The 70,008-nt window shown below is 36.5% G+C and overlaps 1 protein-coding gene and 1 long non-coding RNA gene across 2 annotated transcripts; one reads left to right on the top strand and one right to left on the bottom strand.

The window, feature by feature from the left end:
- Positions 1-15,771: 15,771 nt before the first annotated feature.
- Positions 15,772-16,248, bottom strand: LOC129925776 (uncharacterized). The gene has a single exon (XM_056026275.1). The coding sequence runs from the start codon at positions 16,246-16,248 to the stop codon at positions 15,772-15,774; it is 477 nt and encodes a 158-aa protein (XP_055882250.1).
- Positions 16,249-25,936: 9,688 nt separating this feature from the next.
- Positions 25,937-40,126, top strand: LOC129925660 (uncharacterized). The gene is made up of 3 exons (XR_008777356.1): positions 25,937-26,161; positions 37,325-37,391; positions 38,164-40,126. It is a non-coding gene; the product is annotated as an uncharacterized LOC129925660 (long non-coding RNA).
- Positions 40,127-70,008: the final 29,882 nt, after the last annotated feature.

Below are 70,008 nucleotides of genomic sequence, written 5' to 3'. Positions count from 1 at the left end.
AGGGGGGAGTGGATAGACAGACAGAGAGAGAAAGAGAGAAGGGAAAGTAATAGGTGGGGGCACACATGGCTAGATGGCCCCGAGATGAAATACAGTTTAATTTTCATCAGAAATTAAAAAAAACAAAACATTCCATATTAATTATTATCATAAAACAAATAAAACGAAGTTCGTGTCGTCCCTCAAAATGATCCATTCTGACAGGTTTCAATATTTTCATCATGAATATCATATCAAACTACAAACCATCAACAACCACAACTAGGTCTCCGCTTATTCAATAGGCGTGTACGTATCCAAAGTGTTGTCGATATTATTGTAGTATTAGGTCTGCTAACGACACGATACCACAGGATACGGAGATTTATTACTGTTATTATTATTCCTTCACCAATCCCTTAGTCTGTTGGACCATGGGGGCACCACACAAAATTTGTCGACCGTCTTTCTCCATTCCTCTCTGTCTTTTGCCTTGCATAGAACCTCTTTCAATGGCAGGCCCGTCCATTCTTTTATGTTGTTTTTCCATCGCTTTCTCTGTCTGCCTCTTCTTCTTTTTCCTGGTACTGTTCCCTGAAGAAAAGTATTAGCGAGCCCCGAAGACCTTGTAATATGGCCATAGATTTTTAGCTTGTGTTTTTTTACGATAGTTAGCAGGTAATCATGGGGTCCGATCGCTGCAGTAACCCTGTCTCTAATCTCTTGGTTTGTGATGCGGTCTTTGAATGTAATAACTAGGATCCTTCTGTAGCACCTCAATTCCATTGCTTGGATCCTCCTCTCTAGTTCTGAAGTTATTATTATTACATTGTGAATGTATTCAATAGACTTATATAAAGATATGGTTCAATGTGAACCTGGCCTAACCGATGTTATTGAATAATTATCTGTTTTTTTTTCAAGGTCTGAAGGAAGAAACTTTTCATTGTGTATCAATGTCCAAAAGTATTATATGTTTACTATATTGGACTCCACTAACATAATGTTTGTAATCTTTTCAAATTCACTCAAACCTAAATGAAAAAAGAAACGCATTTTAACAATTTCTAGGAATGAACTTCAAAGCAGTGGCGTAGCATCCATGGCGCGAAGGGGTTCATTGAACCCGGGCCCACGACCATTAGGGGCCCTCAGCGCTTGAGCCCATGACTCTTGACTAGTTAAGGCCCACATGAAAACTTAGGGATGACACCAAAGTGAACAAAATAAATGCATTTTTGTAAACACGGATAAAAAAATAGAATTTATCCTGAACTTTGTACCAAAATTTATAATAACTTCAAAATCCAGTGTTTTAAGCTTGGAGGGAATGGGGAGAGTTTGGTTAAGAAGTAGGGAGAGTCCTGGGAGAGTCCTGATTGTCACCAATAAAAATTTCGATACAGCTGCTAATTATTCAATTTTGTCAAAGCTTAATATGTCTTTACTTTATTTTGTATTTAAACTATGTAAAGTCAAAATCTTTTACTTTCGTAAGTTTCACCTTAATCCAATTTAAGTTCGAAATTTTCGACATTTGTTGTGGTTGTTCAGAGCCTAAGAATGGCACCTTCAAGAAAGCAAAGAGAATAAAAGGAGGCCGTTACTAATGAGGCCATTACAAAAGAATGTACTATTCGTGTTCACAAGAGACTGCACGGAATAGGATTTAAAAAGAGAGCTTCTCTTGCCTTTAAAGAAATCAGAAAGTTTGATGAAAAAATGAAAGGCACTCCTGATGTTAGAACTTAGAATCGACATTCGCTTGAGCAAGCACATCTGGTCCCAAGGAATGTTCCACATAAACTTAGATTGAGACTTACCCGTAAGAGGAACGATGACGAAGACCATACTCACAGATTGTACACTTTGGTGACACATGTCCCATGAGGTGATTTCAAAGAAAAACAAACACTGAATGTTGATAAGGAATAAAATTCTTGTGGTTCTTTAAAAAAAAAAAAGATATTTTAACTTAATGTGTAACATGTTTATTAGACATTGAACTGCCTCTACAATTATTTAAGAAACTTTTGAATCCAAAGAAGTTGCGAATGTGAAATAGAAGGGAAAAAATTCAATGAGGGCGATGAGTGATTGACGGCTTTCATCACATTAATTTGTTGTCTTCTGTATTGTATACAAATGTGAAAGTAATCATTATAGCAGACTAAAAAGGAGATGAACGCTCAACAAAAAAGGAAAACATTATTTAGCAAGCCAAAGAATCATCAGAGTGTTATATAGGAATCGTTAAAGTTGAATATGTTTGTGATATTGCAAATTAATCAGGAAACCAAATTGGAGAGCAGGATTATAACAAAGATCTAGAAGATAGAGAGATAAACTAAATTGATCATGGAATAGTGCCATTCTCTGACCAATGTTTAGTATATAATTAAACAATTAAACACCATATATTTATACAAAAAACTGATATGAATATTCAAATTTGACAGGAAATCAAAGCCCCTGCATGATTCAAAACGAGATAATTGACCTGTTGGGCAATGCAGTGCTCGCAAACAATACCGGTACTTTAGGACATTCATTCAGCACCGCTTGTCTCTTTCATTGGTGGCAGCACTCAAGACATACACAAAGTTGATCGAATTAATATTTTTTAAATACCGTTTTTAGTGAGATCTCCGGTGACGGAACATCAAAAGAAATAGACATTAGATAGTCATTTCTTGGTTTTCATATTAGTGAGAATCAGACGTCAGCAGAATTGGCTGAACAAATGCTCCACTAAATTAAAAAAATAAACACATTTATCCTTAAATAAACAAGAAATGGTGCTTCCAATATGACTGGATACTAGAATGGCTTTTGGGCTATGTTTCATCAGAAGATGCCGCACGCAAATTTAGAAATAGACTCAATGGTTTCTTACTTTCCTACTTAGAAGGCCAGAGAAATGTTAATAAATAAATATTCGATCTATTTACTGTTAAATAATGGACGTAGAACTAGATACTTGTTTGTAGGCCTATCAATGTTTCAGAGTTTGACACCTAGAAGTGTTTTAGGGATGTCATTGTGTAGAATGGGAACTTGGACTCATAAAACATTTCTTTATAGATTTGAAACTCCGTTAACTCGTTTCATTCTTTTTTAAAATTTTACAAACATACAAACTTTTAATTTGTGTTGGAGTTCTGATTCAAACGTAATAAGATTATTATAAATTACTCTACTTGCATTGGAATGTCTTATGGTCAATGTACCGATACATTCAGATTACTCAATTGTTTTGTCATACATTGTATTCGTCTTATCGGGGGCGGGGGCCCACCAATATATTCTTGAACCCGGTCCCACGGGTACGCCACTGCTTCAAAGTGCATGGAGCTGAAGTTGTTTAATAAACACACTACTGTGATAGAAACAAATGTTTACATGTTCAGGCTATGAGAATTCTGCACCACATTTCTGGCAGCTTTTCTCACAAGATCAGGGTATTTCTTGAGACGTCTCCTTTTTTTTTTTAGCAAAGCTTATATTAAATCAGACTGTCTGTCTGTCTGTCTGGGAGGAGTGTATTTTTAAAATTACTTGAATAGCTGAGTGTCTAAACACGCCGACCTTTCATCTTGGAGGCTTTTAGACCTAGAATTAGAATTTAGACTTGAGCAATTTTTTTAAATAGCTTTAGAAAATGCAGAACAGAAACCTTCTCCCTGATATGTCGCCAAATTGTATGACCTACATGAAATAAAATGTTTGGCATTAATTGCTTTTCAACATGCGTCAAAAAAAAATCGCACCTTTACAGGTCCATCCTGGTGAAGTACGGGTATCAGCTAGTGAAACTATAGACGCAATTGGAGAAAAAGATAAATATTCACAATTTCAGAACCTAGTTTATGTTACATGTTGCTTGCACTTTACCATTGGAACACACACACACATGTACGATTGAGAAAATGGCACCTTGCATTGGCCACCTAGCAAGGTATCCACCAAACTTAAGAGAATATACCGCCAGAGACCCGGAATACATGCTAGCAGGAAGGTGAACAAAAAGATGGGCTTATATATTGACACCTTCAAAAATGCATTCTCACTTTTCAATGGGCCTCACTCTATGCACAATACAATCAGCCAATACTCCGCAACACCTCTCCGGTTAAATGGAAAGTATAAATGTAAGTTTAAGGCAAAGTAACAAATTTAAGAATAGAAATATATATAGAAGTAATTAAACCAATTTAATGAAAGATTATTATGTAGAATGAAATGTATAAACCTTACAGTCTTTCAAATCCGTTAATATAATTTGAAATGTGTGATATTGTTTTTAAATCCTTTACAAATCCTACACTGTCTGTTCCCTGCATTCGATAATAAGAGACCCTGATACCTAAACAGCACCCAAACAGCACCTAAACAGCACCCAAACAGCACCTAAACAGCACTAGCATGTTCAATATAAGAAAGAAACAAGCAATATATAAAGCAAATCCCTTGAAAAAAAAAGCAAAGCTTATCTAAGGGGTAGAACTTCGCACTTACAACTTTATCTCTATAATATCTATATACCAGGGTAATGTACAAGTTGTTTCCCTTATTTGATATCAAACAAAGTAATTAATTACCAATAATAAATTGACGAATTGGCTAATTATTTAATTGATTCATGTTTTGTTAGGTACAATACATAATTGTTTAAAGTTTTATCTTCATCCGAGAACGGGTGTTGGAGAAATAACGTGTACAAACTTTTTATCAGACAGACAGAAAGACAGATACGCGTGGTCGAGGGTTAGGGTTAGTGCGCTTGAACTTGGCTTGGCTTGGCTACCTAGAAGGGGGCTCGAGGTTCGACACCCGACTCGGGCAGAGTTGTGTTTACTGAGCGCCTAAAGGCAGCACGGAAAACCAACTCCTAGATACCCCCTCCCCCCCCAACTGGTCCACAAATAAGATTGGACCAAAAGCGCTCTGAGCATGCTATAAGCATTAAAGTAGCGATGTATAAAAGCTTTAATAATAATTGATATAAGCTTTGTATAAGTAGGTTACAACGATTTTAAAGGAAACTTTAAATAAAAAAGAAAATGTTACTGTTAGATAATTGAAACCTTCGCTACCTTGCGACTAAAACCAAATTTGAAAAAAGTTTCGGGAATCAAGCCTAATTTAAAAAAATAGTATCCGGGTACTCATAGACAGTTTGCAGCATTCAGTGATTCAGTTCTACAAATAAACAGATCTGGCGACGCTCCTGATAGAATCAGAATCGTTCGCTGAACTTCACTGCGTAGAATGGGGAGGGGGGGGGGGCATTTGCGTTAGCCCATTTCGTCCGTAGATAATGACAAATTCTTCATCCAGTGTCAGATCAGCCATATTCATTTCACGGCTGAAGGCGGCCGACAAACTTTTGTGGAAGATCTTCAAATTTGGTGTCTTAATTTTGTCACGTGACCAGCAAACCTACAACTTAGATAAGTAAAGAATAAATCATCGACTGGTTGACAAGTTATGCTGATAACACCAATAACATTTTGTTAATTGTAGAAAGGAATTCTTTAGTTGGCAGATCTTTCTTAAAACAATTCTTCAACAACTGTGGCCTATATATATATATGTACTGGTACAGTATGAAATGGTTTGTAAAATGTTTTACATGTTTCGGATATTCAATACAAATAAGATTAAGAAGGATAATGTACTTTCTAGTGCAAACTTCCCGCAGGACTGCGGGGGATAGCGGCGAGCAGGTATGAACCACCGAGATGACCCCATGACCAGGCAGCCATCCAAATTCGTTAGAGAGAGTGTAGAAAGAGTGAGGCATTCTGCAAAATGACTAGTATAACCCCTGGCAGAGTGTACAATGTAGTTTAATCGTGAAATATACATTCTAATTCCATAAATTAATCAAGTGTTTTATTATTTGCATAAGTTTCTCGGAATAATATTTTTTAATTCGCCATTAATCTGAACATTTCTGTCGTGTTTTAAAAGTGTGACGTTTAATTTACAGTTGTGTAAGCGTGAAATGTTGTGTACAATGCTGTGTACAAATATTTTGTGCCCGGAAAATTGTTTAATATAGAAGTTGTTTTATATTGTAGTGTATAAAAGATGGAAGAAAATAATGATATGCGATCAAAGTTAATAAATATGACAATTAAGAAAGGATGTAGTTAAATTATTATTTTTATGACCGAAATATATGACACGTTTGTCCACGCTCATACGGCGATTGAGAAAAAGAGAGATAATGAAATAGAATGAAACTAAAAACAAGAATTTCAGTTGTCATGACATTGAGCTTGATAATCACCTAGAAGAAATACAAGTTATAATAATGTTTTCTGTCAGTTTAATTTAATCGACTTTAAGATCTAGAGTTTTAAAACTAGACCTAGATAAATATTCTAATTAAAATCATTGTAGATTCTAGTTCTAGAATTTCTAGGTCTAGTTTAGAATTATATATAAATTATATATCATGGGCGTAGCCAGGATTTTTTTCGGGGGGGGGGGGGGGGTTTGGGGGGGATTTTTTTTCTCCCCCCCCCCTGCGAAAAAAAAGATTTATATGTATTTATGTGTGTGTGTGTACATAATTTTTATTACATTCTGACCCTTCATTCTTTCGGAAGACGTTTATTGTGACCTAGAATAGGTTCTTCCATGAGTTAGTGGGAAAATTGTAGCAATGGGGTCTGGGGGAGCGCTAGGATCTCCCGTCTGGGGGAGCGCTAGGAGCTCCCCCAGCGCGGGGCGAAGCCCCGCCGCCAAGCACTATTTCTGATATTGAAAACCAACAAAATGCATATTCTGAGGTATCTACAGTGCATTTTCCTGCTATTAAAAAGTTTTATTTCAAAAACCTAATGTGATATTCTTACTGACTTAGACCCTCCCGCGTCGTTCGGCGCATTTGCTGTTAAGCTGTTTCCATAAAATTGTAGATTCCCCGCCATTAATAGCAAGGGGATCTGGGGTGAGCGCTAGGAGCTCCTCCAGCGCGGGGCGAAGCCCTGCCGCCAAGCACTATTTCTGGTATTGAAAGCCAACAAAATGCATATTCTGAGGTATCTACACTGCATTTTCCTGCTATTAAAAAGTTTTATTTCAAAAACCTAATAAGCTATTCTTACTGCGCCGTTCGGAGCATTTGACGTCAAGCTGTTTCCATAAAAATCTGTCACTGGCAATGTCTGAATCCTCTTCCCACCTGCCATGAGGACCTCCATGAATGAGTGGCGTCAAGTTGTACTAGGATAACATTGCAACTCTTCTTATGCGTAATTTATTTTGAAGAACATATCCAGCAAACCTCATGCATCGCTCTCTCACAATCTTACTAAGGGGTCGACTCCCAGTTCGGCATAGGATTTCCATGATTTAGACCCGATCTCTATAACTGACTCCTAAAATCTGTCTTAGCCATCTTTGTTGAGCCACATTTTGTGTTTTTCAATTTCGGCAGATGACTATTCACTGCAGTTTATTAATGGAGCCATGCCACTGGTAAAAATGTGTAACCTCTCTTGAATACGCTCTTGGAATTAAGTGACTGTAGTTTGCTTTTGATTTTATATCGAAAAGAGAATTTTTATCGTCAAAATCATCTGTTGGGGGTTTTCCACCTCAGAATGCTCTGTAGGGGGATCTTAAACTCAAAACCATCTGGAGGGGTTTTAAGCCATCTGTAGAGGAGGGGTTTAAACTCAAAACCCCCGATAGGATTGGCTACGCTCAAATAATTTTAGTGTGTAATTTGCTTTTTTTTTTTATATTGAAGAGGTATTTTTAGCATCAAACCCCTCTGAATGGGGGTTTAAACTCAAAACCCCTTTTGGCAACGCTCATAGCATTTTGAGTCCGTAATTTGCTTTTTTTCTTACACTGAAGATGTATTTTTATCCTCAAACCCCCCTGGCGGGGGGTTTAAACTCAAAACCCCTTTGGCTACGCTCGTAGATTTTAGAGTGAGTAATTTGCTTTTATTTATATTGAAGAGGTACTTTTTAGCTTCAAACTCCACTGTAGGGGATTTTAAACTCAAAACCCCTTTGACTACACTCATAACATTTTGAATGCATAATTTGCTTTCTTTTTATTATTAAAGAGGTATTTTTTACCTTCAAACCCCGCTGAAGTGGGGTTTAAACTCAAATCTGAGTCAAAACCCATTTAGCTACGCTCATAACATTTTGAGTGTGTAATTAGCTTTTTTTTATATTGAAGAGGGGGTTTATCGTAAATTTTAGAGGGGGTTTTAAAATCAAAATCTTCCTTAACTGTGCTCTTGGAATTAGTGGATTTTCGTTTGCATTTTTTGTTTTGTTTTGTTTTATAGAAGAGGGGGATTTACCCCAGGTAGAGGGTTTAAAACTCAAAACCCCTGGTAGGGGGTTTTAAACTCGAACCCCTCTGGTAGGGGTTATAAACTCGAACCCCCTGGTAGGGGGTTTTAAACTCGAACCCCCCTGGTAGGGGGTTTTAAACTCAAAACCCCTTTGGTTGTGCTGGGGCAAGTGATGGTTTAGTATTAAAAACTCACCTAAAATAAACAAAATCAAAGAAAAAAATCTGTCATTTAATTCCGTCTCCCCCCTTCGGGGGGGGGGGGATTTCATTTCGGGGGGGGGGGGTTGAACCCCCAACCCCCCCCCCCTGGCTACGCCCATGTTATATATAGATAAAGATCTAGAATTTCAATTACTAGTCTTAAAGTGTAGATTTTGATTTCCAAATCAATATTGCAATGTTATAAAATTCTAAAACTAATTTACTATTTTTAAATTTAATTAATGTTGTCTTCAGTCTATTAATAAATTATCTAGGCTTTTGTTTTTACATAAATCTTATCTCAATTACATCTAAATTGTTCCAAATTTATACTTTAGATCGAGATCTAGTAGATATAGATCTAGAGAGTGGTAAATCAGAAGTTTAGTTTAGGTAGATCTATTTCCTCATTCTAGTTCCATTTAAATGACAATGCCAATAGCTCTGTTGGTAACTGTGCTGGGACATCGAGCAGACGTTGCCGAAGTACAAGCTTGATGCCTTGTTCTTTTCTTCTTTTTTTTTTCAATTACTAATCAAAGCCAAAAAAGTATCTAAAATCGCTTGTCTGAGATATTGTAGGTACATATACGGTAGATGTCATGTCGTAGTATGTATTATGTAATATATCTCTTTATCAATAATAAGCTATTAGTTTGTTATTAAGTTAACAGCGGTTAGCGTGCTGGACTGATTATCTCGACTGATTATCTGATTATCAGGTTCATACCCTGCTCGCTGCCCCCCCCCCCCCGGTCGTCCCGCGGGAGGTTTGGACAAGGAAGTTAATTATCTTTAACTTTAAAGGAACATCAGAAACATGTGAAACATTTTACAGAAAAAAAAAACATTTTTTACAACTGCAAATAATTCTAATAGTTTTGTTTTTTTTCAATTTAGATAGTATTTAGAGTATTTTAGAGATATGACTTTAAAAAATGTCTTTGTGTAAAAAAAAAATTGCAGCGATGTTTTTTTCCCCTTATCATTGCGTCATTATTAAAACTCATACACACATTATGATGTTAATCACATAACAATAATTACACAACAAACTTAAATCCCAAATCTTATGAACAAAATAATATTTTTTTTTACGCACACACAAAATATACATTGTAGACAAAGACTCCTGGATGTTTATCATCTGTTTAAACAGATAGCAATAAATGAGCATGTCTAATGTGTCTAAGCTCTTTAGCGCCAAAATGTCCAACGCCAAGACTTTCTGCTTCACATGACGCCAAGACTTTCTGCTTCGTATGACCCGAGGCTCCCCCAGTGAAGCCCCTGCGCCAAGCGTTTTCTTGCATTCTACACAGCAGAAACGCATTCTCCTGACATCTACAGCTCATTATTCATCCTAACTTGGCAGCAAGGGCCGATCCTGAAATGTGACTGACAATGGAGTCACAAATAGCGTAAGTAGGCCTATATCTTTATTAGACGTGTTTATCGCAATATTATCTTCATGGCGAAACCTCTTATTGTAGGCTTGTTTTTGGTCAGCATAAGACATCAACAGAAGGATGGCTAAATGCTCAAAATATCTTATTTTCAAGAACCTTTTGAATAATGTTTTACTTGAAACATATTCTAAGATAAATTTATAGACCCTTACTACATTGCAACTGCAACCAATTTGTTTCTTGAAAAGATAAGATACACAGATTTAGATTAAGGCTTTGAGGATCGCCGTCGAAAATAAAATATATTCGAAAAATAATATTAAAAAAAAAAAGCTCATTTGTAAATGATACATTTTGTTCAATAGGCCTGTTTGTAACTTTGTTTTCTTACAGAAAAAGCTCAAAACAAAAAAAAAATTTCAAGTGGGAGGAGAAATTTAGTGGACCAATTAGGTTCTATTCTAAATTTTTTGCCGTTTTAGGATTTAATAATAACATTTGAGTTATAGTCTTAAATGTATTTATACAGTAGAAAAATATTAGATTGAGTAATAATTGGGAAAAAGCGACTAGGGAAAAAATATTTGGGTTCAGAACTCATCTCAATTGATAATATTATACTAAAATATTTCTAAAGAATTCGACATTTACCCCCTCCCCCCCCCCCCCCCCCCCAAAAAAAAGTCTTTGCTAAAATAATTATGATAAATTCATGTTTAATTACATAGAATCTGTCACCATATTTGACTATCTTGTTTTAAAACATCATGGAAAGGGGAGGGGGCGGTAGAGTGAAGAGTCCCCCCTTCCTTTTTCTAATTTCTGCTAACGATGGCATTTGGCATTAAAGAATAGGGTGTGGGGCGACTCGATTTCAGAATTTAATTTATAGCATATATAAATCATATTAGTGACAGATTTATTTTTTAATTTTGTAATTTCTGAACTGAAATTTGTTTGTCCGATGGTCTGAGGGCGATTGCATATATCGACCCTCCATCTGGGACATCCCTTTTTCATTTTATATTTATTATGATAAAATTTTGAGACAAGAGTGTAGTGCAACAATCTCAACATAATATACATACAAATGGGTTCAAATATCAATAAGTAGCTTTATATTATATAGATTATAAATATTCAACTAATTTTGTTTACCAACTATGATTTCTCCATAAAAATAGGACCGCCCCCCCCCTCCCCACTCAAAGGTTTAGGTGGGAAGGGCAGAATATGTACTGGCAATTCAATAAAACTTTTGTACGCGGCTGAAGGTAAACACTAGCGGGCTTTCCTCACGACCGACTTTGTCAATGTTTTCATTGTTAACAAAAGCATTAAATTATTCTAGTTGAATGTTAACTTTAGCGTGTTTTTTTTTAATTAACGTTAACATTTACATATTAATATAATAAAATATGTAGTTAAAATAAACTTTAATCTTAAAACATAATTTGTTTATGAAATCATAAACGTTTACCCGCGTAAAAACTAAAGACAATAGTTGCGAAGTAGTTTCGGGAACAGAGAAAAATTTAAACGTAGAAAAAGGGGATTCCCGAAATTAGTAAATGAGAAGCCAAACTAATTCTAATATGTTTTTGTACTCTGTACCTTTTTTTTTCTTCTCTACGTCCCCTTTTATTCACAGCGCCCCCGACCGCGCCTTTGGCTTTCAAGACCCCCATTTCACGAAATCGTCCCCCCCCCCCCCCCAACTAGATCACTGGTCTAGAGTCAGTCTAGACTAACATAAATAAATCTGCACGATTACAAATATTTTTACGAATTGTTTTTGTAAAGCACAATTTCATGCTTTTATCAAGACTATCAATAAATCTATATTATAGATCTATGGGCATTTTAAGTTACAATGAGCCAGGGTGTGCTTAATTAAGTCTTATATTACAATAGTCCTCAATTTGTAGGATTTCATTAAGTCTGAAATAGACTTTTGACTAGGTAGAGACAACTCGTTATTAAGTTAATAATATCTCTATTCAGATCAGAATGAGTTCCTTCCCTGACAATGTTAACTAAATGTCTATTATTATTGAATGCTTTCTTATTTAGTTAGGTCTGGATAAATTCTGGAGACCAGTACGATAAATGCTAATTATTACGAAGATAAACTATTGGACTTTGTGATAATTCCCATCTGACTTGTAGTTAGTGTTGCCTGTCTGACTTCGACAGAATTACGCTGGAGATGTCTGGGTTTCTGGTGCGGGTGTATTTCAATGTGACTAACCAACAGGACAGACGGCACTCACGATTAACAAGTATAGAAACGAAGTCCAAACCTTTGAACAATTCATGAAAGACATTTAATCCAGCAAAAAGGCCCCAGTCGATGTCTCTGTCGATAAATACGTCCTACCCTTATGAAATCCTATCACCAACTGATTTTCTGTCTCCAAGTGGCCTCTAACCCAGGGGTTCTCAACCTGTGGATCACGACCCCCTTGGGGGTCAATTAACGATTTGCCAGGGGTCGCCAGAGACCATCGAAAAAATGAATAGTTTTGTCTATTCTTCTATTGCTGTGTGTCTGTGCGCGGGGGGGGGGGGGTCGCGGCAGAGTGTGGGATTGTAAAGAGGGGTCGAAGAGCTTAAAAGGTTGAGAACCGCTGCTCTAACCCAACTAAGTTCTAGCGTCACTAGTCGCGTTCAAAATCCGTCCATTATGGTGCGTCTCTAAGTAAGCTAAAATTACTAACTGTCTAACAACTTATAATATACCACCAAAGTGGCTCTATGAACTAAATGACTTCAGAAAAAAAAAACAAATCATGAAACAGTCATCGGTTCCGTATCGAATTTAAAAGAACAAATATTTAAACAAACGACATTTTGAAATGGACATATTACATTTTTTTTTATAATATCTTCTGTATCCCGGCAGGGTATTTAGGGGGAGGTAAGCTGACGAATTCGACATTTGAAATGCCCTTGAAAGTTAGTCTTAAGAAAACACGAGTTACCTCAGCTTGTAGGCACATAGATCGAGGTATTTCTTAAATTACACAGAGAATATATAAACACTATAAACGCATTTCTTTTCACGAATACAGTACTATGTCTTAAGGGACTCAATCACTACTAAATGTACTTTGTATGTTCAAACTGATTCATGACGGCACACTATATCTGAACCATGAGCGTAGATTTGTAGCATAGATTGCAAGGTCTGAAACGTTGTAATGGAATGTGTGTGTGTGTGTGTGTGTTTCTATGGTGACGACGTGAAGTTAGTTTTGAATGATGCAAGATAGGTGGCGTTGTCGTCATTGGTCTTAGTTTGGACAGACGACTCTAGAACGTGAGACTGAAATGTTGGGTTTTTGTAGTGAGTTAGATTTTCTTTAAAAAATATTCTTATTAAAGTCTAGAATCTAGAACATTAATTTTATCTCATATCAACTTGATTTTGTCTGCATTATAATAAAATATATATTTAGTATGGTCCTATTTTTGTCATCCTTTGTAAGGTATGGTCCTCTTTTTCTCCTCCTTTGTAAGGTATGGTCCTCTTTTTTTCCTCCTTTGTAAGGTATGGTCCTCTTTTAGACTTCCTTTGTAAGGTATGGTCCTCTTTTTCTCCTCCTTTGTAAGGTATGGTCCTCTTTTTCTCCTCCTTTGTAAGGTATGGTCCTCTTTTTCTCGTCCTTTGTAAGGTATGGTCCTCTTTTAGACTTCCTTTGTAAGGTATGGCATGGGCGTAGCCAGGATTTTTTTTCGGGGGGGGTTTAGGGGGGGATTTTTCTCCCCCCCCCCCTCCCCCCCCCTCGCGAAAAAAATATTTGTATGTATGTGTGTGTGTGTGTGTGTGTGTGTTCATAATCTTTATTACATTCTGACCCTTTATTCTTTTGGAACACGTTTATTGTGCCCTAGAATAGGTTCTTCCTGGAGTTAGTGGAAAAATTGTTGACTCCCCTCCATTGCCAGCAAGGGGCTCTGGGGGAGCTCTAAGCACTATTTCTGGCATAGAATGTCAACAAAATGCATATTCTGAGGTATTTACAGTGCATTTTCCTGCTATTAAAAAGTCTTATTTCAAAAATGTATGTGCTGTTTTTACTGACTAAGACCCTGCCGCGCCGTTCGGCGCATTTGCCGTCAAGCTGTTTCCACAAAAATCTGTCACTGGTAATTTCTGAAGCCTCTTCCCACCTGCTCCGAGGACCTCAATGAATGTGTGGCGCCAAGTTGTACTAGGATGTCATCGCAACTCTTATTATGCGTAATTTATTTTGTCGGAGAACATGTCCCGCAAACCTCATGCGACGCTCTGTCACAATTTAACTAAGGGGTCGACTCCCAGTTCGGCATAGGATTTCCTTGACTTAAACCCGATCTCAATAACTAACTCCTAAAATCTGTCTTAGCCATCTTTGTTGAGCCACATTTACTGTTTTTAAATTTCGGCAGATGACTATTCACTGCACTTTATTAATGGAGCCCCGCCACTGGTAGAAATGTAACCTCTCTTGGATACGCTCTTGGAATTTGGTGAATGTAGTTTGCTTTAAATTTAATATCGAAATCAGAAGTTTTATCGTCAAATTCATATGTTAGAGGTTTTAAACTAAAAATTTCAGGACTTTATCGTAGTTTTTTAAATTCAAAACCCCATTTAGCTACGATCATAGAATTTGGTAACTGTAGTTAGCTTTAGAGTAAGATTGAAATAGAGGTTTTCCACCTCAAAACGCTCTGTAGGAGGATTTTAAACTCAAAACCATCTGGAGGAAAGGAGTTTAAACTCAAAACCCCTTTTGGCAACGCTCATAGCATTTTGAGTGCGTAATTTGCTTTTTTTTTTTACATTGATGATGTATTTTTTAACTTCAAATCCCGCTGGCGGGGGGTTTAAACTCAAAACCCATATGGCTACGCTCTTAAATTTTAGAGTGTGTAATTTGCTTTTTTTTTATTGAAGATATATTTTTTAGCTTCAAACTCCACTGGAGGGGAGTTTAAACTTAAAACTGAGTCAAAACCCATTTAGCTACGCTCATAACATTTTGAGTGCATAATTTATTTTTTTTTTCATATTGAAGAGGGGGTCTATCGTAAATTTTGGAGGGGGTTTTAAAATCAAAATCTTCCTTAACTGTGCACTTGGAATTTGGGGATTATCGTTTGCATTTTTTGTGTGTTTTGTTTTATAGAAGAGAGGGATTTAACTGCAAAAACTCCTGGTAGGGGGTTTCAAACTCAAAACCCCTGGTAGGAGGTTTTAAACTCAAAACCCCCTGTTAGGAGGGGTTTTAAACTCAAAACCCCCTGGTAGGGGTTTCAAACTCTAAACCCCCTGGTAGTGGTTTTAAACTCAAAACCCCTTTAGCTGTGCTGGGGCAAGTGATGGTTTAATATTAAAATCTCACCTAAAATTAACAAAATCAAAGCAAAAAAACATGTCACTAAATTCCGTCTCCCCCTCCCCCCTCCGTGGTAGGGGGTTTCAAATTCAAAAGCCCATGGTAGGGGTTTTAAACTCAAAACCCCTTTGGCTGCGCTGGGGCAAGTGATGGTTTAGTATTAAAATCTTACCTAAAATAAAGAAAATCAAAGCAAAAAATCAGTCCGTCTCCCCCCCCCCCCTCGGGGGGGGATTTCATTTCGGGGGGGGTTTGAACCCCAAAACCCCCCCCCTGGCTACGCCCATGAGGTATGGTCCTCTTTTTCTCCTTCTTTGTAAGGTATGGTCCTCTTTTTCTCGTCCTTTGTAAGGTATGGTCCTCTTTTAGACTTCCTTTGTAAGGTAAGGTCCTCTTTTTCTCCTCCTTTGTAAGGTATGGTCCTCTTTTTCTCGTCCTTTGTAAGGTATGGTCCTCTTTTAGACTTCCTTTGTAAGGTAAGGTCCTCTTTTTCTCCTCCCTTGTAAGGTATAGCCCTCTTTTTCTCCTCCTTTGTAAGGTATGGTCCTCTTTTTCTCCTCCTTTGTAAGGTATGGTCCTCTTTTTCTCGTCCTTTGTAAGGTATGGTCCTCTTTTAGACTTCCTTTGTAAGGTATGGTCCTCTTTTTCTCCTTCTTTGTAAGGTATGGTCCTCTTTTTCTCGTCCTTTGTAAGGTATGGTCCTCTTTTAGACTTCCTTTGTAAGGTAAGGTCCTCTTTTTCTCCTCCCTTGTAAGGTATAGCCCTCTTTTTCTCCTCCTTTGTAAGGTATCGTCCTCTTTTTCTCGTCCTTTGTAAGGTATGGTCCTCTTTTTCTCTTCCTTTGTAAGGTATGGTCCTCTTTTAGACTTCCTTTGTAAGGTATGGTCCTCTTTTTCTCCTTCTTTGTAAGGTATGGTCCTCTTTTTCTCGTCCATTGTAAGGTATGGTCCTCTTTTAGACTTCCTTTGTAAGGTAAGGTCCTCTTTTTCTCCTCCTTTGTAAGGTATAGCCCTCTTTTTCTCCTCCTTTGTAAGGTATGGTCCTCTTTTTCTCCTCCTTTGTAAGGTATGGTCCTCTTTTTTTCCTCCTTTGTAAGGTATGGTCCTCTTTTAGACTTCCTTTGTAAGGTATGGTCCTCTTTTTTTCCTCCTTTGTAAGGTATGGTCCTCTTTTTGTCCTCCTTTGTAAGGTATGGTCCTCTTTTTGTCCTCCTTTGTAAGGTATGGTCCTCTTTTTGTCCTCCTTTGTAAGGTATGGTCCTCTTTTTTTCCTCCTTTGTAAGGTATGGTCCTCTTTTTTTCCTCCTTTGTAAGGTATGGTCCTCTTTTAGACTTCCTTTGTAAGGTATGGTCCTCTTTTTCTCCTCCTTTGTAAGGTATGGTCCTCTTTTTGTCCTCCTTTGTAAGGTATGATCATCTTTTCTTCTCCTTTGGGCGTGTTAGTGTCTGACAACCCTAGTTATAATAAACCTTCCATCACTTGGTGGTTTCTCCCCAGATATGAGTATCCGAATTAAATTTCAAACTTAAAATATCAAGTTAGCTAAATCCCACAACTATTGTATATAATCACCATTAACTTCCATTCCCCATGGGTGCGCCAATACTCTACCCCCCCCCCCTTATAAAATTGACCTCCATTCCACTGCACTCCAGTTTGGGCCTAAATTAAAAGATTTAGTTTTTGGGCTTTCTTTTGTATTTTTAGAATATGTTGCCAGCATAGATTGAACGATTATTACGAAATCGGAAATATCCAGTTTTAAAAATTGGTCACGACATTGAACACGCCTAGAGTATGGACCCAAAATCTAAGCAAAAATCGCATTTTTTGTCACAAATTCCATGACACAGCATCTTTCCAACCTTATCCACACCATAGAAACTGTTTTTTTTTTCTCTCCCAAGATTTCAGTAATGTTAGGCTAAAAATAGCTTCATACGTGTCCCCTGCTCCAATCTCATTGGTGAATATGTGTGTGTGTGTGGAAGGGGGGGGGGAGAGTGGCTATCTAGGACCGGCGTCGGCAACCTGCGACTCGCGAGCCCCATGCGGCTCTTTGGATGTGAAACTGCGGCTCTTGAGTTTCATACGCAAATATTATTTATTTAATGGAAACATTTTTAAAAAATAGTTCTGAATCTCCATTACACTCGTCGTCACTGTTGTCAGTCCGCCAGAAGCTCTCAAATGACGCCATCGTCAGATGTTTCTATGTAGGTTTCAATTCGCTTTCGACGCAAGACGAATTGGCATCTTCACCACTTGCTTTGGCTGTGAGGTATAGTTTGTTGTTTTAAGTAAATGAGTTAGAAGCGATTTCCTTTCTCAAACTTAGAAGTAATCCACAAGTAATGCTAATCTGGCAAGCTTTGCAGTACCACTAGAAGGTGCACAAAAAGACAAACCATTTACAGATGGTGACTATGTCAAAGACTGCTTCCTACGTGTATCTGAAGAAATGTTTCGTGATTTCTAAAACAAACCAGAAATCTTGAAAAAAAAAAGATTTGCCACTATCCGATAAAACAGTACAAGATAGAATAGCTAAAATGTCTTCATATGTAACATATTTGCAGGAGGAAGATATTCAATTATCTTTTGTCTTATCACTTGCTATAGATGAGTCTTGCTACATAAATACATGGCACAAGCTGCCCATTTGGTTAGTGATGTCTTCCCAAGGTCCAAAAAAAGAACTTCAAGGATTGCTACCGCTCTCGGGACTAACTAGAGTGGAAGATAGAGCGAACGCCGTGCAAAACTACATTGAAAACATTAAGATCGATTTAAATAAAATCATGTAAATAGCAACAGATGGAGTCAGAAATATAACAGGAAAAATTAAGGGAGCAATAACGATTCTTCGGAGCAAAATAAACCAAGAAATTCTTACATAACTCTGGAAGCACTCAGTAGGCCTACCCACAACAATTCCAACAGAAATAGTTTAGGTCATAAATTTGGTAATTAAGATTGTTAACATCTTGTCAAAAGGAAACTTCTATCGTCAGTTTAAAGAATTGTTTAAGAAATGGAGACTGAGTATTCCGAGATTCCCAATAAAATAAAATGTCTTTCCAAAGGTTGAAACATTTTGCTTTGTGCTTGAATGAAATAAAAAAAAACATTCCTAAATGGTAAAGGCATTAGTCTCCCTGTATTAGGAAACGACAAATAGTTGCAAATATTTTATTTTATGGTTGATATCACAGAGAAATTAAATGAGCTGAATCTAAAACTGCAAGGAAAGGGAAACCCATCCTATGTTTTGGTAAAAGAATTGGTTTGTTTTGAAGAAAAATTCATTCTTTTTGCAGAAGATATTCAGAGCGGTAAGTTGCTTCATTTTCAATGCCTAAAACGGTATCGCAATAAAATCAGAGCAACTTTTGACACGAATTACTTCAAAACTGTTATAAAATCAAAGATGAATTTCTTGTCAGATTTGGGCAGTTCAAAGCCAACAAATCCTTTTAGCATTCCTAGTACACCATCTCAACACAAAAATAACGAAATCCACATTGATCCATTTGGATTTTGAAACTAGATCTGTAGACATGCTATTGGTCGATTTAAAAAGTAAAGCTTTGTGGGTTGGAAAATTTACAGAGTTGAAAATCAAGTTGGAAGAGTTGGAGGTCCAGAAATGTATGTACGTAACGCATCAAAAGTGGACAGCTTCAAAAAGGAATGCCTCGAGTTGATTCGGCGCATGGACAAATCTTCCAGATTGCTACATTGCGGTGAAGAGTTTGGCATTTGGAGTGCTATCTTCGGATCGACATATTAGTGCGAGCAAGCGTTTTTGTTTTCATGAATATTATTAAAAGCAAAGTCAGAAGCCAACAAGCTAACAAAAATTTAGAGTCGTGTTTGTAACTAAAAACAACAAGTTATCAACCAAATGTATTCAAACTTTCTAAAACCACGAATCGCCAGAGTTTGTTATTGAAGTTCAAGTTAGAATTGTAAGTAAATGTTTAACTGCTTTAGTTGTTACCGAATTAAAGAATAATTATCTAATAATGACATATATATATATATATTATTTAATTTGTTGTGAAAAACACTACTTATATATAAATAAATAGATTCATTTCTTTTAATTAAAAAAATAATTGTGCTATTACTATTTGTATGGCTCTTTAAAATGTTCAAATTTTGTAAATCATAATGTTTGGCTCTTTCGACTCAAAAGGTTGCCAACCCCTGATCTAGGAGATCGTATCCAACATGGGATCGTAGGCGTCGCCCCCTTCCCCCTGTGAGACCGATTCAATGCTTTTTATTTAGTGAAGAAATTAAAAAAAACAACTAATTTACTAAAAAAAAAATGTCACTAATATAAGTTAGACATGTTATATATTAAATTCTTATATCGAGTCGCCCCTACAGCCTATTCTTTAATGCCGAATGCAATCATTGGCAATAATTATAAAATGGAGACAGGACTCTTATATAATGAATGTTTTCACTCTACCGTCCTTTTCCAACGAAAACATGACTGTTCAAACAGAGTTGTCAAATATGGTGATAGAGTCTATGTAACTGCACAGGAATTTGTCAACATTATTTACAGAAAGACTTTGTTTTGGAAAATGTCGAATTCATGAGAAACTTTTAAGTATAAGAGTAAAAATTGAGATGAGTTCTGAACCCAAATATTTGTTTCCTTTTCTCAACCTTTACATTCAACGGGTTAAGGTGGGGAGGGCAGTAGATGTAACCGCTCCACCCCCCAACTAAATCGGCTAACATATCAGAAGGTAGAAACATAATATACTGTTATAAACCTGGTGGTGGCACAGATGGGGGTAGTGGTGTGTGTGTAGTCAGCCGACGCAAATCGCCCCAGGCCAGCGCTAGACGAGCGGTCAACCGTGACGAGTTAAGACGATCGGCCGAGACGAGTGTCAGCAAGAGACTTCGGGAAGGATCGCCGACGTGAACAGAGCTCAGGGGCGTCACGAGAGTTGTAGTCATCTGACCACCTAGAAACGTCGAGCGGCGTTCTGTCCGGTTCGAGAAGGCCAGTAGGGACCCTATATAAAGAGCGGAGGTGTCGCAGTCAAGACGGTTCAGAAAGGAGGTTCACGACAAGAGTTCAGAACACGGTCGACTACAACACAGTTCAGCGGTGTGGTTCTGTACGGAGCATTACGACGGTTCAGTGCGGAGTACTATCAAGTACAGTTGAGACGAACGGCGTCTTGATCTTGGTCTGTGATCGAGTCCGACACAACGAGCCTAGTGTGTGAAGTCAGTCCTGAACTGTTGAACCCAGTGCAAGCCCGGAACGAGACGGAGAGGCCAGTGCAAGAGTTGATACGGCGGAACGGTGTTATCGGAGAGATATTTGTACAGTGTACGTGTTGCCAATTGTACAGTATTGGCTGTTACTTATTCAACTATTAAAGTGTTACGTTACTTTGGAGCCCTGAGTTGTCAAGTTCTTTAAGTTGGTGGTGTATGGTGCAGTTTGCAGAGAGCCTGGATAGTGAGATTCGTAACAATACAAACCATATAGATATTCAGCGTCTTTTGTTCACAAACTGTGATATCAGCATCGTCAACCCCTCTTCTCCCCTCCCCAGATATTAAACTAACCTAGTTATTTTGATAATGGCACAAGAGACGCCAATTACTCAACCTGTGATAAGGTGTGTCTGTAAATATCCGGTCTAAAAAATTCACACGACTGTCAAGGCCATAGGCCATCTGCTACTTTAAAGGTGCGGTCAAGGTCAAAAGTTAATTATAGGGGGAGCCAGATGTGTCTTATTGCATGGGCATTAAATCTTAAGTATTATAATTTTTATTAATCTTATCTTATCTTATATGATACAGACGTTACTTCAAAAAAAGAAGATGATTACGTCCTACGCGTCATGCATTTAGTCATGTATGTTAACCAATGACCTAAACTCTGTATGAGATCAAAAAATGTCACTGCGTCACATGCCTCCTAATAAATTTCAAATTATGGCGGCCGTACGGAGTGTAAAATGCTTGATTGTTAATGCGAATAATGTGCGCTTTTAACTCCTTGGTGCTTTCCCTTCATGTTCGCACCATTGTCATATCCCTGGCTACGATGTCCAGACCCAGGTTCCCCAGCACGGCGAGAAGAGCCTCTGATAAAACCTTTCCTGGTGAGTTATCAACATCGAGGAAGTCGATAAAGTGACCTTCACCTAACGTCTTCTTATCTTATATAATACAGACGTTACTTCAAAAAACAAAGAAGACGGTTACGTCCTACGCGTCATGCAATACGTCTCTATCTGATATGTCCCCATGACGCAATATAAGGGACGTCTGCTTCTTGTAATATTCCCTTTGAATTCTGATGCTTGTTTTGAATCCTATGTCCGAAGTAATGGCCGTGAGCCTCGGCGTTCTTAATTAGCCAATAAGATATGGTTGGGTTGACTTTGGCCAGCATCTCGACCAAGCCTAAAATTTACCTTTATTTGGCGCACAAAGTTTAACTGTTCACCCACGAACTGCTTGTTGTTAAGACGAGCGTGCCAATGAAGATTTTATTTTGTAATTTGTTCTAGCCTCATAGTGTCCATTGTGATACCATTGGACATTCTTAGAGAATAAATCCATCCACGCGGACACACACTGCACGTGATTTACAAAAAAACATCGTACTGCCGAAGTTTATTACAAAGATGCTTCCAGTCACACTAGACTTTGTTTGCTGATTGGCCTCCAGTAGCAATTGTGTCAAACAATTTAGAAGGAACACACAATACTCTTTGGTATAAAGTGTCAGATAGGAACTACAGTAGTGATCATTTCATTGACTTTCGCAGGTCCGACTTTCGGGAAAGGTTTAAAAAAAAAAAAAAATGACAAAAAATACTCCCGGGTTTTTATTTGTATAGCCTCTTAGACTCGGCAAGTTTTAAGATGATGTTTTTATCGAAACTAAACGTTATATTGAAACCAAAAATATCATGTTAAAAGCTTACAAAGTAATTTGAATCATATCAAATCATGTCATATCAAATATCTTAGTTTATATGAACTGATCTGGTTTTCGAAGCTGACTATAACATGACAATGGAAATTTCCAATCGCGGGGCCCCCCTCATGCGCGGGGCCTGGGGCGGTTGCTCCACTTGCCACCCCCTAAGGCCGCTACTGTATATATATAATACACATTAATCCAACATACATCAAAGAAATCTCAGAACTAGAGTGAAAGTTTATTTTAATTCTAAGGAAATAAATTCACACCAAAGTTGGTTTGCAATTATGCGGGCCGCATGATATTCTATGAAAATTTAGAACCCTCGCGAGTCGTAGTTTGCACACTGCATTTAGGGGCCCAAAAAGTGGTAAGGAGAAAACCTGAAAAGTTCTATGCTATCCTACTAACGAAGGCTTTGTTAAAGATCGTTTTCCCGATTGTTTCACATTGTTGATTTGTTTACTGGGGAACACTTGTTAACACTTAAAATGACCGCACATCTCAATCGGGAATAATCGATGCTTTTAATGAGTCGAAACATTTATAAATAGATTCCATGCACCAGGAATCGGATTTACCCCATTACGTAGGTTTATTTCAGGAAGCTGAGTGCAGCCAGCGAGTGTGAGAAAGAAAGGGTCATTGACCTAAATATATTGTATCTACACTGGACATGGAGCTCTTTTAACACTACAAAAAATGTGAAAAATTTTCTGTATCAAGTCTACATCTATATTTAGACTTGGCAACTAACAGGGTAGAGAACTGTTTCGCTAAGAGAGACTACGTAGTAGGAATGAAAAGAAGACGGCGCAAAACAATCTCAGAAACAATCTCAGAAACAATCTTAGAAACAATCTTAGAAACACTCTCAGAAACAATCTCAGAAACCATCTTAGAATCAATCTCAGAAACAATCTCAGAATCAATCTCAGAAACAATCTCAGAATCAATCTCAGAAACAATCTCAGAAACCATCTTAGAATCAATCTCAGAAACAATCTCAGAATCAATCTCAGAAACAATCTCAGAATCAATCTCAGAATCAATATCAGAATCAATCTCAGAAACAATATCAGAATCAATCTCAGAATCAATCTCAGAATCAATCTCAGAATCAATCTCAGAAACAATCTCAGAAACAATCTCAGAATCAATCTCAGAATCAATCTCAGAATCAATCTCAGAATCAATCTCAGGCAGAACAAGATGAGACTTCCAACACTTTATCTTCTTAAACTGACATTAAAGATATTAATAAGTCTAAAAAACTCTTCCTGCAATGTCTTCAAAACAACGTTCACTATGACTTTGAATGGACTTGAATGGTATAACAGATTTAGAAAGTAGATTTTGTTTTCACAAGCATGAGCAGATTATGTTTCACATAAATTATCATATTATTCTTTTGTATTGGATAAGCTTGATAACATGTAGATTTTATTTTCGTACAAACTTTTTGACCAAAGCTGAAGTTTCATTTGTAAGGATCGATCTTTTCAAAACCAATCGAAGTATGCTGCACTGGATTCTTTTACTTATAAATATAACACAATCAAGATGACAAAGATGTTAACCAGATCTAAACTATTTTCTTGAGTTCACTTTTCTCACTATAAAGTGTTGCCAATTGTGTGGGTTTTTTTTCCTGATTTTTTTAAAAGCTGTTTTAGTTCAAGAAAAAAGAAAATAAAACGTTCGAGAACCTTATTACTTCCTTTCTATATGCAATAACAAAGCAATGTTACACGCATTAGAGAAAGACCGATCGTTAGATGACGATTGACCTCGATTAGATTCATTTCCACGCTTTGAAAACAATTATCAAAATGACTATTAATTTGTTTGGATTCATAGATTTGGTTAATAAAACTTAATTACAATAGCGCATGGGCGTAGCCAGGATTTTTTTTCTGGGTGGGGGGGGGGGGGTGGAATTCCCCCCCCCCCCCAGCGCCCCCCCCCCACCCCGCGGAAAAAAATTATATATATATGTGTGTGTGTGTGTACATAATTAATCTTTATTACATTCTGACCCTTTCAGAAGACGTTTATTGTGCCCTAGAATAGGTTCTTCCTGGAATTAGTGGAAAACTTGTAGACTCCCCGCCCTTGGTTGCAAGGGGGTCTGGGGGAGCTCGCAGTGCTCCCCCAGCGCGGGGCGAAGCCCCGCCACCGAGCACTATTTCTGGTATTTAAAGCCAACAAAATGCATATTCTGAGGTATCTACAGTGCATTATCTTGCTATTAAAAAGTTTTATTTCAAAAACCTAATGTGCTATTCTTACTGACTTAGACCCTCCCGCGCCGTTCGGCGCATTTTCCGGCAAGCTAATTCCGCAACTCTTATTATGCGTAATTCATTTTGTCGGAGAACATGTCCCGCAAAACCTCATGCGACACTCTGTCACAACCTTACTAAGAGTTCGACTCCCAGTTCGGCATATGATTTCTTAGATTTAGACCCGATCTCTATGACTGACTCCTAAAATCTGTCTTAGCCATCTTTGTTGAGCCACATTTAATGTTTTTCAATTTCGGCAGATAACTATTTGGCTACGCTCATAGAATTTTGAGTGTGTAATTTGCTTTTTTTATATTGAGAGGGGGTTTATCGTAATTTTTGGAGGCGGTTTTTAAAGTCAATATCTTCCTTAGCTGTTTTCTTGGAATTTGGGGATTGTCGTTTGCATTTTTGTTTTAGTTTTGTTGATAGAAAAGAGGGATTTAACTGCAAAACCCCTGGTAGGGGGGTTTAAACTCAAAACACCTGTAGGGGGTTTTAAAATCAAAACCCCTTGTAGGGGTTTTTAAACTCAAAACCCCATGGTAGAGGGATTTTTATTTCAAAACCCCCTTATACGGTTTTTTTAAAACTCAAAACTCTCTGGTAGGGGGTTTTAAACTCAAAACCCCCTGGTAGAGGGATTTTTATCTCAAAACCCTCTGATAGGTTTTTTTTTTTACTCAAAACTCTCTGGTAGGAGGTTTTAAACTCAAAACCCCCTGGTAGAGGGTTTTTAACTCAAAACCCATTCGGCTGTGCTGTGGTAAGTGATGATTTAGTATTAAAATCTCAACTAAAATAAACAAAATGAAAGCAAAAAATCAGTCACTGAATTCCGTTCCCCCCATTTCGGGGGGGGGGGGGGGGATTTGAACCCCAAACTACGCCCATGCAATAGCGTATTAGGATTTTTCTTTTCAGACTTAAACTATTTAAGTATAAATCATACCGTAAAAAATCGTCATTATATTTTCTTTTTCTTTCTTTTATAACACAAAGACTTCCTAACTAAAGAAGACTCAAAAAGACTATTATAACTATAAAATATTGTGACATATTGTGACATTTTTTTAAAAATTACTAACTATCAATAAAATATTAAAAAGAATAAAATATTAAAGAGATATAATACTAATAAAAAAATAATATAACGACCAGTTTTTTAAGGTAGAACATAAAAAAAAAAACACAATTCTATTTCCCGACCGACTTTTGACCTTTTGTTTCTATTCCAGGAACTGAAATGGCAATATCCGAAGCACGTGTCTTTATTTTTGCTAAGAGCCTAACCTTGATGTCATATAAATAGCGCCACGCCTTTGAAGTTACACGTGGTTAGCTCATAATTAACACTCAATAAATTAAACCGTTAAAAACGCTCAAGGAAATCATTGTTCTACTATTATATTGTGAACACAAGTATACAAAAGAAAAGACATCGGTTGAATGTATAGACATGTGTGTGTAAATAACTTTTGTCACTCGTATGACGGATTCAGTATAGAAGAATCTATAAGGATGTGAAAAAGTTCTAATTTTTATCAAAATAAATCCTAAAGCGTCACAATTTACGTAAGTATATATATATTTTATCTTAGGTTTCATCTAAACCAGTGATTCCCAAAGTGGTCTATATAGACCCCCAGGGGTCTACGAAGACTTCCAAGGGGTCTACGAAAGTTAAAAAGGGAATTGGGGGTCTATGAGATGTGCACGGGGTCTACGATAAAGAATCTCAATTTAGCCTGTCTTGACTTTAATTTTGACAACTGGAATTTTTTCATACACACATTTATGATTTGTACCTTAGGAAATCATTAAAATTTTTATCCTGCTGATGAAATGAAAAATTGTTTTATTTAATTTAATAACTATATTTAAATAGTGTAGCTTTGTCTAGTTATAACATTAACAAAAAGAAATGTAGACTGTATAGCGTTAAGTAGGCTATTTGAAATTGAACTTCATTACTTCGTTGTCAAACAAGCGAGTGTTAATGTGCCTTTTTTTAATGATCATATGAAACCAATTAAGCTGGAAATTCATTTGAAATGATGCCACCCTAATAAAAAGATAAAAGTTTGCAAAACTTTCAAACGCTCAAAGATAAAGTTCAGAAAACACCTACAAAATCTCTCTTTGACATGACATTGCGATAATGATTATAATAAAATACTGAAAACCTCACATGATAGGCAAATTATTGATTTTACCAGCCATTGAAGAAATTGTAAAAACTTTTTAAAAAACTTATATCATTAAAAGAATTTCATGTTTGGGTTTTGTGACCGGTGTCTTGTTTTTGGCCTCTTGATGAAGAATGCAATTTTGAAGACATGGTCGGCATTCTCTGGTAACACTCCAAAAGGGCAAATTTCAATGGTTCCAATTTTGAGCTTCCGGAACATGTTTTCTCATTATGATGTGTACGGTTCTGATGTGAAAAATTATAGGTGGTCCTATTGGGATAGTTTATAATAGGTGTCATGTTTCATGTATATCGAATGAGAGCTTGTCTATTTCTAGTTTTTACTATTCATTATAAGTTTCTTCTTTTCTTCCGGATAGAGTGCTATGTTCAAGTGTGTGTTTGTTTTCTCACTTTGGGTACATGTGTCAGTCTTCTATTTCCTTCTATTTCAACATTGGAGAACAGTGTTCTGGCTGTTATTGAGCTTTACAAGGTCACACAATATGTTTTGTACAAAATCATTTGGGTGTTACTTCACATTATGTGGATAATTACATTCTAGCCTTCCGACGGGAGATGTGAGCAGGCAAGGTGACCACCGAACGTCAGTCCAGGCATCATGAGCTGTTTTATTTAGGAGGCACCAGCGTTTGTAAAGCTTTGAGGACTACTTTTATATTGTTCAAGAAAAAAATTAACTCTTTGCGAACTTGGCTGATTCGCTAGCATGGTAGCTGTTAGCTCCAGTACTTCTATTTCTTCTCTGTGGTTGTCATAGAGCTCATTAGTTACAGTGAACTTAAAAATTATTTTTTCTCCATTGGGCCATTCAATGAGTAATCCAGGTCCTCCGTTTGTGGTGGCTTTCTGAGAACCATCCATGCAAACTCTGACCCCATTGGTTGTTAGGGCAATGGATTTGTAGAAGAGTTCACTTAATTCTTGAGCTCTGTTGGAATATAGTCAAATATTTCTTTCTTCTTATGTAAGTATTTGCAAACGACATATTTCTGCAAAAAACATATATCTCTATACATCTGGCTGAGTCAACCTTGTCTGGTAATGGTGTATTTTTTTATTCAAATTATTATGGCTCAAGAAATCCACGAAAAACTGCTCTTTGTGAAAACTTTTACTTTGATACTTAAGGCACATTATTATTTAATGTTTTGAAGAACTGCTTCATAAAACAACAAATCATTTTTATGAGAAATAATCTCTGTAGCAATGGACGGTGAGCTTGCAAACCTTTACAAAAATGTGTATAGTGATAGTAACGATACATATTAACTGTTATATAATGGGTTTTAATTTGAATTTTGTTAATAAATTTATTTTTAAAAAATTAATTCAACTTAAAATGTAGTTTTAAATTACTTTTTCACTCCTCGTGTCACAGGTTAGAAATTATTTGAAACAAAATGTGTAATTTGAAATTGATGAATTTTCTAAAATTCAATATAACTTAAGCAGGGGGTCTACGGAAAACCAGAAATAATGGCAAGGGGTCCACGAAACAAAAAAGTTTGGGAACCACTGATCTAAACGCTCTTCTTTTTATATTTGTATGTATTTGTAAAGACTCAGGGCCGGCTTAGTGCAGTTGGAGGCCCTATGCTAAGTGAATTAGGTGGCCCAAAATGAAATAGAAAAAAAAAAAGACCGAAAAATACAATTACGCGATAAATTAAAACCTCCATAGTTCTATATCTAAACCATCAAATAAAATAAATTTATAAAACATAGTTCTCATAACTTTCCGTATGGCATATTGAATCCCTGTAGAGACTTAAAGCGAGTCTAGTAGACGACTCTTTATAGAGTTCTCCTATGTTTGAGATTTGATCGCTTTTTTTTTCTCTAAAAAAGTTTTTAGTTGAGTCTTTGAGAGGGCCCCCACTATTCGTATGTCTAGTTTGCCTATGCCTTAGGCCGGCCCTGAAAGACGTGATGTGATGGGTACTTAAAGGAAGTATTCAGCGTTATCATTTGGTGACGGGTCCACACATCTCCCTACCAGAGCTTAGATGTGAGTTTCTTACAACTGATGTAGACTACTCGTTCTCATATTTGTAGAGTATACTTATCATATCGTGGGGTTATCATACAGGCTTACTTTTGTATTGCTTCTGCTGAAGTTAAGACTTGACCGTGATAAAAACAACAATAAATGAACTCTATTTGCTGGCTATTCAGAACATCAATACGACTACTATTATTACATTGTCCTACCCAAATCGTTCTTGACTTAGTTTATCTATTTAGTAACCACTGATCGAGCTGTAAGCTTTAAACACTGTTTTCTGTTTTTATTCTATTTAAGGCTGTATTTTTTTTTCGTTAAAACTCCATAACCAGTGGTGTATAACCTACGTATCTCGGGCCAGATTTGGCCCATGATGCCATCCTTCCACCTCTGCCCACAGTTTATTAAACAGCAGAGGCTTCGTTTTTTTTTTCTGTTTCATTCGACATGTGACAGATTTTTGAGGTCCCAAGGCTGACGTAGCATTGTTGATTTATACTATTCATTACATCTCAAAATATACAGCTATATCAAAACAGTAATTTACTTTGTATATTTACTGTACATTAGTTATAGTATTGAATACCTTCATAATATATTTATATGATATTTTGAATAATATTGAATAATTTCATATTATGGTTATACTATATTTCCGAGACCAAAATAGTCGTACATATATGTTGTGTACACTGTCCGGGTGAATGGACGCGGGGTATATTAGTCTGGAGATCAGATCTATGTAATGGGCCTGGAAAGTTCATTGTCTCTTTTTCATAATAGTGCCATGATGTCGAAGTGATGTGAAATTACTAATAGGTTTAAAGCATAGGCTTTTATTAACAATAATAATTATAATAACGGATGGCTGTCTGGTCGTGTGGTCCACGCTCTCGACTTGACGTTTACAAAGATGGTTATCACACTCTGTTGATTTATTAAGTTGGTTTTATCTCTACTGGAGTGTTGTGTCTACACACCAACATATCACAACATTACACAACATATCAAAATATAACACACATGTTTAAATGTTTTATTTGCTATTAAATACATGCACAAAAAATATTGTTATAAACCTGGTGGTGGCACAGATGGGGGTAGTGGTGTGAGTGTAGTCAGCCGACGCAAATCGCCCCAGGCCAGCACTAGACGAGCGGTCAACCGTGACGAGTTACGACGATCGGCCGAGACGAGTTAACAACATGAAGGTTCGAGTAGGATCGGCGTCGTGAACAGAGCTCAGGAGCGTCCCAGAATGGTCGAGCGACGTTCTGCCCGGTTCTAGAAGGCCAGTAGGGACCCTATATAAAGAGTGGAGGTGTCGCAGTCAAGACGGTTCAGAAAGCGGGTTCACGACAGGAGTTCAGAACACGGTCGACTACAGCACAGTTCAACGGTGTGGTTCTGTACGGAGCATTACGACTGTTCAGTGCGGAGTACTGTCAAGTACAGTTGAGACGAACGGCGTCTTGATCTTGGTCTGTGATCGAGTCCGACACAACGAGCCCAAGTGTGTGAAGTCAGTCCCGAACAGTTGAACCCAGTGCAAGCCCGGAACGAGACGGAGAGGCCAGTGCAAGACTTGATACGGCGGAACGGTGGTATCGGAGAGATATTTGTTATCGCAGAGCTATTTGTACTGTTCTACGTGCTGCCAATTGTACAGTATTGGCTGTTATTTATGGACATTAAACCTTTACGTTATTTTGGAGCCCTGACTTGTCAAGTTCTTTAAGTTGGTGGTGTATGGTCCAGTTTGCAGAGAGCCTGGATAGTGAGATTCGTAACAATATGAAAAAAAGCTAAAGATGTCACGGTGTTACAACAATAAAACTATTACACTCATTGTCTGGCTCAACTATGGAGTATAGTCTAATCAATCTACAGGCACCCTCAAAGCTTCTCTTGCGATTCAAACTCAGATTTGGTCCACAACACCGTGCATACCGTTCACATTCATATCCTGGAATGTATAAACAAAGGGATATAACTCTTTCATTCCTAAATAACAACAAAGAAACACTCCATTCAATCAAGCCATACAACTCTACTGACAAATGGCAAAGTCTTGAGTCCGTAGATTAAAAATAAGTACAGTGTTTCACTTGACTACTCAAACCCATTTGACTTACTTGATTTAATCCTTTTCACTCATAGTTGAGCTTAACACCGCAAAATTACTCGCCTTCGGGTCCATTTGCATCCTTCCTTCTTATATGGCATAAGGACTTGGAGTAACAATTAACAATACAGACAGGCTCCATGCATTGAATAAAAAAGAAATAAAATTGTGTCAGATGACCAAACAAAATCTCAAGCTACTGCCTATGGGAAACAACTCAAGCAAACAAGAACAAGAAATCAAACGACGCTAATGGATCTAGATTGCCATCAAGAACAGCAGACAACATTGTAAGACAGGCTCTAGACTGGAACCCATATAGGAAGAGAATATTTCGAGATACCATTTTACATATTTTTTTTAAATACCATCTTTACTATAAAGTAGAAAGTAAGGCGTATGTATGTATGTATGTTACGAATAGAAATCAAAACCGTTCGACCAACCTTGATAAAACTTGGCAGAAATGTTCCTTGGGTACTAACTGGGACCGTAACGTATGAATTATAGCCCTAAGATAAACTTAAGACCCTCCAAAAAAAAAGTTGACCAACTTTATGAAATTGTTACTAATTCATGGATCTAGGCAATTTTTACTATGTTTAGATCGAAAGGATCTAGATCTAGTTCTAATTTTTAAAACTACACACTGCGCAGATAGTCTATTGATTTCATTACTTAACCCAATAGCTCCTATTTCCGGTTCAAAAAACCCCTTTCAAAGTCCTAAGCAAGGAGGAATAACTCCGTATTTAAAAAATCCTAAAAAATATGTATTTTGCAAAAAATAATCAAATTGAAGATCAAATACAAATAAACAAACAGATAACTTTAAAAAATAGAACTATATGTCTAGTTTTAAAATATATATACATTTAATACCACTAGATTATAAAAAACTTCAAAAATACTCCTTTTCCCACGTGGGGGCTTATACACTGGGGCTATGGGCCTGTTCGTTTTATAAATTATTTAAAAAATAAAAACCTTCCCGATTTTATTAAAAATAGAATCGGTAATCTCCAAAATTATTTGTAATCACGCTTGCAACGAGACTAGAAGAAATCTTGTTTTTAAAAAGTTTAAAACAAGTATATTGAATAGGGGGTTTTAGAAACGTTCTACAAAGGTTTAGGACAAAAACGGGAAAATGTTTCCAACTGCAGAAGGAGCTAATGGGTTAATAAAATAAACCTTCAAATTTGTGTTTCAATTCGTTCCATATATTTGCGAATTTAGAACGTCCTGGCGTATTTTATAATCCCATTCATTTAACAAATCAGTTAAACCCGTTTTAATTGTACTTTATATCCTATTCATCTATCGCTCCTTTCGTTTTTAATAGATATGAATGTATCGGCTTAACGGGTAAACCCATTTTCGCAAAACTACTTTTTTTTTTTTCCGAAGCGAAAGAGAAAAACTTGAAAGGATCATTAGCTTAGTTTAACATACATCTAGATCTAAATCCAATCCACTAGATTACTAAACACAAACTAAGGCCCGCAGGCCGCGGGTAATGTCTGGCTAGTATATATATATATATATATATATGTTTCAATATCATATCACATACAATGAAAGCTAATTGGTGGTCGTATACATTTTTGTATAAAAGAAAACAGTAGACGTAGAAATAATCTGAATGTCACAAACAACTTTTTTTTTTTAGAAGAAAGGCCAACAACTGTGAGTCAAAAGTGTTCAAAACTCTTGGTTACCTCCCTTTGACAGTAGGTGCAGCATGTGTATATATACTGATTACATTATAACATTGTTACTTGGAACTAAAATAAGCAAATAATAAATGCAGCCGAGGACGGACGTATCCGGCGGAAACAGAACCTAAACTACCGCCAGAGAGCGGTTATGGTATGTCAGCACTCGAAGACAAGCGTTATCATATATATATATTTTTTTTTTTAAATACTTCCACGCTAGGAAATAATGTCCTCCTTTATTAGCAACTGTAAACAAATGAGTAACGCCAAGGGAGGGAAGAAGGTCAATGTCAAGAACGGAATAGCGGAAAGATTAATTCCCTTGCCTATGGTCACAAAAGATTTGCCTATGGTCACAAAAGATGATTTCGCGTCACAGTGAGCCATGACCTAGGTCATCTGAGTCAGGAATTGTAAAAACAACAACCGTGGATATAAAAAAAAAATGTAAGATTGTATAAATACTTGTGGAGCAGATCATTGTTTCAGTTTCTTGTTCTGCTGCGAACAGACAGGTTATTTAGATTATCGTAAATCAGAACAGTGTTGACGCTATTCTGCTAGTAATTAAACAACCAGTGGTGAGGAGATACTGTCTACATTATCAAAATCAGATTATCATAGAACATTTCACTCATAAGGTAAACAGCTTTTAAAAAATTACATCAAATACCAGAACTTCAATTTTTTTTTTTTTACTGGAGAGGCAGATTTTGCGGCAGATTTTGCGGCAGATTTTGCATGTATATGCATCTGTTTTAGGGCTAGCTGATAGGGCTGATTTTTTTTCTCGGCTAGGCGAGGTTCCTACCAGCACGCAGCAAACAAAATATTTTAACTATAGAAAACAAAAATACACATTTCACACCAAATTCTTTCCAAATTTACACGTGAAAATGTTCATATCAGATAGTTGAATGTTATTTAATAATTTGATTTTCAGGGGAAAAAAAAGTTTTTGTGTCTTTTTGTCTTTGCTATCGGTGTCTTGAATCTCTTTTGCGAAGGTAAAATCACAAAATCCTGACCCAGAGGGAGTTTTTTTATTTTAAAAATCTTTTTAGCTTTTTTTTATGAATGTTTTTCTCAAACAACTTCCCATATGGGTTTACTTTTGACAATGACCTTCCAAGCAGCATTTAGGATATACATACATACATACATATATACATATATATATATATATATACATATATATATATATTGTTACGTTTCTCCTACTATCCGGGCTCTCTTCAAACTGCACCACAAGACACAACGAACCTAAAGAACCTCACAACTCAGGGCTCCAAAGTAACAGTAACAGTTTAATTTCAAATACAGCGCAAAAAAAAAAAAAACAAGCCTTGCTCCGGACTGACGTCACACACCGTGCTGGTTCTGACTCTACCCCCCATCTGTCTCACCACCAGGGTTATAACAATATAGTACTGGCGTACCACTGGCTCACCAGTGAATGACGAAAAGAAGGTCGATATTAAGACTCAGGCGTTTGGTGCAGGAGGTATTTTCACTATTGACCATTTCTAAACACACACACATAAATCTTAAATATGAAAATCTGTGCATTTTGAAGCAATCATCACATATAATTTAATTTATTTTAAAAGTGCGTTTGAAACTACATTGCTCTTTTAAATTCTTTATGTCTTTATTGTGAAAAATAATATACGGTTTAAGAGACAGTTCACTAAGTAACACTCCCTTAATGTGAACTATGAGAAGCGACTCTAAAACAGGCATTAACATCTACTAATACATGATGGACGAAATAGAAGAGGTCTAGCCCGATTGCATCAGTAGAAAAACTTACAGAAAAGTAAATTATAATATATTATGATTTTTATTTTAAAATAGCAAAAAAAAAAAGAATAGTATCAAAAACAATATACTAAAACATTTCATAGTTCTCGCACGCTAGATTCAAACAGCACACATGCAGCGTGACTCCAAGCTTTTTTTTATCTTGGCCACCCGGTCTAAATGTTCGAACTCATGTCTCTTACAAAACACTCATGTGGTACTCACACTGGTAGAGTGGAGAGGGAGAGGTCGTGTTAAGCAGGAGCATTAAATAAGGCACATCTACCCCCCACCCCGCTCAGTCAGCATATTAACTAGTCTGGACGCAGAACCTCTAAATTAGAGAGGGGGGTGAAACGATACCAATACTGTGTTCAACACAATTTCAGTCTGATATTTTTTCTATTCATATTAAGGAAACATGGAGACGGAACGTTACTATGACTTCAAGTCATTCGTCCGTTACTAGATTCATGCATGAAACGTATTCTCTAGCTGTTGTTCCCCCCCCCCTCCCACTGGTAATAAAAACTTGTGTGTTTAAGGCAATTTTTGGGGGTGAAAAAAGTGTGGGTGGGGGGAATCCGGAAATTTTTTTGGGGGGAAGGGGGAGTTGTGGGATTTATTTATTTATTTCAAAAACTTTTTTCAGTGAACTCGTTTGAATTGGTCTGTCGTCTGGTGAGCAGACGTCGGAAACAAATGTTGGAAGGTTGGATACGTGATGAGTATAGCAGAAGTATGTAGCTGTCATGGTGGGAATGAAGACAAATCGTTAATTAAGACATGTGAATGAAGACATGTCTTGAATGAAGACATGGCATAAAGAAAGACTTGTGAATGAAGACATGTCTTGAATGAAGACATGGCATAAAGAAAGTCTTGTGAATGAAGACATGTCTTGAATGAAGACATGGCATAAAGAAAGACTTGTGAATGAAGACATGTCTTGAATGAAGACATGGCATAAAGAAAGACTTGTGAATGAAGACATGTCGTGAATGAAGACATGGCATAAAGAAAGTCTTGTGAATGAAGACATGTCGTGAATGAAGACATGGCATAAAGAAAGACTTGTGAATGAAGACATGTCTTGAATGAAGGCATGGCATAAAGAAAGACTTGTGAATGAAGACATGTCTTGAATGAAGACATGGCATAAAGAAAGACTTGTGAATGAAGACATGTCGTGAATGAAGACATGGCATAAAGAAAGACTTGTGAATGAAGACATGTCTTGAATGAAGACATGGCATAAAGAAAGACTTGTGAATGAAGACATGTCGTGAATAAAGACATGGCATAAAGAAAGACTTGTGAATGAAGACATGTCTTGAATGAAGGCGTGGCATAAAGAAAGACTTGTGAATGAAGACATGTCTTGAATGAAGGCATGGCATAAAGAAAGACTTGTGAATGAAGACATGTCTTGAATGAAGGCATGGCATAAAGAAAGACTTGTGAATGAAGACATGTCTTGAATGAAGGCATGGCATAAAGAAAGACTTGTGAATGAAGACATGTCGTGAATGAAGACATGGCATAAAGAAAGACTTGTGAATGAAGACATGTCTTGAATGAAGGCATTGCATAAAGAAAGACTTGTGAATGAAAACATGTCTTGAATGAAGACATGGCATAAAGAAAGACTTGTGAATGAAGACATGTCTTGAATGAAGGCATGGCATAAAGAAAGACTTGTGAATGAAGACATGTCTTGAATGAAGACATGGCATAAAGAAAGACTTGTAGAGAAGACATTCCTTGAATGAAGGCATGGCATAAAGAAAGACTTGTGAATGAAGACATGTCTTGAATGAAGACGTGGCATAAAGAAAGACTTGTAGAGAAGACATTCCTTGAATGAAGGCATGGCATAAAGAAAGACTTGTGAATGAAGACATGTCTTGAATGAAGACATGGCATAAAGAAAGACTTGTGAATGAAGACATGTCGTGAATGAAGACATGGCATAAAGAAAGACTTGTGAATGAAGACATGTCGTGAATGAAGACATGGCATAAAGAAAGACTTGTGAATGAAGACATGTCTTGAATGAAGACATGGCATAAAGAAAGACTTGTGAATGAAGACATGTCTTGAATGAAGGCATGGCATAAAGAAAGACTTGTGAATGAAGACATGTCTTGAATGAAGACATGGCATAAAGAAAGACTTATAGAGAAGACATTCCTTGAATGAAGGCATGGCATAAAGAAAGACTTGTGAATGAAGACATGTCTTGAATGAAGGCATGGCATAAAGAAAGACTTGTGAATGAAGACATGTCTTGAATGAAGACATGGCATAAAGAAAGACTTGTGAATGAAGACATGTCTTGAATGAAGGCATGGCATAAAGAAAGACTTGTGAATGAAGACATGTCTTGAATGAAGACATGGCATAAAGAAAGACTTGTAGAGAAGACATTCCTTGAATGAAGACACGGCATAAAGAAAGACTTGTGAATGAAGACATGTCTTGAATGAAGACATGGCATAAAGAAAGACTTGTGAATGAAGACATGTCGTGAATGAAGACATGGCATAAAGAAAGACTTGTGAATGAAGACATGTCTTGAATGAAGACATGGCATAAAGAAAGACATGTGAATAAAGACATGTCGTGAATTAATACATAACTTGAATGAAGACAAGTGAATGAAGACATTTGAAGTGGGAGAAATAACGTGTTTCAAAATTTGCACCAGACTGACACATATGGAGACATAATGCGACCTTGCAATGTGCTCTCTAAAGAAAAGAAAACATATTTATTAGTCTAGTAACATTTACCAAATGGAGACAATAAAATAATGATTATTTTCCTTGAATACATTCTTTATATTCTCATTTCCCCTCTTATCTAGATTCCACCCCGTTCGACAATCAAGACAAGCCATGAGTTGTCCACTTCATGTAGTTGATGTCATCAAAGTAAGTATGACTGTGTATATTCAGATTTAGAGAGAAATAAGCAAATAAACAATCGTGACAACCAAAAAAAACTTCACCAATAAAAGTAAATAAGAGACAAAAATTGTTAATAAGTGCTACTGATCGTTTCCAATCTGTTATGGTCATAATATTTATGTTGTTAGCTATGGAGGCGCGGTGGCTGAGCGGTAAAGCGCTTGGCTTCTGAACCCGGGGGTCCCGGGTTCGAATCCTGGTGAAGACTGGGATTTTATACCAAGGGATCCTTGGGCGCCTCTGAGTCCACCTAGCTTTAATGGGAACCTAACATTAGTTGGGGAAAAGTAAAGGCGGTTGGTCGTTGTGCTGGCCACATGAAACCCTCGTTAACCGTAGGCCACAGAACCAGATGATCTTTACATATATATAAGTTCTAGTTATTTGCTTGCTGTTAACACTTCTAAAAACTCGTGATAAAAGAAACACATTTTAAAACTATAGATTTTTCTACATTTCTGCTGTATTTCATTGACACTGTAAGTACGCAAGAGTGTCACATGACTTCCCTGACGCAGCTCTGACTTAAATAGTTTGTCGCAACTAACGCAGACCAGGCAGTTGTCTGTAGGAGGTTTACTGAAGTTCTCTGTTTCCCGTTTCTGTAGTTTAAACTGTTGCTATGGATCTCACTTTTTAAAAAATAGTTTGGTCTTTTCATATGTGCGTGTGTGTGTGTGTGCAACTATTAAATGTTGACATATTCGTTTTTAAATTTAGTTGTTTTTTATTTCAGCTGATGTTTTTCACATCTGTGTTCATCAATGCTGTAGTTACAGCACAAACTGAGACGCAAGACGAGAAGATTATATTGTATCAACAGCCAACACATACAAGAACAAAAACAGCCACGCCTACAACCTTAGTGACATCTCTTAGACCAACCCGAAAATCTAACAGCATGAGGCAGAAGGAACTCAGGGACAGAAGAAAAAACAGAGAGAAACAAGGACTGAATTCAAGAAAGTTATAAAAAAGAGTATTAAATCAAACAACACAATCAATCAGTTATAACAAGACAATCAATCAGTTATAACAAGACAATCAATCAGTTATAACAAGACAATCAATCAGTTATAACAACACAATCAATTAGTTATAACAAGACAATCAATCAGTTATAACAACACGATCAATCAGTTATAACAAGACAATCAATCAGTTATAGCAAGACAATCAATCAGTTATAACAAGACAATCAATCAGTTATAACAACACAATCAATCAGTTATAACAACACAATCAATCAGTTATAGCAAGGCGATCCCTTGTAGCTGGACATACAAATCAGCTAGAATGAAATCTTTGAGAAGGCACCAGGATATAAGATCACGTGGTCATTGGTTGTGGGGTACACATCTGGTTAAAAGTTTTTGTGTTTTAGTCTACAAAATATGTACACAGGAGACTTTTACACGCGTATATATGACGTATTTAAATATTAAAACAAGGTTACAAAGGCAGTTTGTGTGCAAACACTAACTCAAAATCGGCCCCCCAAGTGGTCCACCCAGGCAGGTAAAATGGCAGGTTTCAATATTTTAGGAAAGAACATCTGGATGAAATTCTATCAAAGACAAATGACAGGGAAGAATGGAGAAAGAAGGTTGACAGATCTTGTGTGGTGCCCCAGCGATCCAGCAGACCAAAGGACAGGTGAAAATGAATGTGAAGTTAGTTGTGAACCTGGCATAAATGATGTCTCATAATGAATATCTAATTGATCTAATTTTTTTGTAAAGGGTCAATTTCTTATTCAAATCCTCAAGAAAAAAAACATAAAAAAAAAACAAAAAAAAAACAACAAATAGTTCTGTGTATTATATCCGAAGTGTATGACAGCAGTCCACACGATAATATGAAAAACTACTTATTAATTGTTGTTTTAAATTATGTCCAACTTATATCCATACTAAATAATTTTTTTTCTCTTACAAAAAATAAAACTTTTTTTGTGTGTAAATGTAGTAGTAATTATGACAGAACTTACATAACTAAGCAATACAAATGTCATACAATTATTTTTTTTTTAATCTAAAACCATATATGGTAAAGAGTTGTCTCCTTTCCTAAAGAGCCTCCGGTATTTGTTACTATATAAAGTATATATCTTCCATAACGAGTGCTCTCGGTTAGTTCCACTCTATAATGATATTTCATGCAATAGTTTACAATTTTTCTAACCACATTCCCAATGTAATATTTCTTGTCTAACGATAACTTTTAAAAAGAAATACTTTTAAAAACGTTGGGAATATATTTTTTGTTGTGGCAGCTTGTTATGGCAACATTTTTGTTGTGGCAGCTTGTTATGGCAACATTTTTGTTTTGGCAGCTTGTTATGGCAACATTTTTGTTTTGGCAGCTTGTTATGGCAACATTTTTGTTTTGGCAGCTTGTTATGGCAACATTTTTGTTTTGGCAGCTTGTTATGGCAACATTTTTGTTTTGGCAGCTTGTTATGGCAACATTTTTGTTTTGGCAGCTTGTTATGGCAACATTTTTGTTTTGGCAGCTTGTTATGGCAACATTTTTCTTTTGGCAGCTTGTTATGGCAACATTTTTGTTTTTTGAAACGATCATTGTTAACTCTTTCTCGCCGTAGTTATTTTCTTTGTTCCGATCGAATTATCCATTTTTCCCTATTCGTATTTCACTATCCTGATATTAAACTTCAATAAACTTTTTTATTTGTTATCCTACAATGTTACATTTGGTATAGAATTACAGGGGGATTGCAAGCTCTTTTTTTTTTAAACACCTCAAATTACAGTCTATAAATCCTAAAATCAATTTAGTTCAATGGGTTCAAATCAACGTTGGTATCGTCAGTCAGGAGAGAGAAAGAGTTAATCATGTTTTTCACTAATCAATAAACTTAAAACATTTGTTTTGAAGATCACGTTTTTTTTTTAATTATTTCTTTAGGGAGAAATTTGTAAAGAAGGTACGACTCTCATAGTGTCCATATCACTGATAAATAACTTATATTGTATAGCTTGAAATAAATATTTTTTTTATAACATATACAGTTGCAAGGACCAATAAAAAAACTATTTACTTTATTTATCTTAATATATTGTTTGTATGTCATGCTAGATGTAAAGGTGAGGGGGGAGGGATGGCGGAGTGGCGGAACGCTCGAGTGCTGAATAAAAATCTCAAGTTTAAAATTCTTTGAATGAAATTCATTAATGTCCCTGTGAGTCAGCTGTTATAGTACCTGACATCTGGAATGTGAACATTATAAGCTGTCGATGATTATTCCGGTCATAAGACACCAGCGTTGTTTTTAGTGGTCTAGATATAAAAAAATAGTTTATAATTACCATAAAAAGAAAAAAAATTAAATTGATCATCATAAAATAATTAGGTAACTAATCAGAGACGATGCATTCAAAACACTTTCTTACACTTAATGACACTGTGATGACCAACTGTTCGAGATACTTCCGTAGCACACAGTATGACCAATAACCAACTGGCCTTCAAAAAGGACATTAGCATTAGTGTTGAAAAGCTGACAAATGTCAGTAGTTTTAAATACCTTGGAGCCATTGTTTCAGATGAAGGAAACAAACCTGAACTACTGGCCAGAATTGCACTGTCTGCAGCGTCACTTGCAAAATTCAAAACAAAGGCATAGCCCTCGACACTAAAATCAGACTTATGCGCTCCCTAGTCACGGCCATATTCTTTTATGCCTGCGAGTCTTGGATGCTGACTGCAGATCTCGAGAAAAGGATCCTAGCAATGGAACAAAGATGCTACAGAAAGATCCTAAGTGTCATTTACAAAGACTGCATCACGAATGAAGAGATAAGAAACAGGATTAATACAGCAATTGGACCCCCACGATGACCTGCTAACCACTGTCAAGAAACTCAAAGTCTATTGCCACATCACAATGTCCCCAGGGTTCGCAAAGACTTTCCATCAGGGGACAGTACCAGGAAGAAGAAGAAGAGGAAGACAGAAGACGCGATGGGAAGACAGCATCAAAGAATGGACAGTCCTGTCAGGGAATGACAGAGGCAGGGACAGAGAGGAATGGACAAAGACGATTGACAGATCTTCTGCGATGTCCCGACGGTCCAACAGACTAAGGCAGTGTTTCCCAAGCTGTGTTCCGAGTATCCTCAGTGTTCCGTGAGGCCTGAATACGTGTTCCACGAATTACTAGAATAATTAACTAGTAGGCCACCAAGTGAATTAATCACTCTAAAAATAAAAGTCTTAATGTTCCTCTAAATTCTCAGAATTCGCGAAGTGTTCCGTTACGGAAAAAAGTTTGGGAAACAGTGGACAAGGGAGACAAGCCAATTTGAAACTATCGTTATTATTTAAGGAGTTGCCTTTCCTGTTTCATTTCGTTCTTTTACCTTTAATATCATTCCTACTTGTGGAATACATGTGCAATAGGATTAAACAATCCTACTTTCTAGTTAAACATGTACAATAGGATTAAACAATCCTACTTTCTAGTTAAACATGTACAATAGGATTAAATAATCCTACTTTCTAGTTAAACATGGACAATAGGATTAAATAATCCTACTTTCTAATTAAAACTCTTCATTAAAGTGAAACTGATATGAATCTTAATTTTGTTTACTCTCGTTCTAATATTATTATTATTATATTAGAAACGAACGAGTATTCATTCTCTGGCACTGTCAGGGTCGAGGTTCGTTAAAGAGAAACAAAATTCATTGTGATCCCTTTATTAGTGTCCATTTAGGAATTTTCTGGTAAATTGGCAGTTCTGCAGCTTAGGAATGTTAAGGGCCTTGAAGATATCTGTGATGTCAGTTGTCATTATCCCCTCAGGTGGATATATCAATGGGGTATATTGTTATTTTAGATAACTTCCATAAACGCTTAATCTCAAAGCCTAGGTTCCCATATTTTCTTTGTTTTTCCATTTCAGTTTTTCTTAAATTATGAGACAGTGGTTCGGCGATGTCAATAATGGTAGCGTTTTTTTTTTCTTCTTTTTTTTTATCAATGATCAAACAGATCAGGGCGATTAAAATCTACCGTTTTGTTAGTAAAAATAGGCCTATCCCAGTATAATAAGTGATCAGTAGACTCGAGAACCTCTTGTAGCGATAATTTGTAATAAGGAGTTTCCTTACTGATCAAATTATATTGGTGTTTTAACTTTGCAACTTGGTTATGGCGACATATGTAGGCAGATTCTGATAAGGCTGAACAATCTGCAATTATGTGCTCAATTGACTTACCCACATTTCCACATTTTCGGCATTTGTCAACAACATTGAGTTTTAGAATATGTTTCTCGTATTTTTATTGTCCTGATTACTCTGTTCTGCATTGCTGTAACAAAGCCTTCAGTTTCAAGGTATAGATGACCTGCTATGAGCCATGCTAAAGAAGCAGCCTTGTCAATGTTGTCCACATCTAATAAAGCCGGGAATTTTCCGTGGAGTGTTTTTTCTTCCCATAGGCGAATCTCATGCCCTACGTCATCCAAACCGACATTAACATCAACATTGTGTAGGATCAGAGAGATTGCTTCGGAGTCATATTTGCGTAGGAAGGAAACTAGTTCATTGCTGGAGGCGTGCAGTTTTATGTATTTTAAAGCTTGCATCTTACACAATTTGAAGATGTTCTGTTATCCACGACCCCCATCCTTCCTGGGCAGGTATAACGTCATGGTGAAAGACTTAGGGTGTAAACATCGAAATTTGGTTAGTAATTTTCTCGTGAGCCTGTCAATGTCATGTAGTTTGGTGTCAGTCCATTTGCTGACACCAATCGTGTAAAGAAGCACTGGACGGCCCAGCTATTTATTGCAGTGACGAGGTTACTGCCAGACAGTTTAGTGTTGATGATTTTATTTACTCTTTGCTTATATTTATCAAGAAAGTCCTTTTTTAATTTTTTATGGTTTATCTTGGCGTTCTGGTTTATTCCAAGATATTTATAAAGAGAGTCAGAGTTCGATGCCTGAATGCCTTTAAATGCAATGTTAGTATTGGCTGCCTTGCCCTTTTTTTATGCTTATGTTGCCTTACCCAGGCCAAAAGACATGCAGATATCGTCACTGAAGCGTTTTACCGTTTTGATTAAGGTGTGTAACTTTCGCTCGGTTTCTGCAAATAGCTTTAAATCGGCCATGTTTAATAACTGGAACACACATTTTGTACATTTAGTGTCAACCCTAAAACCGTTTGTAGTGCCATGGAGTAGTTTAGATAGTGGGTTAATCGCTAGGCAGAACCAGAGCGGAGATAGAGACTCAGAGAGTCTCCTTGGTATATACTCTTTCTTATGTGCACAGAACCTAGTTTATCACCATTAAGATGTAGACTTATCTTCCAATGGACCTCATTCACCAATCGTAAACAAACAACATTTATCCACGTGGCGCTCTATCTATTCTATATAATTTACGATCTCATGTTTAATTCATGATGGTTGTCACGTGACAGTTTTTTTTCATTGTTTTATTAATAAGATCACGTGACTAAATGTTGTTTGTTTACGATTGGTGAATGAGGTCCATTATCCATACAGACTTTCAATAATTTTTATTTCAATAGTTGATTCTATGAATTTCCAGGGTTTTTAATAGCCAATCATGCGGAACTGAGTCGAATGATTTTTTGTAGTCGATGTAGCACATGTGTAAGTTTCTCTTTCTTCTATTAGCTTGATGCATTATAATACCATCTATAATAATAATAATAAGACTCTATTCTTGGAGTCCGAAGATGAATGAGGAATGCAGTATTTTCCATGGCTACACAGCACCAGCTGTGACCTACATATTTTGCCACATCCAGTTAGCTGTAAATTACAGCCAATCGACTTTTCAATACAACCTTGTTTCTCCACTAGTAGCTTATGGGCAGAGCAAAATTTAGTCATTTTACTTTTAATAGTGAAGTTAATAGTTTAGACAGCACTAATAGACCAGTGGTTGGGCGGTAGTTTGATGGTTGATTTGGATCGCAATATTTATATTTAGCACAGGTCTTACTGTGTGCGTTAAAGATATCTTCTAGAGTTTTTCTTTTGTTTTCTCAACAATCTTACTTTCGCTAATTAGATGTTTCTCTGTTTTTTGTTTTTTTTAATACTAATTTTGCAGTTATATTTGGACTCCTGTTGTATTTGGGAGTTTTCTTTTTAATGGGGTCATCCCGAATAGTTGTCTGTAGGCCACTACTCGTGATTTGGTTGTTATATGTTTGTTGTGTAAATGCGTGAATATGTCTGTTTAGTTTGTTGTTTTTTACCCCTAACTCTCTGCCCCACTTAATTCTAACTTGTAGGTTTTCTTTCAACTTGCCTCTGAGTGTGGTGTATATGGTTTTTGAGTCGTGGTGTCTTAACGTTTCGTTGCTGGGTAGGTGTCTTGCGACTGATCTATAGAATGGGTGTGTATGATTACCAAAATGATGATGTGTGTTGTTTTGAATGGGGAGGAGTTTGTTCAACCAAATGCCAAAATAATATAATACTAATGGGAAGTTATTGGGAGACCTTACTACTTTCCCTACAAATTTTATTCTAAGCGTTTCGATTTTTTGTGTGAATGTCTTGTAAGCCTATCCCACCTTCTCTTGTCTTGTATGAGTGTTGTATGTTTTGTGTTCCTTATTGTGTTTTTGAAAAAGAATTTCCAGATAATGGTATTAATGTTATGTATGAAATTAGGAGGTGGTTCCACTATGTTTGCTAAGTAGACTATCTTCGGGATGACTCAACTGTCTCTTGATATAGCTCTCCCAAATAAGGTAGTCGTCATGTATTGCGACGTTTCAATCACATTTTTGGTTTGGGTCAGGATATCCCTCAACTGTTTTTATTTGCGATAGTGCGCTGGGTCGGCATCTTCGATATAGGTCACGGAGGTCACGGCTGGGTCGCTGGTTAACACGATGCCACACACATACGTGTATTTCCTTTTCTATTTTATGGTTAAAACGGGTGTTTTTTTTTTTTTTTTTTTTTTGGGGGGGGGGGGGGAGAGATTTCCCACCTACCAAGTCCAATAATGGAGGATTTATTGATATTCATTTTCGACCCGCTCACCCTTCAAAATAATGTAAATATTTTAGCTAATTTTAGCTAAGTCTTTTCTGAGGTTGGGAAAAGTGTGATGTCATCAGTGTAAGCTTTTTTTTCTGCGTAAGTTGAACCTGGAATTTTCATTCCTAAAATGTCTTGGTCTAACCTAATATTCTCTAGCAGGGGATCTAGGCAAAGGGTGTATAAAAAGGGGGATAGTAGGTTGCCTAACAGATTTTGTAATGGAAATCTTGCTGCTAAGCAGGGCCGGCCCTACGCTTTGATGGGCCCTATTCGAACGGATTGAGCGGGGCCCAGTCTGGGTAGGGATAAGGATAATAAGTGAAAATCAAGATTTTGCATTAGAAAATAAATTCTTCTTTGCATTTTATTCATTCTTTACTAAGTACAATATCACGATCAAATTAACTTTTCGAGCCTTGCGTGTAGCGAAGTCATACAGTATATCATTAAAATTATGCTTCCTACATAGATCACGCAAGTATTGCTAAATTGTTCAGTCTATCTTCGTGAATTTTTTACCTCAAGTAATTACATGACACCCCAATATGACAAATTAGTCTATTTTTCGGGAGATTTTTATTATTTCAGGAGATTCCCATGAGCCCGTGGTAAATCTGGAGGCCGCGTGAACACTGTAATAAAATAATACAAGCCTACACCTAGAATTAGCACGAGGCCTATGAAAGTGCAGGGCCACTGCGACTTATTTTAAATAAGTAACCATGGTCGAGTCTGTCAAAAGCTTTCTCTTGGTCAAGGGCTGCTTTCAAGTCTTTGTCTCTACAGTAACATATAATGTCTCGTAAGAAGTGATTCAGTTCGTCTATGTTTTTGTCAGGGTTGCAACAATACTGGTCTTGTTCTATTTGGTGGGATATAAGGGGTTTAGCTCTTAAACTAATCTTTTTGGTCAGCAGTTTGTAGCCGATGTTTAAAAGGGAAATAGGTCTAAAGTCACTAGGTGTTGTGTTGTTTTCAGTTGTTTTTTTTTTTTTGTAGTAGTGTGATTTATGCAAGATTAAAGTCTATAGGTGTCTGTCCTGATTCTAAAATGTCGCTGTAAAGTATTAGTAGTAAGTGTCCTATTTTGGGGAAAAAGATTTTATAAAATTCAAATGTCAAACCGTCTGGGCCAAGGGATTTGTTTTTTTGAGTTGTGTCCAAAGCAGCCCTCGGCTTGTCTAGTGTGTAAAGGATCTATTTGTCCCTTCTTTTTATCTTATCTTATCTTATCTTATATAATACAGACGTTACTTCAAAAAAGAAGATGATTACGTCCTACGCGTCATGCATTTAGTCATGCATATTAACCAATGACTTAAATTCTGCCAAGTCACTGGTTTTCCTGGCTAGCTCAGGCAACCCGTTCCATGCTCTAATAGCACTAGGGAAGAAGGAGTATTTGTACAAATTTGTCCTAGCATATGGGACGAGGAATGTGCCTTTATCTTTGTGTCTTTATTATATTATTTTTCAGTTGGAGGTATTATTTTGCAGTATTTTAGAAATGTGTTTTGTGTGTCTATATCTGTTTTTTTTTTAATCGTATATGTTGGCGAAATGTTTTGTAAAAAAAAAGTCAATTATTTTGTCGCTCTCCTGTATTTTTTCCCGACTTTGTCTGTTATGTTGTCTATCATTCTATTTTTTTTCCAGTCTATGCAGTTAGTTGAGGTAGATCTAGATATTGTAAGCAAAAAAATATGCGTGTTCAAAGTAGATTTAGATGCTTGACTAAACACGGCAGTGTGTATTTTCTCAGCTGACCACTCAACACACAACAGGTTGTCTTGTCATGACCGACTACACGTATTCTAGACTAGCCTTACACTGACCAGTTTGTTAATCAGTCAGACACACGATCTATTTACTTTTTGGGACAGGGACGTACTTGGATGAAAATGTTACTTTTTTTTTCTTGAGTGGGTTATCCTTATGCTTTTAGATCTATCTATCTATCTATCTATCTATCTATCTATCTATCTATCTATCTATCTATCTATCTATCTATCTATCTATATATATATATATATATATATATATATATATATATATATATATATATATATATAATTGGCGTAGCCAGGATTTTCTTTCGGGGGGGGGGGGGAATCGCCCCCCGCCCCCTCCTCCCGCGTGTGTGTGTGTGTACATAATTAATCTTTATTACATTCTGACCCTTTCGGAAGACGTTTATTGTGCCCTAGAATAGGTTCTTCCTGGAATTAGTGGAAAACTTGTAGACTCCCCGCCCTTGCCAGCAAGGGGGTATGGGGGAGCCACCTGCTCTGAGGATCTCAAGTGTGACGCCAAGTTGTACTAGGATGTCATCGCAACTCTTCTTATGCGTGATTCATTTTATTGGAGAACATGCCCGCAAAACGTCATGCAACGCTCTGTCAACCTTACTAAGGGGTCGACTCCCAGTTCGGCAAAAGATTTCTTTGATTTAGACCCGACCTCTATACACTGGCGGATCCAGAACTTTGGAGTGGGGTGGGCGATTTTTTTTCCAAACCCTAACCCTAACGCCCAGTAAACCCTAACCCTATGCATAAACGTGCGTACAGCATATATATATATATATATATATATATATATATATATATATATATATATATATTCGATATATGAGAATAAAATAAGACTGTTTCTCAATCTTCGGCGAAAAAAAACAGAAAAAAAATAGTCTTTCTCTTGCAAGCTTGGGGGTCTGGGAGAGCACTTTAAGCTTCTTCACTGGGGTCGACTCCCAGTTCGGCAAAAGATTTCTTTGATTTAGACCCGACCTCTATACACTGGCGGATCCAGAACTTTGGAGTGGGGTGGGCGATTTTTTTTCCAAACCCTAACCCTAACGCCCAGTAAACCCTAACCCTATGCATAAACGTGCGTACAGCATATATATATATATATATATATATATATATATATATATATATTCGATATATGAGAATAAAATAAGACTGTTTCTCAATCTTCGGCGAAAAAAAACAGAAAAAAAATAGTCTTTCTCTTGCAAGCTTGGGGGTCTGGGAGAGCACTTTAAGCTTCTTCACTGGGGTTCGGGGCGAAGCCCCGACGCCCTAAAGCGTTTTCTTGCATTTTTCTCTGCAGAAACGCATTCTTCTGACATCTACAGCTCATTATTTATCAGTGGGGTTCGGGGCGAATCCCCGACGCCAAAAGCGTTTTCTTGCATTATTCACGGCTGAAACGCATTCTCCTGACATGTACAGCTCATTTTCCAAAGCAAAGTCTTTCTTAAAATAGTTATGATAAATTCATGTGAAATTACACAAACTCTGTCTGGAAAGGGGAAGGGCGGTAAAATGAAAACGATTAATCCTCGCTCCTTTTTATAATTTCTGCTAATGATTGCATTTTGCATTAAAGAATAGGGGTTGGGCGACTCGATATAAGAATTTACTTTATAGCATATATAAATTATATTAGTGACAGATTTTTTTTATTTTGTAATTTCTTACTATAATACAAAAAGAAAAAGTATTGATTTGTCCGATGGGGGGAAGGGGATTGCATGTATCGCACTTCCACCTGTTTATATTATATAGATATTCGACTAATTTTGTTCACATACTATGATTTCTCCATAAAAGTAGGACCGCCCCCCCCACTCAAAGGGTTTAGATGGGAAGGGTGGTGGAGGTATTCGCTCTTCCCCTTCCAATCGGCCAACAGGTGAACGAAATTATATAAAGACCGGTTAAAATACCAATAACAAGTTTTAATCATATAGATATTTAATTGATTCTGTTAGCAAGCTGAGATTTCTACAAATAAATAAGACCGCCCCCCCCACTCGAAAGTTTATGGTGGAGGGATGGGGGGGCGGATTGATGCCATCGCCCCCTCCCGACCCTACCAAATCGGCCAAAATACTAGAAAGGGGGGGGGGCGAAATAATCTAAAAATAGGTTGAAATATAAATAATTAGTATATATTATTAACATAAGTAATAAATTCGCATACAAATTGTGTGAATTCGATACTATAATTCGTCCGCCCCCCCCTTCGGGGGGGGGGGGGGGGTCGGCCGAGTGGGGGGGCGATCGCCCCTACCGCCCCCCCCCCTGGATCCGCCAGTGCCTCTATAACTAACTTATAAAATCTGTCTTAGCCATCTTTGTTGAGCCACATTTAGTGTTTTTCAATTTCAGCAGATGCATATTCACTCTTTATTAATGGAGCCCAGCCACTGGTAGAAATTTGTAACCTCCCTTGACTACGCTCTTGGAATTACATGCCTGTATTTCGCTTTAGGTTTTATATCGATAAGGGAAGTTTTATCGTCAAAATCATCTGTTGAGGGGTTTTAAACTAAAAAATTTCTGGAGTTTTTTGTGTGTTTTTTTTAAATTCAAAACCCCATTTAGCTACGGTCATTGAATTTGGTGACTGTAGTTTGCTGCAAAATAATATTGAAGAGAAAGGTTTTCATCTCAAAACGCTCTGTAGCGGAATTTTAAACTCAAAACCATCTGGAGGGGTTTTAAATTTAAAAAAAAAAGCCACCTGGAGGAGGGGGCTAAGCTCAAAGAATTTTAGTGTGTAATTTGCTTTTCTTATATTGAAGAGGTATTATTTAGCATCAAAACCCTCTGAAGGGAGATATAAACTCAAAACCCCTTTTGGTACGCTCATAGCAATTTGATTGCGTAATTTGCTTTTTTTTTAATATTGAAGAGGTATCCAAACCCCCGCTGGCAGGAGGCTTTAAACTCAAAACCCCTTTGGCTACGCTCATAAAATTTTGAGTGTGTAATTTGATTTTTATTTTAAAAGGGGGGTTAATGTAGTTTTTGGAGGCTGTTTTAAAGTGGAAATCTTCCTTAGCTGTTTTCTTGGAATTTGGGGATTGTCGTTTGCATTTTTTTTAGTTATGTTTATAGAAGACGGGAATTTAAATGCAAAACCCTTGATAGAGCGATTTATTTCTCAAAACCTCCTGATAGGGTTTTTTAAAACTCAAAATCCCCTGGAGGGGGTTTTAAACTCAAAACCCCCTGATAGGTAATTTTTTAAATCTCAAAACTCCCTGGTAGGGTTTTTTTTAAACTCAAAACCTCCCCGGTGTGCTGTGGTAAGTGATGATTTAGTATTAAAATCTCACCTAAAATAAACAAAATGAAAGCAAAAAATCAGTCATTGAATTTCGTCCCCCCTCCTTGCGGGGGGGGGGGATTTCATTGGGGGAGGGGTAACCCCCCCCCCCCCCGGCTACGTCCATGATATATATATATATAACTGTACCATAGCTCTGGACTAGGCCGTCACTAAGCCTAACAGCTACTGTAAGAATGAAGCGATACGATTGGTTAAATGTTGTTTCCATTTGCCTAAGCTAAAAACAAAATCTGAAAGAATCCGGTTTATTTTAAGATGTCAAGAATTTACTGACTAATTTATTAAATATAAATGCTTCTAAGGCTGTAAATAAAAAAAAATGGTAAAATCTTGTCTATTACAACTTTTTACGCAGAATTTGAATGAGTCAATAACTTAAATTTGAAAAACCGTTGGAGTTTCCCTTTAACATGCGTAGATAAACACTATGTTCAAAATATGATTTTATGAACAGTACTAAATATAGTCTATAGGCATAGCCAGATTTTTATAACAACAAATTCTGGTATTACCAACTTAAAAAGAGCATTGACATAGAAAGTGTTCTAACTAGTTTATATATACAATTAAAAAAAAACATTAAGAACTTTTTCAAAAACTAATTATAGATCTAGTAATGTGTATGGTCGTATTTGTAGATATAGTTTACAGCCATAGGTCACTAAGTCTGGGTCAAAGTTGACATGTTTATTACGTGTAAAATTACTTTTATTGACGTAGGGCCCAATGATTCTAGAATTCTATTGGGTGAAGAAAATTTCGGAACAATCTCAAATCTTTCTATGGCTTTTAGAAAAATTGGATGTTATTAGGCATTTTATTTAGTTAAAAAATTAATAACTTGCAGAGCCGAACGTTTTATGTATATTTTTCAGTTAGTCATAAATACATGATTGCTCTTTTTTCATTTTCCTTTAATGTATCAAAAATGCATTTTATCTAGAAACAAAACTCTAAATAAATATTAAAAAAATAGGTATAGATGTAAAAACAAGTTTGGTAAAGATGTGAGTGTGAAGGCTCAGTGACTCACTATTGTTATTTTATTTAGACTGACTCACTCATAGACATAACTTCTATTATCCATTATAAAGGCTACCCAGCTAATAAATGACACTCTCGAAAATGTATTGACGCTTTCATTAATCGCTTATTGAACTCGTATTAAAAGTATAGATTGTAAAAAATCATTGTCAAATGTGATGAAAGGAGACAAAGAAATAATCCAAGCTGGTAGCACTACTTTTAAATCAGGAAATAATATAGTGTGACAAGTCAAAAACTCGCTGTCAGAGTCACTCTAAATTATCACAGCATTAATTATTATTTTTCTTTATTTATTTATTTTATTTTAATTATTTCCCCGTCCTAACCCCAATTTCTTCACCCGCGCCACCTTTTCCTCTCCAGGCTAGACTTAGTTGACCACATTGGAGATAGCTAGGCCGCGTCTTTCATTTATCTGCCCTTGATCGGGGAAAGGTAGACACACAATCTCTTTTGTCTTGCCCGCCGGATGTCTGAAGGACGGTCGCGGTTGACACCGCCTTGGTTTGAATGCAAGCTAATCCTTCCCCCCCCCCCTTCTCTCACGTCTCTCTTTGATCTAAGAGATTACCCTGGTCAACACACCGCGTGATATTCCAAGGTGCGGCTCCCACCTCGAGTCAAATCCACCCACGTGTAAGATAAATCTTAGCCTAGGGCATTTCCTGTGTCCGCCCGCCCTTTCCAGGCTTATATAAAGTAAACCAACTCAAGCCAGACCCTTTTTCATTTCCCATTCGAGCTGAGCTATCGAGTCTGGACTATATCACTTATTCTTTCTCCTAGAGGAATACCTGGTGCCTCCCTCAGGTGTCTGCCTATTTATTGGCTATTTGTTGTTCAGTGTCTATTCGACGCCACTCAACTATTGCCTATTTAGGTGCTTAGTGCTATTCAGCACTGTATTTATCTACTGGATTAATCACCTATTGCCTATTTATTGGATCACTTACCTGCCTATTTGCCTACTGGCCTATCTATGTGCTTAGTGCTAATCAGCGCTGCACTTGCCTAGTTGCTATCAAGAATCACCTATTGCCTAGTTACTGGATCAACGATCCATTTACCTGCAGTTGTGCTTAGTGCTATTCAGCGCTGCATTTGCCTACTGAGATCTACTCAACTCTACTACTTGGCGCTATCGGCATTGCCCGCCTATTCGACAGCCCACCTGTCAAGCTATTAGGTGCGACGTCCTTATAGACCAGAGCTGTGTGAGACGTCATAGCTACGCCAACCCTCTGCAACTCACTGGACATATCCTGTCAACTACGCTGCCCACGGCAGATCAGCTCTGCCCGCAGTAACATTGTGCCCACGGTATCCGGCCACCCGCCATACTGTGCCCACTACAGATACTAGAACTTGGGACTGAGACTCCACAAGAACTATATCGCCGGCGTCCCTCTATCCGCTAGAGCGCCACCTCCAGCTGCAGAACCTCAAGCCAGGACACAGCCAGCTGCGACATCAACAGGACAACCAGCTAAGTCAGAGGACAAAGTGACATACTCTCTTATTATGTGCAAGAGTGATGATTAAACATAGAATATACTAGAGATAGATGCAAACCCTCCCCCTTTTCATTATTATATGTATATTTATGTAAATAAATATCCTTTATTTTAACTTTTGTATCTATCTTTCATTGCTTTGTCTCGTTGCGTGTCTGCTCCCGATTCATATGCTGATAAGTGGGGGTGTGATAGCTTTAAAAATAATCATCCCCTAGACATAAAACGTGCCATACACACGTCACATTTCCCCACCTGTCACATATAGCATCATTCAATCATTGTGGATGTCGTAAAATAACTATGCACCGGAAGTACCTCGGCCTTATGCTTTGAGTTGAGTGTTGAAAGAAACTTATGCGTAGCTACCTTAGTGTTGTCCTTTAGATATAGTCTATGGTACCAGCAAATGTTTTTATTTAAAAAAAAAATGGATTTAGGTCGATCAGCTATTTTTTTAGCTCCATTTTTATATTCAGTCATTCACTTTACTTATTACATTATTATTTTGTTTAATCGTTTGTAATACACAATATCAGTGATTCTCAAATCAAGACCCGCGGGCCGCGAGTAATATCTGACAAGTATATGTATATATATATATATATATATATAAATAGACGAGCTTTTAAAAAAAAATCCGTTTTAGTAATTTTTTACGTTCAAGGTATTCTTAAGATACGAGACTTGTTTTGAAACATGTTTAAAACTTTACATCAGTTGTCTATAATAGTCCCTATGGCACATTATGACCCCATAGTAAAAAAAAATTCCTAGAAAAAAATCAGGACTCCCATGCTAAAGACACTTACACCTCAATCCTGAAAGGGGATGTAACCGGAAAAAAAACACCATGGTTAAAAAAGATTGGGCTTACACTGGTGGTAAACAACAAAAAAAAGGATAGATTATTAGTCAACACTGATATTGAAGGTGGGGACCTTAAAACGCAAATCTTACAGATAAGAAAAAAACAATGAAAACGACCAAGAACAACTCAGCCCCAAACAGCTCAACCAAAACTAATAGGAAAAGAACTCTCTCTTCCTCATCGGAGGATCCAAATGAGGAACCTCAGCCTGAAGAAGAGAGAAAAGAAGCAGAATGGAGGATCGAGATGGGCTCCCCCCCACTCCCTAACAAAACTAGCAAGAGATGAGGGAGATGAGGGAGGGGACCCAAATACACACAACAGTACATAAACAATAAAACTGGCGTTAATAAAAACAGTTCACCCAAAAACGTTCACACACACAACCCACCATCACAAAATCATGGAAGATATCACAATTTTAACCCTTAACATCTGTAGCTTAAAAAAATAAACACAAATATATAGTACACCTGGCTAGGAAGATTCATAACAAACGAATATTCACATTTGACTAGAGTAACATCTTTAGTAAAATCACTAAATTTAGAAAGTCTTCAGGATAGACGACTCAAAAGTAAAGTAGCAATCATACATAAAACACTGAACCATAATCTTCAAATACAAAAACAAAGTCTAATAAAATACTCAGAGAGACACACAGATAAAGGTACATTCCTCGTTCCATATGCTATGACAAATTTTTACAAATGCTCCTTCTTTTTCCCTAGTACTATTAGAGCAGTGATTCCCAAAGTGGTCTATATAGACTCCAGGGATCTACGAAGACTTCCAAGGGGGTCTACAAAAGTGAAAAAAAAAAAGAATTGAGGAGTTATGACATGTTAATGGGGGTTCACAAGAGTGGATCTTATTTGAGAAAGTCGTGATTTTAATTTTGATTTTACATCAATGAGATTTAAATTCTAGTAGATATTATTTGAGAAGGTCGTGATTTTAATTTTGATTTCACATCAATCAGATTTAAATTCTATTTTTCCAGTGAAAAAAATATTGTAAATTTTAATACCTCATTCAAATAGCTTATTTTAGTCTATAGGTAACTAATTTTTTTATTGCCGAATCTAAAATTAGAATATAGACAGTAGTGTACGTTTTTAAATTTCGCTTTATCCTTGTGGAACGTCTGTTGCCAAATGTGCCCTAACTAATGTTTATGTAATGACATTACGAAGCCACCTAATCTGGAGAATCATTTAAGACGATGCCACCCTGATAAAACGTATTAAGATGTGAAATTCTTTTAAACAGTCAATGATAGGGTTGACAAAAGACCTACAATGCACAAAATCTTTACTTTCACAACAAAAAGAGAAAATAATGGTTTGCAAGTTTCTTTATCTTTTTGCGAATTTCGGAGAACATACCACTATAGGCAAACAAAAAAAGATTTTGCCAGCCACTAAAGAAGTTTTAAAAATTATTTTGTCCACAAACATGCATCTCTATGATTAAAGAATTCATTTAATTACCAAAACAGATGAGTGGTGACATTGAAAGTTTCTTGCGTATTTAGTTGCAAATGACTTATTTCTTTATGTAAGTGAACGAATCAATCGTAAAGGAGCAATTTTTATGGTTTTATTATGGATCAAGAAATACAAGAAAAACTTCTTTTTTGTGAAAACTGATAATTGACAATAAAGGCGTATCAATATTTAATGTGCTGAAGGACTTCTTTAAAGAGAAAGCAATCGCTTGATCAAATATAACATCAGTAGCGACGAATGGAGCACCTAAAGTGAATAGTGTACCTCGAGTGTTATTAATACCATGAGTAATCCACCGGCAGCTAAATAAAAGTGTTGGATTGAAATAGTGCATGAATATCTTCAATTAGTTAGCACTGTAGAAGGAAATGAGAAGGCTTACACACTCGCCAAGAGTGGGAGAACTAACTCACAAATAAACTCTGCACTCTATCCAGAAGAAATAAAGAAATTAATTGTAAATAAAATAAATGACAAATGAACGAGCTCTCATCCAAATCACAAGAAAGATGACGCTTACTATAAGCTATCCCGACAAGACCAACGTCTAATCTTTCGACTCAGGACCGGACACAACAGAATGCGACAACACATGTATCGGAAGCTCAAAATTGGAACCAGTGAAATCCGCCCATGTGGAGTATCACCAGAGAATGCCGACCACGTCCTCCAAAACTGCTCTTTTTACCAAGAGGCCCGTATAAGACATTGGCCCATATCACCCCAATAGAAAGAAAACTATATGGAGAGCTCCCTGATTTGGAAACCACTGCGCAGTTCATCTCATGTATTGGTCTAGTCATCTGAACACTCCAACATAACAATGAGAACGAAGAAGAAGAAGAAGAAGAAGAAGCACCGTAGTTAACGGAAGCAACTTGTACACGTTAAATACAGGATTTACTGCGTGCAGAGAAAATGACAATAACTTTCATCAGTTTCTTCTTCACACTGAAGTTTGATGATTATCAAAATGTTTTTTTTTTCCTTTTTGACACTGTATCGGAGTTCTTGCATGTTAAAGATCTCATTTTAAAACAAAATTTTAATCGAGAGGAACTCGGACATTGTCTATTTAACAGATAGTTTCAAACATTCCATGATATTAACGTACATGAATGAATTTTGAATTTTTCAGTCTTACCATTACTACGGTTAAAAATCAGAAAAAAAATACATTTGAAGTTCATGAATCAGCGAACCAATATCAGAAAACATTACAAGGGGTCTACGAGCTAAAAAAAAGTTTGGGAACCACTGTATTAGAGCATGGAATGGGTTGCTTGAGCCAGCCAAGAAAACCAATGATTTGGCAATGACTTGGAACAATTAAAGTCATTGGTTAACGTGCATGACAAGTTGCATGACGTGTAAGACGTAGTCATCTTCTCATGTATTATATCGTCTGTATTATATAAGATAAGAAGATCAAGTGGTATGTTTTGTAACAAAAATAAGGTCTTCAGCATTAGAGGCGAACAATCTCGTTAGCGTTACATGGCTGGCCTACGATATATATAGTCTACCGTTACGTCTCAGGGCCCCGCATATGAAATTCGCCCAGAACCCCGCGCACTACTAAGGCCGCCTCTGATTTAGAGTCCTATAGAAAGTCGCCCAATAAAAACTACTCAGCCTGAAGTAAAAGTAAAAGTAATCATCTGCTTTTTTTTGAAGTAACGTCTGTATTAGATAAGAAGTAAGGAATGCTTGGTCTCACCAAGACAGAAAAAAGGGGCATGAAACGTCACAGAATATGCCGAAATCTGTGATTCATCTGGGCGCATCCATTGTCATATGAAACTGAAGGAGGCATATATGGCCTACATAGACATAACCACTTTATATAGAGAGAAAGAGAGAGAGAGACATATAAATATATGCCATATATAGTCATTTTTTCTATTTTAACATCGACATCATAGATAGGCCAAACATATTTTGCTTACAGTTCAGCTTGTAGACAACTTAGGCCTACATCCAGACTTAATACTTTCACATTACACATCGGCCTAATATGCGACTATTTTTAAACTTATAAAAGAAATTTCATTTAGGCCTATTATAGTAAAAACATATAAATGTTCTTAACTCATACTAAATCTCTCCCAAGAACCTGAATTTAATCAGTGTCGTAAATAAAGAAAATACAACAACTACATGCTTGTCTAATTAGTCTTATTAATCTAGTCTAATAAATCTTCTATGACAATTGAGTTTCCATTCATCATTTGGTGTAAAAGCAGTGATTAAAATCGTTGGTAATGGTTTCTTTAAATAGTAAAAAAAAAAAAAAAATCCACCGGAAGTAGCTTTACCCTGCAACCAAGGACGCCTCGGTGGACGGGACTTATTTAATTGAAAAATATAGGCGTGGTGTGCAAAGTTGATAGTCTATTGGCTTGTTCATATATTTAGAGTATACTGACTGGAGCTATTTGGCTAATTTGATGCTATAGCGAACGAACGTATGTAAAAATACTTTAGAAACACATATCAGAAGGTTAATTTGATTAATCATCTTTTAATTAGATCTAGAGCTAGATCTAGGATTCGAGAAATTTTCTTTCTGCGCATGCGTGACTTTTTGGTCTTGTCTAATGAAAGAAGCGCGCGATAGCATGAATGGGGCTATTGAAATAGACGTCTTAATTTGCAGCTATAAGGGCCAAATTTATGTAAAAATTGCTTTTGAAACACAAATTTGAAGGTTAATTTAATTAAATAATGAAATGAAAGGACTATATTATGTATCTTCATGTGTCGAAATAAAAATCTATCTTTGCAAAGTGCAGTTCTTAAAATTAGATCTAGATGCGCTCTGCGCATACGCGACTTTTTGGTCTTGTCTCACGCAAACATAGCAGTAGACCTAGAGTGCAATAGGAACACTTTCCTAGAGTTGGGCAACTTTTTGTGAGGGTCTAAAGCTTGTATCATGGCTACTTTACATACGTTCCTGTTCCAGTTAGTACCCAAGGAACATTTATGCCGAGTTTTATCAAGGTTGGTCAAACGGTTTTGATTTCTACTCAGCTCAGCAGCATACAAACACCAACACTTGGTAAAAAGATGTCATTTTATGAAGAAATTAAACTAATTTTGGAGAATCGACAATGTAATAAATATATATATTTTTTAGCTTATCTTCTCTGATAACTTTCATAATATTTTAGCCAAAACATTTTGTTTGTCTGTTTAAAAACAAATTTCCGCTGTGTCGTGTAGAATGCGCTCTGGACTGTCGTTTCAATGGTCCCAGGTTCGGACTACCTGTCCTGTTGGAGGTTTGGGCTTTAATTCTGAAGGAACATCTTAAGCATGTCAAACAAACAAACAAATTCTATTTACAAAATACGTCTTATTAGAAATAAATGCTTTAAATATATTAAATTATATATATATTATATGTCTTTGAGGGCAAAAATCCACGTGACCTTTGCATGCTTAGTTTTGACAAAAACGAAGCTTACATATTTCTTCTAAAGATCTATTCAAATTCCCTTTCGGTCATTTACTCCTCTTAACGGTTACACTACTTTGTCTATCTCACCTTCTAAAAAAAAAACATCTTTTTTTTAAAAGCGATGTTACCATTTTAAAGCTGCGGTATGCCTAAGTTAAATCTGTTTTCAGCTTGGAAAAAAAAAAAAAGGGAGGCTGTTTACTTTATAAGTCTATTTGTAGCATAAAATGAGACACAAAACGAAAAGAATTGTCCTCACCAGCCAAACAGATACAGTAATAAAGACAGCCTCACAAAGAGACATTTTAAAATCACTCAGGCTTTAAGCCACCTCAGGGCTATGTAAGTGTGAGCTGGCGCTCATAGACCTATTTTTATCTGTATTTTAATTTGTAATTTATCTAGGCAAGTTCTAAGTGCATGCGTGTTTCCCGCCAGCTCTTTAACGTTAGAGTTAGTTTTTATGTGTCATGACCTGGCTCTATAAATAGAGCGGATGCTGCCGTTCTGGTCTCTTTTGTCTTGACCAGTGGTCTTTGTTGACGGTGGTGCCTCTCTTGTGTTTGTAATTGTATAGATATAGTAGGGTCGATTAGTTGTTTACTTTATTTAGTCTATTCGGTTTATTTAGTTATTTTCATAAGGTTATTTTTGTGTGCACATGTATTTTTATTGATTCGTCTGCTTTTTTGTAATAAAGTGTATATACGTTGTTATATAAATTTAGTTTGGTTGTTTTCTTTTAGTTAGCTAGATTAGTTAGTTTAGTTTAGTCGTGCTGTCTGGTTGCTTAGGCGACTCTAGCCCCTTGGTCGCAGACCGAGGTGAACACATTGGGCCCACCCAGTAGAGCTACCATCTGCCAACTTGTATAAAATAATTCATGTTGAGCAGAAAGAGGTCCAGCAGGGCCTCCTGACCGGCCCACATAAGAAAAGAGTGGATTAGGTTAAAACAAATCAATTCTAGTTTCTTTTTGGGTGATACCTTTCTACCATGGTATAGTCCGTACAGTTGAAGATCTATACAGTACAAATCAAATTTCAGCTATAGACCATGTTTGATATTAGATATCAACTTAGACCGCCCACACACACACACAAACACACACACACACAAACACATATATATACACTTATACACAAACATATATATATATATACACTTATACACAAACACACACACAAACATATATATATATATATATATATATACTTATACACAAACACACACACTAACACATATATATATACACTTATACACAAACACACACACAAACATATATATATATATATATATATATATATACACTTATACACAAACACACACACAAACACATACACGCACGCACACATACACAAACACATACACGCATATATATACACACACAAACACACACGCGCTCAAAAACACATACACAAACACATATATATATACACTTATACACAAACACACACACAAACATATATATATATATATACACTTATACACAAACACGCACACAAACACATAAACGCACACACACACACAAACACATACACGCACGCACACACACACACACAAACACATACACGAACGCACACACACACACAAACACACGCACGTACACACACACACACATACACGCACACACACACATACTCACACACACAAACACATACACGCACGCACACACACAAACACATACACGCACACACACACACAAACACATACACGCACGCAAACGCACACACAAACACATATACGCGCGCACACACACACACACATACAAACACATACACGCACACACACATACACGCACACACTCACACACACAAACACATACACGCACACACACACACATACACGCACACACAAACACATACACGCACACACACACACATACACGCACACACTCACACACACACACAAACACACGCACGCACACACACACAAACACATACACGCACGCACGCACACACACATACACGCGCACACACACAAACACATACACACACATACAAACACATACACGCACACACATACACGCACGCACACACACACAAACACATACACGCACGCATACACACAAACACATACACGCCCGCATACACACACATACACGCACACACACACAAACACTTACACACAAACTAATACACATACACGCACACACAAACACAAACACATACACGCACACACAAACACACACACGCAAACACATACACGCACACACAAAATTATACACGCACACAGAAACACATACACGCACACACAAACACATACACGCACACACATACTCACACACATAAACATATACACACACACACAAATCCTATGATTTATTCAGGTCACTGGATTTACTCTTTGGACTTTACTTCCCCCCAAAAAAAATTTTCATTTTGGGAAAACCCCAAACTCTATATAGACCCGTTCACTTCTTTTTGTTTTTATTTTGTTGCCATATTTGTGTTTACTGCGCTCCAATTAGTCTTGGAGACGACCTTATTTGGGCAGCTAACATATCGTTTTGAAAAGATAGAAGCAAACAAAAAGATCAACAAACCGAAACAAAACGTTTTTGGCTTGTGACAAGAAACTCTAGGCATGAAGATTTGCATAAAGCTAGCAGACTATAGCGCTCCTTAAGATTCTTCAAGGTCAGCACAAAGTCAACACAAGACCACGTGCTTAGGAGCGCCAAATAATGTAATTGTAAGTACGATTCATTGTCAGGCATTCGGGTGTTCTGAACTAAATGTTTTTTTTTTACTTTTCCGAAGTGAAGACCTGCACAAACAAACAAAATAGAAAGACGCCTACGTCAGTCTTGGGTTTTTCTCAGTATCAGATTTTGGCGATACTAGAAACTCCATAGTCACGTGGCAATATGCACTCATTCTTAATCCTTAGACACATCATAGGATAGAAGTCTAAACAGTAACACAATAGAACTATAACTTGCAAATACGAAAACATAACCTAGTCAAATACTAAGACAGAAAGATAGAAACACTTTTCTTTATTCCGTTTGCTAAGACAAATTTATATTACTGCATTTCTTGACTTGCTCCTGTATGGACTAGAAGTGGGCTGATTGAATCATCACAATAATCCATGCGCCGTTCCTCAAGGGGCCGTTACACTAACGGCGAGCCCTCCACGGTTAGCTTGGTACAACATATGAAAATGGCGGAGGCTCCCGGTGTACTCGGCCTTCGGCCGTGTTTAGCCCATGCGTCGGGGGCCAGATGCATCGGAAATAGCAGTGTTTTACATAGGAATTGACTTGGGTCTCTTACAGACAGAACTGTGTGTTCACACGCTCTGGTGAAAAGAAGAATCGACTACAAGACATCCACACTTTGTCGTCGGTGTATATATAACAAAGAAATGCCCTTGTACCTTAACGAACTGTTCGCTCCATATGTCCTTCAAAGAGCCCTGCACTCAATGGACTCAACGCTTCTAGTGGTGCCACGTTTCTCAAAAGGCACGGTCTGCGGGCTTTTTCAGTAAACGGACCAAAGGTTTGGAACTCACTCCCCATTGATCTCAGATAGACAACATACTACACAACTTTCAAGAAGAACATTAAGACCTACCTGTTTAAAACTATTTTCGATTAGTTTGCCATTTTAGCTCTAGTGTTTTTGTTTGTAATGTTATCACAGCGCCTTGAGCCTACATTTTGTTTGTTAACATCGCTTTATAAATAAAATAATTATTATTACTATTATTGAGAGTTGTGTGGCATAGATAGATTTTGTTTTTCTTTTACACTATATTCCTTCAGCCCTTAATTCTGCGAGTTCAATTGTGGCCTAGATTATCCTATACTCTTAGGCGAGCAATTCTTGTATATATATATAATAAATAGTAATATATATAGTAAAATTTCAAGGTATCTATATTATAAAGTAGAATGTGAGGTGTATGTATGTATGTATGTTACTTATAGACATCAAAACCGCTTGACCAATCTTGATAAAACTAGGCAGGAATGTTCCTTGGGTACTAACTTAGACCGTAGTGTATGTATTGTAGCCCCAAAACAAACTTAAGACCCTAAAAAAAAATAAAGTTGTCCGACTCTATTACAGCTATAGTATTTTATGGATCTAGGCCATGTCTACAATGTTGACATGAGAAAAGATCGAAAGGATTTAGACCTAGATCTAATTTTAAGAAATACACTTTGCGCAGATAGTTTTTTACTTTGACACATGAAAATACAAAGGAAGGTCCATTGATTTCATTATATAATAAAATTAACCTTCAATTTTGTGTTTCAAAAGCATTTTTTTACATAAATTAGTTACTGATATCTGTGACTACAGATTTCCTGGCGAACTTTTTTTCATTACCGTAATGAATCGCGTACTAAAAATTAATTCGTTTAATTGTTTACTTTATAATCCCATCCCTTAGATCTAAAACACTAATTCAACTCTAAGATGATAAAACTTCTCTTCGCACAGATAGTTTTATACTTTAACACATAAACATATTAATTATTGTCCATTCATTTCATATTTTAATCAAATTAACATTCAAATTTGTTTTTCTAAAGCATTTTTAATACATTCGTTCGCTGTTCGCTAAAACTGCGAAGCCGAGTTGAGATAGGCCTAGATCTATATTCATTCATGAATCGCGTACTAAAAATTATTTCGTTTAATTGTTCACTTTATAATCCCATTCATTTAACAAAGCTATCGCTCTTTTCGTTTTTAATAGATATGAATGTATCGGCTTCGGGTAATCCCATTTTCGCAAATCTAATTTTATTTTCGTAGCGAAAGAGAAAAAACTTGAAAGAATCATTAGTTAAGTTTAACATACATCTAAATCCAATCCACTAGATTAGTAAACACAAACTTAGACCCGCAGGCCGCGGGTAATGTCTGGCGAACATCCTTTCATTAGACATTACCAAATGGTTACACATTAACAGTGATTAACACATCACTCTACTGAGTCTATTCCTAGGCCTATGTCTAAATTTCTTATTGAACTCTAAGATGATAAAGATAGTTTTATGCTTTAACACATAAACATACTAATTATTGTCCATTCATTTCATATTTTAATCAAATTAACATTCAAATTTGTTTTTCTAAAGTATTTTTAATACATTCGTTCGCTGTTCGCTAAAGCTGCGTAGCCGTGTTGAGATAGGCCTATATTCATTCACGAAAAAAAGCACAGAATTTTTAACTTAGATCTATGTCTACCTCAAGATCTACTTTATACTTTATACACATGAACATACAAAATTTAGTCTATTCATCTCAAATTTTAATCAAATATTTTCGTAGCGAAAGAGAAAAAACTTGAAAGAATCATTAGTTAAGTTTAACATACATCTAAATCCAATCCACTAGATTAGTAAACACAAACTTAGACCCGCAGGCCGCGGGTAATGTCTGGCGAACATCCTTTCATTAGACATTACCAAATGGTTACACATTAACAGTGATTAACACATCACTCTACTGAGTCTATTCCTAGGCCTATGTCTAAATTTCTTATTGAACTCTAAGATGATAAAGATAGTTTTATGCTTTAACACATAAACATACTAATTATTGTCCATTCATTTCATATTTTAATCAAATTAACATTCAAATTTGTTTTTCTAAAGTATTTTTAATACATTCGTTCGCTGTTCGCTAAAGCTGCGTAGCCGTGTTGAGATAGGCCTATATTCATTCACGAAAAAAAGCACAGAATTTTTAACTTAGATCTATGTCTACCTCAAGATCTACTTTATACTTTATACACATGAACATACAAAATTTAGTCTATTCATCTCAAATTTTAATCAAATATATGTAGGCCTACAAGCAAATGTTTTAATTTGAAAAAAATGGATTTAAGCCTATTAGCTATTTTGATTTGATAGCTTCATTCACACTATTTTTACACTGACATATTCGCTTTACTTATTACATTATTATTTCGTTTAATTGTTTACAAAACACTCTCAGTGACTATATCGACAGTAATGCGCAAATAAAGACCCGCGGGTCGCGGGTAACATATGTCTAGTGTGTATATAAATGAGAAAAAAAAGTCTCCACTCATTGGCCACAAACGGAAAACTCGATGCCGATCGTTATATCGGTTTAAAAATTTTTCATTATCGAAAAATTAATTTAGGCTAGAATGTTCTATGAATGAAAATTTTCTGTGACATTAGAGGGAGAAAAAAGAAATGAACACCGCTTACGTCACTGGCTTAGAGCGGTACACTAAAACATTTCTCCGCAAACATGATCAAGTGTTAATGAATCAATAGACCTAATTAAACATTTGCGCACTATCTTATTCAACTATTGTAATTTGATTTATTATGGAACTATGGAAGAAAAATACTGAAATTAAATTTACGTATGTCGATTAATTATTGTGTTTCAATTGCATAATAAATTGACTTGCGCAGAGCCATATAGGTAGCCATATAGGTAGCTTTTAAATTTGTTGTTTTTTTCTGCTTCGAAGTCTACAGCTTCTCTACGCTTTACTTGTTCACACAGAACATGATTTCCAGCTTGCAGTCAACGAATTTGCGTGGTCGGCGTCAGTGGCGTAGCATCCATGGCGCAAAGGGGTTCAATGAACCCGGGCCCACAAGTAATAGGGGCCCACAGCTGTGGCGTAGCAACCATAGCGCGAAGGAGCTCATTACGCTTGGGCCCATGGCTCAAGGCCAGTTGGGGCCCACATTAGAACTTAGGTAGAACATTTGTTTGTTCATTTGAAACACTTTTAAGTAGTTTAACTCTGAAGAAGTTGTAAGAACATTGACTTTTAAGACACTATTACTTATATGCATTCCTAACTGAATCAAACGTTATGACATAATTAATTTTTTTAAGAAAAAGGTACGATCTTTACATTAGAATGTATTTACTTTTAGATTACTCATTTTTTGTCACACACTAAATTTGTCTAATTGGCTGGAGAGGAGCCCATCAAGCTGTTTTTGAACCTGGAGTACTAGTGTGATATTTACTTGTGTAGCAGGCAGTGGTTACGTCGTATAGATCTACTGTCTCTGGCCATCACCTAAATTAAAATTTAACCTAACACTAATAGTCCAATATTTAAACTATATGCTTACATATTACTTCCTAATGTGTTTTAAAACGAATAGATATTAATTAATAATATCCTTTTATCCCGTGCTTTTAAGAATGTGCGCTTATAAAATGGTCTCTAATTCAGTCATAAGAAGCACTGGCACTTGATTTCCAACATCTGTTCGGTGTTTATGCCATCTCTCATTTAGCTCGAGCCTGTCTTTATAGTTCGCTATGTCTTATTCAGTCTCTAATATTTGTGATATCACCCAGACTTCTATCACATTGGATAAATAGTTATGCTCCATACAAGAGTTATAACACACTTGCAAGTCCGCACAGCTTTTCAGACACTCTTGAAAAGAACTGGATATCGCTTTAGTAAACCGTTAAAACGTTTATTTACAGGGAAAATGGCCGTCCAGTCTTCTACTCAAAGCGTCTCTATTCTGCCCTCCCTTAAATCCGGCCCTGCTGCGATAGTTTACAATCAAAGCAAAAGGTCCTGCCTGCTAACCTATGTCTGAATAGATCCGACGTGAAAATTAGCTATATGATTTTTTTAGTTTCAGACTTTAAACAAAGAGACAGCAACATGTTCTTTTCATGCTCATAGCGAGTGTGAGCTTGCGCTCCCAGAGCTATATTTTTATATATTTTATTTTTATAGGCTAGTGCCAAACTTATTATTTGTACTTCCGCTTTTTGTGTATAAAAAGTGATGCCACGCTGTTTTAAAAACAGTTGAGTGTACATTTGACCAGTGGTCAGTACCATATCTGTCTGTGTGACAGCTGAAGATCTTTGTGGTCTGTCGTCTAATTATATTTTTATTCCTGTACATCGGACGGCCTGCTATTGTTACTGCTTTTAGCTGCTTTTAGCTGCTTATAGCTGCTTTTAGCTGCTGCAATTACTCTGCTGAAATAGCTGTTGCTTGTGTGTTGTAGATCCATTCTAATTCTAGGGAATCTAGTGTTATTTTGTTTCTGCTATTGATAATTTTGTCATTGTTTCTGTAGATCTATTCTAGATCTAATAATACTAATTCTAGGGAAGCTAGTGTTATTTTGTTTCTGTAGTGTTGCCTTATTAGTGGCTTAGTTATATTTATAGTCTGTTTCTCAGTTCTGTTCTTAGTGAATAGTAAGGTACTGAGCCTAAGGACAAGGTGTTCTTGTTTTAGTTATAGTTATGGGTTGGTTGAAGTAGTAAGATATTGTAGATCTAGACTAGTTTGTTGTAGTGTGTTCATTGTAGATCTAGGTATAGTGTAGTAGTTTTAGTGATTTAGTTAGATAGTTGTTTTGATCAGTTTGTGTCAGATAGTTGGTTTGGTTAGTTTGTTAGTGTTTGTAGTGGTGTAGATTTAGAGGGTTTTAGTTAGTTGCTGAGTTCAGTTGTAGTGTTTAGTGTATATATTATATTTTATTATTGATTTATTTTTGTATGTAAATAAAGTTTCTTTTTGTTTTATTTATCGTAAACTAAAGTTTGTTACCATGTTTTCATTTAGTTAAGTTAGTATAGTTAGTTGTCTGGTTACTTAGGTGACTCTAGCCCCTTGGTCACCATACCGAGGTGCACAGATTGAGCCCACCCAGTAGCGCAAACATCTGCCTACTGTTAGGTAAATTTTAATGTTGAGCAGCAGATAATAGGTATCTATCCACTCGCGCCTGCCTGACCTGCTCTCACGAGGATGGACGAACAAAGATAGACTTGAATAATAAAAAGAACTGCCTAGAATTAATCTTGTTTTAAGAAGCACACATAACTGAAATTGGGTAACATGCCAAAATTTCGTACAACAAAGTAGCGCTGACAAAATGGTGTCTTTGAAATAGCGTCGAGGAAAAAAAAAAGCAAGGACTGTATCTCATATTCTGAGTTGTCCTTCTCCCTCGGGCAGGATGAACTCGTTAGCTTTAGGTGGCAACTAACCTTTTGTCCTACACATTAAGCTTCTAAACGTTATCACCGACAGGGGAGGGCGGCTGGAGGCGCGAGACAGCGGGTACATTGGTCATGAGGCCAAACTCTCCAAAATCTCCAAAAGCACTAAGTGAGATTTAACAATATCTGTTTCAGAACAGAAAAGAAATAAGATTCTAGAACCAACATGTTAGACACATGCAGATCTAGGTAGTGTAAAAAACTGAATCATTTATTTCAAAAACAAAATGCTGCAAATTTTAGAATGACTGGTTGTTGACACGCAAGTCCTGGGTTCGATCCCCATACTAAACAATTTTTGTCAAGGACAAATGAAATATGAATGTTAAATGTTTTCTTGGAGGTCCAGCGAGTGCCGATTTAAATTATTTTGACAGCGGATTCCAGCAGTGGTTGATTTTGAAACCAATACGGTGCAATGCCCACACATTCACATCGTATGACCTCAAAACCATCCATTCGAAAGTTGTTTATTTTTTTCTTTTCTAGTGGTGGTTGATTTTGAAACCATTACGATGCAATGCCCACACATTCATATCGTATGACCTTAAAATCATCCATTCGAACCACTTATTTTTTTTAAAAAAAAGGTACGATCTTTACATTGAATGTCTTTACATTTAGATTACTCATTTTTGTTACTTGCTGGAGGGGGGCCCACCAAGATGTTCTTGAACCCGGGCCCACGGGTACCTTGCTACGCCATTGGTCGGCGTAACAGAGACTCCCCATGGAAACGCTTCTTTAGAATACTAACGCAATGTTTTTAAGTCTCTAAGAAAAAAAAATTACTTTATTACAAAGTGCATGTTTTACCCAATAACGTAGAGGTTTTGTTTCACTTTATGCTTCGTACTAAATAAAGTCAAAATGAATATACTAGTTGCCATATAAAATGTCTGATTTTAACAATTTTAAGAGACTTTCTATTCTAACCGCCATGTACAGTTACATTTAGAACTAACAGAACATGTTCGTGGTCGAGAGAACTTGACTTGGATTGGCTAACTATGAAGAGGGTTCGACACCGGACTCGAACAGAGTTGTGTTTACTGAGCGCCTAAAGGCAGCGCGAAAAAATATTTTCCCAGATACCCCCTCCCCCCACTGGTCCACTAATGAGATTGGACCAAAGCGCTCTGCGCATGCTATAATCGTGAAAGTAGCGCTATATAAAAGCTAAAATTTTATTGGTAGTTGTTACGTCTTGTTATATGATGAAACACTTTTAACACTACACCAACACAAAAAAATGACAAAGTCATAGTTTATAAATAATTTAATCTTCATATGACAAAGTCATAGTTTATAAATAATTTAATCTTCATATGACAAAGTCATAGTTTATAAATAATTTAATCTTCATATGACAAAGTCATAGTTTATAAATAATTTAATCTTCATATGACAAAGTCATAGTTTATAAATAATTTAATCTTCATATGACAAAATCATAGTTTATAAATAATTTAATCTTCATATGACAAAGTCATAGTTTATAAATAATTTAATCTTCATATGACAAAGTCATAGTTTATAAATAATTTAATCTTCATATGACAAAGTCATAGTTTATAAATAATTTAATCTTCATATGACAAAGTCATAGTTTATAAATAATTTAATCTTCATATGACAAAGTCATAGTTTATAAATAATTTAATCTTCATATGACAAAGTCATAGTTTATAAATAATTTAATCTTCATATGACAAAGTCATAGTTTATAAATAATTTAATCTTCATATGACAAAGTCATAGTTTATAAATAATTTAATCTTCATATGACAAAGTCATAGTTTATAAATAATTTAATCTTCATATGACAAAGTCATAGTTTATAAATAATTTAATCTTCATATGACAAAGTCATAGTTTATAAATAATTTAATCTTCATATGACAAAGTCATAGTTTATAATTAATTTAATC

Source organism: Biomphalaria glabrata, chromosome 4 (genome assembly GCF_947242115.1).
Source record: "Biomphalaria glabrata chromosome 4, xgBioGlab47.1, whole genome shotgun sequence".
In the NCBI taxonomy this organism is placed as follows: domain Eukaryota; kingdom Metazoa; phylum Mollusca; class Gastropoda; family Planorbidae; genus Biomphalaria; species Biomphalaria glabrata.
This window is presented reverse-complemented; position numbering and strand designations above follow the sequence as displayed.

What these genes read in the sequence shown, in the direction of transcription:
- LOC129925776 (XM_056026275.1), bottom strand. Translation starts at nt 16,248, where the DNA reads ATGGACGAGAAAAAGAGGACCATACCTTACAAAGAAGGAGAAAAAGAG.